Raw genomic sequence first — 72,089 nt, 5'->3', positions numbered from 1 at the left:
TTATTATATTTATATTATTTGATCATTTTAGCTTTAAATACAGGCATTATTCGTTATAGATAGGTCGCTGCCGATGTCACACATCAGCATCGTATCCGAAAACTCTTGATCGGCTGATATTATTTTCTAACCAAATCACCTCACACAGTCTCTGCCGTTAATCTGCCACTATCGGGGCCGCGGTTGTCGAACGTGACTCTAAACTTTTAGTCGATTACCGCTGTTTACAGTCTGACTCGCCAGTCCCGCTTACCGTCGCAGTCGTGATATTTTATATTTGGTTGCTTTCGGCGATTAGAGATACAATTCATATAATTTTAATACGACAATAAATCTGCATTTAAAATTACTGTTTTGATAATTGAAATATTATATTACATAGTACACATATCTACAACAAAATAGATTATAATCACAGCCAATAGCGTAGGAAACCCCGTTAGCGCCCCTGGAAATCTTAGAAAAAAGCGTCTTTTTACCAATTAAAAAAATTGACAAATGTACGTTGCAATGTGTCCGCGTTAATAACAATAATTAATAGAACAATTCGGGATTTTCTTTATGCTTTTTTCATAATAGCATTATTAAATTCACACGTATAGTGTGTATAAATAAACAAAATCATACATTTATTTCAAAATAACCCTAGCACTGGTTATATCTATTTAATATATTTAATACTTATTATAGTACTTTAGTAGTTAGTATTATTTTTAGACGCAATTGATAAATTGCCGATGAGATAACATACATTTACCTGTGAAATGGTAATGTTGAATAGCGGTTGATTGACGGGTTCTAAGTAAATCGTTGTGACCTTATAGGCAAGTGAAAATAATGAAAATGGCCTGCAGTATGTTTGATAGTCGTATGCCAATGTTTGGAAGGTATATTTAACTATACATTAAATTATATTATATTGGGACAAATAGCTGGACTCGTCTCTTTAGAAAACGTTATATCTATTTTTAATTTTTAATGTATGTTAAAATGTTGAACATTATTATTATTTTGCGATTATTTTATTCGTGTGTAATATTAATAGTATTTACTTTTGCTGGCTTAATATTCTTAAAGATTGAATATCAATTATCTATGAATATTATTTTTGAAATAATTACAGTATCTATAAAATAATATTTAAATTAAATAAAATATTTTTAATTGAACTAAATAAAAATTGTAGATTTTTGAACTTTTATTTAGTGATATAGATAAAATATAATTAAAATTATTAAGTTAGAAGCGCATATTATAATATTGAATGACTTTCTAAAAAAAAGCCTACCTGGAAAAGATTAATAATAATGGTGTACGTCTGCAGGTATATAATTATTAAGTTATTAATAATTATGAACATTTACAATGATTTCATCATTTTATGATTACAATTTAGCATATTAATAAAATATAAAAACGTTATAAGGGTCTTAGATTTTGAAACTATAAAAAAAGATTTTTAAATTTAAAATTAAAATAATATCCTATATGGCTATATCCAAGTTATTATTGACTTATCGTGACCAATATGCAAGGTCTATAATTAATTTTGCACGTGAATTGTTATATTATACTACTAGTTACCTACTGTTTTACAGGTTTAACAAAGTTAACAATTAGATTAGAATATGAGGTAATAGTTTTAAACTTAAAATGGATTAAGTGTAATATTAGGCATAATATGAAATTATTTGAACATAAAAGTAAAAAAAATATTCATATACAAGCATAATACCGGTACCCATTAAAGCATTTTTTTAAATGGAATTATTCATAACATTTATATGTTTTTACATATCTACCAAAAGAAAGACTTTTTATTATCATTATTATTATTATTATTATTATGATTATTAAAATAAATATTTAAAATTTATGCTTCAAGGCATAATGAACAAATAAGATACATACACAAGATGAATGAATCAATGAATACAACAATGATATAATATTTACTCCCTCTACGTGTGAATGCTAAATCTAATATAATATAATACGAGTACAACTAGCATGAATTGTAATATGCAATATTACACGTGCACAAAGTATTTTATCAAATAAACTAAATTATATTATTCTTAAAACAATTGAATATTTGCCTTACTTTCAACATTTTATGTATTACCACGTTAAGCAGTTTTGATCTATATTTAATTTAATATATAATATCTCATCCAAACATTAATGAGTTTATAAATAAAACTCCTATGATTTTGAAGTGTTCCTATTAACTTATTCATTTTAAATAATCAACCCTATTAATATTTGTTTACATTAACGAAAATATTAAAATGATAATTTCTATGCTATACTTAATTGTTGTTGATTAAACGATATTTATATGTAAAAGATATTTTATTTTTACGAAAAATGTATAAGCCACTATGGGTATACCGTAAAAATTTCTACAACTTTGACAAAACCATGTGAAAAATAAAATCAACTTATTGTTTTAATAAATAAAACGGGATTAATATTTCAGCTAATTTTATACTTTCATAATATTTTGTACTTATTAGAAACATAGAAATCCAACAATCTCGTTCACATTATACATGGGTATACAGTGAAAAGCCTCTGTAAACGTCAAAGATAATATTGCTGCGATTTATTAAATAATAAGACTAGATATGTTAAAAATAGTAAAGTTTTATAATGAATTTTAAATTTTACACACAGTCGGGTCGTGTAGAGGCTTATCCTGTCATGTCTGTCGATTTTATGTCCGTAAGCTTATTACCGTAGGTTAGCTACATATTCGTATAGGTACATAAGATGAAATGCTTCCCTTCACAGACGGGGCTCATATAATATGCGAGAATTCTGCAATATAATATAATTTTAGTTCATATTAAGTCGTTATCGTTGGCTCAATCGCCTCGATCTAAGCGGTATTTTCCTGAACTGTAGCTAATACAAATTAGTCCGCAAAACCATTTTTACTCATTTTCATAATTATTATACGTATTGGGTATACACGCGTAGACATTTAAAACGCGTATTATTGGCACATTTTTAATTGTCGTGAAACCCGATGGGATCACTGTAGACGAAAAGATTCAGACCGACACATGAAATGATATTCGTTACGCGTGTTGCACTAGATCTGTATAAATTTGTGTTTGACCAAAACAGTGGAACGAAACCTGCAATCACAAATCATAATTTTGTATCACGATGTTAATATTCAAGTAAAGTTGCATCGAATGAATATCGTGGTACCGCGATGCAAGCAAACTTTTGCACGTTGTAGACACTCGTAAATTACACGCTCAGAGAAAAGAATGAGGGTTCATGGTCTAGACATGTTATGTAGTGAAATACTTCATCTACGATATATATTATTAGTATTAATACCTATATAATAGAATACAATACATTAGTAGTGTAAAAACTTTGATGTCCCAAAGTGAAACACAAACGATATGTAGGTGGTTGATTTAAAAATAATATTATAATATGGTAAATTAAATAGATCTCCGTAAACGTGAATTATTATATTACATTCGACGGTTGTACAATATATTATATGCGGTTTTAAATGAAAAGATAAAACAAAAAAAAAAATCACATAATCCTCTACGTCATTACATATTAGGTTAAGAAATTAAAAGTTATCAGTAATTTTTCGAAATTTAAATACTTTGCTAAATAAACGAACAACATCATATTTTATTTTGTCTATATCCAACGTACGATTTTAATATTGTTATGTCTAAATAAACTTTTAATTTAATCTGCTTCGTGTTTTTAGTAAATATTCTAGTAAAAACAAGGTTTATATTTATTTACAAAATAATCCTACACAGACATACTATACTAGTAGATATACAATGTAATATGCAAGTATTGTTACATAAAAACAGTCATCATTCTACTTATAATCTAACTTCCTTCGGGAATATTCTGATAAAGTTCCGAACGATGAGTATATTTTCGCAGCGAACGATGTAGACTAAGTAAATACGGTACAGTAGTATAAAATACTAGTAGTATTATTAGTAATAACTTGGCTATTAATTTATCATTATAGTTTATAAATATGTTTTTTTTTCTCAATCTTCAATAAATATATTTTTTAACAAAAAAATCACAAAATACTTTAAACATTATTCAACCTTATAGTATGCTGAATACAGTGAAACTCTTTATAACGAAACTCTTTACAACAAAAAACTCTATATAACGTAAACATTACATAAGAATGGTTGGTTTATTGCTTTATAACCCATTAGTAAATTCATTCTCTATAACGTATAGTAACTCTCAATAACGAAATAATATTTTATGTTTCATAACACAATTTATCTGTAAATTTATCATAATAGCTAGATCTTACCATAGACGATGATATAATAAATTACCATTGTGCAAAACTATATAATTCTTATAGGTTATTGTGCGAGAGGCAGCACAAGAATCCGGCGGACGAGTGTACGTGTGTATGTGTGTGTTTGCGTACCGACGCGCGACGACGGCCAACAGGCAACCTGTCGTACGTGAATACTTACGACGAATGTCGGTAACCCTGTAGGATGGGAAGAGTGGACTGTATATTAGGTTAGTTCAAATAAATGTAATTAACTACAAGATCGATGTTGAGTGCGAGGTCCCTAAGATGTCAATAACAATGTTTAGCGGTATAGAAAAAGATTAGAACAAATTTATTGATGTTCCACAATTAATAAAATATCTTATAACTAATGTTATTCACAACCCAATTGGCTATATTACATAAATATAAAATATAAATATATGCCGTACCGCACTGGTGACGAAACAGAATAATAATAATAAAAACAAATAATAAACAAAAACATTTATGTACGACCTGATAACAGCTGATGGCACTGATGGCAGGCGTTGGTGATGACGGTGGCTGTTTTTTGCCGTTTTGCCGTTGTCTCGGCACATCGATGGAACAGCAAGCAGTGACCGACCAGACCGCGACACTTTACCGAACATCGGTTGGACAACACGTGTCAACGACCGCGTATGCGTACGGGGGTTTTATACAACAAAAACATTGAATCGCGGACACAAGATTAAAATATTTTAATGCGATTGACTGGATTCCGACGTTAAATATAGTATAATACGACGAAAACAACAATCAATCGTGTTTGCGCTTCGTCGAACAAATGGAAAGCACTTGGTCGCACCGCGAGAATTCGGACGGGCGATGGCACGAAGCGAAAAAGGCAATTTGCTTGGCGCAAAAGCCAGAACAGAATAAAAATAATAGATCGTAGACACGGCACGTGTGCGACACGACGATGAGCGCGAGAGCTCGGATGCGCGTATACTAATGGCGGAATACCGCGATGGCACAACGGTTTTGCGACGAACAACGAAGAAAAATGGACTGGTCCGCTAGACGGACGGCAAAAGACAAAAAACGCGGCGGCGGTGGGCAACAGCGGTCATGGGTTAGACCGCGACAGTACGGTTTCCCTCCGGAGGGACAAAGTTTACACGGAGCGGTGTCTGTTTTACATCGCCAGGGTGGCAAACGTTACGACGCAGGACTTGTCGCCGTACCAAATTAAAATATTAAAAGTGTATTAAACAGTTATTAATAGTAATACCTAAGTATATTTATTTAAAATATATATTGTATAGATTTTCGTAACCCAATGCACTCGGGGTTAGTCACTTTTACATAAAATAGGAAAAGAAATTGTTAAATATAAACATTTTTATTCAAACCTTTTCATATGACTTCTAGTGTCGCCAGAGGTCACGTATTTCACTGCTTTTAGTTAACTTGTTCATAAATGATATAAATTTGCCAATTCGCGAGGTATGTCATTATTAAATGGCAAAGAATTTATTAAATAATGATTTCGTATTATTAAAACCTTCAATATTATTACTAAAAAATAGATAAAGTATTAACAAGTTAGGGTCTCACATTTTTTTCTCATTCTATAATAGTATTGTATGATATTTATATATTTTTTAATTCGATTAGACCAGTTTGAGTGAATTGTGTACCGTCGTTACTTCGGCTAGTCAACAGGTGGAATACATCTTTAACATCAATGTTGACGACACAGACTCTAACTTTACAGGGGTGTGTATATATAATATTATATAGCCATATTAATTGTTCACTATTTCATGATGTTATATCTTTGTGTAAATATGATTTTCAATTTATTCCAAATTTTAATAACAAACCAAGGTATACATAATTAATACAAATAAAAAAAAATCAATTAACTTCAAACAAAAGAGGTTGCCTAAAAGGCTAAAAACATTATAAATTTTGATTATAAATAATGCTGTAAATGTATGAAACAAAAAATTATTTTCAGAAAAAAATTTCCCATATGGGCTAAGACGAGTAGTAAAATACATTTTCATAAATTAAACAATGTATATAAATGAAAAAAAAAAATGAAAAACAAATGATATTTTGAATAAGAATAATAAGAAAACAAGAACAATAAAAAAGGAAACAAAACATCGATAGAACGACACGAAACTAGTCGGGGGCAGAGGGGGGAGGATACGAGATTGCGATTCGGTGCAAAAAAGCAATGTATTACAGGCTACTGGTCGCCACCGCAACGTTTTCCGACCGGCCCACGAACAGACGAGTGTAACGAAATCGTTTGGCTCAGCTCCACGATACGACGACCACTACACGGCAAGACGAGGCCGCGGGAGCGATGATTGACGGCGAGCGGCTGGTGCGCGATGTGAGTGACGATTTGAGCCTGCGGATTCGGCAGGCACCAGATGGACGCGACCTGCGCCGGCTTCGGTTTGCCTCGCGACGAAAAAGAGGGTAAAGGACAGTATCTATTGTTTGAGTTGCATATCGCGGACACTTTGTACGGTAATTATAAATTGGTAAAAATCGATCGATGACTTTTTTACAGTATGTAAATGGTGGTGTTTTTATTTTGCATGTTTTTGCATATTTTGGATAAAATGCATATAATTGCATATATTGAATAAAATGAATATTATTGCGAAAAATGCACGTCCCTCGCCACTGGCCTGTCACGCAATCGTCAGGGTCTGTCAACCGCGGTAGCAGCCGGAGTAACGCGCCGCCGAATCTTGGCAAACTCACAGTTTCCACAGGTATTAATATTGTAAAATGTAAGAAGTCCGATTTTCAAGGGCAAAGTTGGAATATGTTAACATTATCCGGGTATTGTATACAGTTTCAATTCGAGCACTGTATAAGTTAAATATTGAATAATATAAATTATGATGTAAAAATCTTACAGGGTACTTAAAAAATCATAAAAAAATCTAAAATAGACGCTATATAAAAAATTTTCATGACAGTTTAATTAAAACTATTATGATTATTGTATTATACAATTATCATGTACTACCTAAGTATACATACGCAATTGCCGTTGTCTAGTCTAGACACACGTTCCTGGTATTGGACAGGGACGACAGGTGGTGACGGCGATGGGCTCGAGCGTTTATTGTCGCATCGTCTACTGGCTAGTGACAACTATGTCGATCGAGGACAGACGGCGGTGATTACGTGGATGGACGACATATTTAGAATTTGAGCTTCAACGGAAACTGTCGCAAATATTCACGAACAAATTCATCTCGAGCTCAACGAGTTCGAGCACTGCGACAACTGCAGCCACGACCAATGCCGAGGAAGCATTTTCACTGTTCCCGTCGTAACGGCTGCGTCGGGTTCCGTCGTCTTCCACGCTCAACGGGTAAAGATCTATCCGCTTCTCCGTAGTCGACCAGCCGGCTTCAAATCGGAAACCAAATACATTCGCGCCGGAAATACGAGATCATCCGGAATACAGCCGGCGATTGGAACTGCAGCGACTACGATTGCACTGTTCTACGCGCCGCTGTCCAGTACGGATATATTATTGACTATTGGCTCGGTGACCTGTCTCATCGATGTATACCGATTACCGTCTGGATCCTGTTCCTCTTGCGACAGCGTATGTTTATATCCACCGTATATAACTGAATATTATAGGTCACATCGTAGTTGAAATCAGTGACGGTTCGGACAGTTTTTCTACACCGAGTTTGATACCAGTTGATTATAATTATAAGATATGTGATAAATGATGCGTGTACGTGTCTAAACATTTATAAATTTATTATTCGTATACATTTAATTAAAAACAATTATAATCATATTAAAATCATATGTTCGCTATAGACATAATATAAAAAATAAACTATTTATTCAAATTTAGTATTATAGTTTATAATAATAAATGTTAAAAAATAATATGCAGGCTAAATAATTTTTGTTATTAATTTTAACTACTAATCTAATAAACCTATTAAACTTTTTATTTATTATTATTGTTTTTATTTTTTTGGTTTCGTTCACTAATGTACATCAGTTTTTATTTTCTGAAGTAATATTATTCAAAACACAGATCCAGAAATAGTTTTATATACCTACCTCAATGTTACATTATAGTTGAACGTACACTGTAGAAAAATAATTGCGAGTCCATGTTATGGTAAGAACTATAAGAATGTTTATTTTACTTTTATTTAAGTTTTGGTAGGGTCGGATTGACTCTACGAGTAACCGAGTAAATTCGATGAGCCACTACAGTATTGGGGCATTTGTTAAAATTTGAAGAATTGGAGACTAAAAATGTTGGACTCGCTCAGACCATAGTGCATGGTTGTATAAGTTATTGATATTAAAACTCGGAAACTTGATGAACCGAATTAGTCCGATCCGGCCTTGAGTCTTGGTCAATACAGCTAACAGCTAAGCTAAACTAGGTATTTTGTATATTTGTTTATGTTTTATTTATTTGATATAAGGACTTAGGATATAGACTTTTTAAATTATTTTATTATGTATTGTAGTTGTAATGATATAGTATACCATTGATAAGTATTTTATTACTTTACACTTATTTAATACATTTATGGACCATTTACTGACCTTATTATATTATAATAATTTTTATTTAGTTTTCCCGTACGCGTCATCACTCACGCTTACCTCTTATCCACTCATATAACACATTGACTATAGCCGACCGGCGCTACACATCCCTATATCAAACACATTACTCGTTTTCTAAGCTTGTAAAATAGCAAATATCTAATTTTTATTTCTATGTTTCTTTATTAAACTAAATTAAATAGTATTATTAGTACCTACATAGTTTATTTTGTTGTGTAATTTTTTAATTTTTTTAATGCATTCATATGATATTAGCAAAACACCAAGAGATTTATTGTACTTTTTATAAGGCGTATGTTGTACGTTGTACCCAATTATTACCTACAGATCTGTAAAATGACTATTATAAATTATAATAATATATTGTCTATTATCTTGTTCGTCAGTTCTTTTTAAATATTATATATATTTATGAGTATAGGTCTAAAATAGGATCACACAGATTAGCTGACCAGTTTGCGATCCATAAAACATTTATACATCATTTTGTGAGTAATATTTATTTATTTTAGTTGTACTATTATTAATTGCTAATTTTAATAGTTCAGCTCAAATAGCTATTTATCTAATTTAAATATTTACAATAAAATATTATTATATCATAGGATATAGACAGTTATATTTATTATTGATTTATATAGTATAATATTGTATATCTTTTATTATATAATATTAAGTATAATTCTAAAATTAGAAAAGTGTTGAATTTAAATAATAGTAACCGGAGGATGGGAATTATATTTTATGTAACTTGATTACTTTTTTTTCAGGTTACAATTTTTTTCTATAAATTATATTTTACTTACACAAATATATGCGATGTATGCATTGAAATATTTTAACTATTTATAATCCTACACCTTTGGTTATTAATGATTTAAAATTAATGTTATTATTATATCATAATGAAACTGAACTAAAATTACGATGTGACTAATAATTCCTCAGCATTTGCAGCCTTACTTAACACTTTATATGTTAAGGCACGTATTTAAATTCAACACTAGTAAGCTAGAAATGAGAGAATGCCGTGCTACGACAAAACTATAATTATAAATTTAAATTAATTAGCACATTATTAAAAATGTACGATTCGATATTTATTTTTTTATATTTATTAATTTTATTAGTGTGTAAGACGTGTGTTACTATTCTGGCTATATATAACAATTATTACAGACGATCGGCGTTCGCGAGTTCTCGCTTACTATGTGGATTAGGCCTACTGGGGACACCACAATAAAAAAAACGCGCCTCGTGTAGTACCTCATAAAGTTATTAAACAATACGGACGATGTTATATTGTACGCCGTTTAATAATAAAGGTGGTGAGGAAAATTACACAACACTGTTATTATTATCTTAGTACCGTACATACATTTTTTTTATTAAATACCAATTAAATAATAATTATTTATATCAAGAAACGAGAAATATTGAAATTTTATAAAGTATTACAATATAATAGGTAGTTTTGAAAAAAAAAATATTTTTTAACTTGTTATAAAAAGACTCCAAGTAGTTATTATATTAGTCCTTATTTTACAAAGACACTAACAAAAGCGAGTCAAGTTAAATATTGCCAGAAATATTGTATATATATATTAATTAAAACATTGAATTTACACATATTATATATTTTATTAATGTTCTTATTTTTTATTTTGTGTTAAATTGAAACTTCATATTTTATTCATTTACTGAATCATTGGTAACGTATTTGTGTCTTATATTAAATAACAAACCATCACAAGTTCGCTTCCATGTTTAAAATTCGAATATTTAGTTTTTTAGGTGAAAAACGGCAAAAAACTAACAGGTACCGTGGCCGGCCGTAATGTAAATTAAAAATTTCGATTATTTCGTGTTTTCTTCCGCGATAACTGTTTCGGTAACCCGTCTTACGATTCGTGTAATGTTACAGAGTTGAAATATAAATCCTTCCTCGCGAAAACTTGCATAAGAGTATTTTTCAAAAAAGTGGTTCTTACGGTACTTAGGTGGTTTATATTTGGATTTTCCCGATTTTTTTGATATAGAACGAAAGTCCAACGAAGTTTTTAAAATTACCACCGATATCTGTGTATCTATATGACGTGGCAGATTATAGTTAATATGGAATCTAAAATGTCTATGAGGTTCTAAATGTCCAAAGGGATCCAGTTGACGTACGTGGATCTACTTGTATCGGGATCTAGGTGGTACGTAACCATTTTTACCGGTACAACTGTTTTGACTCAGCTCCCGAGGTGGGTCAGAAAAAGTATATCGGAGAACGTTGCAATAGTGCCCGTACTATGGGTACCCACTATATAATATATCTTTCACTAATTTCACATTCTCGCGCGTAACACGTTTCCACCAAAAGTGTATCCTTCCCTTTTCCTCCAATATCCGTTTCCATCAAGTGAGATCCACTTAACCTAACAACGTTTTTCCCAAAACAATTTGTATGTACTACTCTTATATTAAAAACTTTTGGCATGGTACGCAACGGTCGCCGGTACAAAGTACAGGCACCGTAGCGACCGGTCTACGCTTTATCATATTATAATATGATAATTTTATCAACAGTCACCACGGGCTACGACGACACGACACTTTAGAATTTAGATCATATGATCTAAGCACGACACCATCGATTCTCATCCCACGCCGCAAAGGCACAGAGTGGGACGCGAAGACAAGTCGGTCCAGACGAGTACCGGCCGCCGGCCGTCTCACTCATCTCTTGCGTGAACCGTCTTACCGACAACGGTGACAACGTCTCCTAGTCGTAAGACCTCGTAAAGCATAATTGTGTATTCTCTTTTATGTCGTCAACACCTGACATAGTGACATTTGACAACTAGCTATTCTGTACCGTTTTTTATCATCAATAAAAATACATCGTACAAATAGTGAAATTCGTGTTGGTTTTATCCTGACCGGCTCATCGTGGACTCACCGAGCATACCTACCGCCGTAGCCCCGTGTCACTTTGATACAGTAATAAGTTTATTTAACATATATATATACTAGTATATACTAATGCTGGGTTAAAAAAAATGATATATTATGGTATAAATACTTTAGCTATTATGTATATAGTACTTATTATATTTATTTATTTTATTTTACGGGCTTAGCCCTTTGACAAAAGTAAACATATATAAAAATCTTTTATTATATAATATATATAAATATATATGTACTATAATTTATGATAAATGATAATATATAATTACAATCGTATTATTAGTTAAATAAATTATATTTAACTATTTAAGTAATATGTTAGTTTTTTTATATATGTGTTATAAAATCAGTCGCATAATATTATGGTTAGTTTTGTAATGGTTCTTCGATTGTACCATATTTGGAACTACTTAAAGTTTTTGACTTAAGTCTTGGACTTTTCTCATATGGTAATATATTTGTTTCATTAAAGTATTCATAATTATTTGTTCGTTTCATATACAGCCATCTAAACATAAAAACAAAAACTTAACTGTTATAATAACAATTTAATTTGATTATTTAATTATTAAATATTATATAAGTAGTATCTATTAATATTAAAGATCTGTTTACATTTAATATTTAAATCAAATAATGTTGGGACAATTAAATTAAACAATTATTTTTCAATCGTATGTTTTAACAGTATACTACTGTTTACTACAGTTACTACTTATGCAAGTCGAAGAAAATATACTCCGTACATATGTTCATGATGTATAAATAAATAAATAAATCAACTAAAAATGAAACAAAAAATGTAGATATGGTAAAAAAGTAATTTTTAGTAAACAGAACTTTAAAAAATAAAACAAAACCTTTTAAATGTGAACATTTTAACTAATTTAAAATAAAATAATTTTGTTTACAGGAATAAAGGAATAGTCGGGGCGATGAATACGAAAGTGATCAAATAAAAAGCTCCGGGTAGAATATTAATAGTGATTTCATATAAGCCATTGTACATGAGTCCAAACACTAATGAAACCATGATTTCTGCAATGCCAAATACAGCAGCTATTTGACCTTAAATATAAAACAAATACATTGATTATAACTATAATTAAATCTCAAAGTTAAATTTTTAATTTAACAATTTAATAAATATTTATAATTTGGAATTATTTTATAATTTTTGAATTATCTCTTTATAGGAAGTAAACAATAAAATACATGGACATTTATGATTGATATAATAATTATAATTCTGTTATAATCCCATTGTTAGTTAAATATTTTTCCAAATGATAATTGATAATGTTTATAATAATTTTTTTTATAATATAATATGTTATCTAATTAATTATCAAGTTTAATTTTTTTCCATGTTTTAACTTAATAGTTGTGGTGTTAGTAATAGTTCTAAAAAAAAAAACAATACAAATATAAGTGGTTATATTAACATAATCGATTGAAGTGTATCAATAAAGAATATATTTATTTAGTTTTGGGAAGGGGCAATAATAGTGTTATAAGCTCCAATTTAGCTATTATTGGTATAATTGAACTTTAATATTACCTATATATCTCAGCTATTAGTAATTGGTGATTTGGTACCTATTATATTATTGTAAATAGATGTGAAATTATATTTTTAGCGACTAAGTGTTATTTTTGTCTATTAACTATTGGTGTAAAATATTAAAATATTGTAAATGTCAAAATATTTTTTACAAAATAAAAATATATTTATTATAATATAATATTTATATATATATATTTAATGTATTAATAGCATAAGAGAAAACAACTAGTTTTTAAAATTTAAGAAGGATGGATAATTTAAAAATAAGTAAGAGCTAATGCCTACTTATAGAATTGAAGTGATATTATCCCTCCCATATTATTTCCCCATTTCGATCGATGAATATAATAATTAATTTTAAAACGGTTGATCTTACTGAGTTCAGTTTTTGGTACTAGTTTTGTCATCAGTGATTTGGTAGATATAGTTTCTGCACAGGTAAAAATCGTCAACAGTGGTCCTGTTTACAGTTAAGCTTATTAAATAATGAAAATAAAATACTTCTATCAACCAGTATATTTACTTACCTGTACAGAAAAGCGTTACGCTGTAAGCGAAGGTGTAAAACAATGCACCCAGTGTTTGGCTAATTGATGATAACATTCCTATTATTTCATCGGAAATATTCAGTAGTTTACTAAGAAAAAATGAGGTGAATATAAGACCTTAAATAAATTAAATTTGTTAATATCATCAGAAAAAGCCATTCTATTATTATTATTATTAAATAATTGTTGATACAAACCGATAATGTTTATTATTATTTCATACGATGCAAATATGCTGTATTTTACTTCGTTCCAATTAAATTGTACTCGAGTATACAAATAACAAACTGTGTGATAACCTGCACAAGTATATAAACAATTAATTAATAAATATCATATAAATTATAATATAATTAATTATTGTTTAATTGTTCAATTATTATTTGTTAACGGTTTCTAATATAAAGTTACTAACATAATATTATATTAGTAATATAAAGCTATAATTAAAATAATTTTTAAATAGTTGTAGCTTATTTCGAGTCAAATAAGATAATTGACTTCATAGTATAATGTCGTGTGTTATTCGATTCATAGTTATTAAGAATATGACTTAGTTGTCACTTTCACTTCTCTATAAACATGCAATGAAATTAAACACAGATCCCATACCACAACAATAATTAGGAGAAGCACTACAACCCGAATTTCAATTTTTTTTATATATATAATTATTCATTTTAAATCCATTAAACGACGTATTTAGGATTTCTTTAAGGAGGGAGATATGACTAAAATTGTCGATGCCAAACGTCCTAGAATTTTATTACCTATCTACTGATAATAGTTATAAATCAAAAAAAATTATAACTATATAAATATGTATAAGCTAAAAAAAGGAGTTAATGGGTGGAGACTGGAGATATATCTTCTTAATCTCCCCTCGTGTCACTGCAAATATTTATATCATTAACTTTCTAAAATATATATAGAATTATATAACCTAATCTAAGCTAAACCTATACTGTAAATACTATGTAAATATAATTTTAAACTAATAGCTTTAGATGCTTTTGTTATAAAGACCAATAATAAAAATAATTAAATGAAAATTATTAGTTAAAGAAGTTTATTGTTTAACACAGTATGCCAGTGACTTGTTTTTGAAAAAAAAATCAAAAGCAATACAAGAAAATATCTGTTTTATATGCTGAGTAACTATTCACTAAAAATCAATATTATTTATTAATACCCATCATTATTACTATTTATCATAATATAACTTTTGAATAGTTACAAATACGGTTTAATAATTTACATATTAGGTGTAGTTGTATTTTCGTTATTTATTCTATAATCGATATAGTAAACCTGGTTAATTAACTCGATATATTTAAAATGAAAATAAACTCCAATGTAAATCTTAGAACTGTCCTTAGAATCTTAAAATCGACATAAAAGTAATGTGAAATAAAAAAAAATCACAATTTTAAATTTGTGAAATGTTTTTATAAGTAATCTATACTATAGAATAAGATAACAATAATATCTTTGTTTCGTTCATATTCTAAACGATTATTATTTAAACATATTATTTTATCACTTCTCACATGTACTAACCAGCATTTACACCAGCACTTGCCATGAATATAATCAATAAGATTATAATTCTAATTCTTTGTTTGTTCGGACGTTTTTTAAAAGTTGTTTTGAACGATTGGGTTATGTGACTGAAATCTAGAAATTCTGATATGGTCGTCCGATACGATTTGTTTTTATTAACTTCCGTCACTGGAGTCACATCTTTGACAAACAATAATCCATACACCAGTCCAATTATAATCAATGTGGATGAAATAAAATATGCACCGTAGAATCCTAACTTATTATATATTATGCCAGACATTGATGTTCCAATTGCCATAGATACAGCCATAACAGCGTTCAATGCCCCAATTCTGAACGTTCGTTGTTCCAACTAAAAACAAAATATAAATATCAAATAATGTATACGTATAGATTAATAAATAGACAGCTTTTATAAGTTTTTTATACAGCCCTATATTAAGTTTCTATATTTGTTAATGTTTTTTTAAGTTATAATTAGAGTTCGGGACTTGTTGCACTTAAGATTATCAAAAATCATCAAAATATGCTTAAAAATCTTCAGTTAATTTTTTATTTTGTTTTTTAAAACGCATATAGCATATTATAATAATATATGTATACCTAAATATGCTAAAAATTGCTTAAATATGCACTTTCTCTAAAATATGATGAAATATGTAAAAATATGCAAGGTTTCGACATTTTATAAAACAAATTTATAACTCACCTAGAATAATATACGACCACTACAAAGAAACATGCAAATGCAAGAAGTCCCGAACCTTAGGTATAATAAATATAAAATATGTATATATTATATATTATATTAAATATATTTTAATTTTGTTGTAACACAAGTTTTCTATCTTGGTTATATATGTTCTATATATACATCGCCATTCCTTAATAAATTAATAATATTATTCTTTCAATATTTTAAATTGTCAAATTTCAGAAATAGTTTTGCAGAATACTCATCAGAATATCTAATCATTGAACAGAATAGTTTTCATGACTTATATTCAATATAATATATTTTGGCAAGTTATGATAATATTGGTGGGACTTATTGTGAATTTTATACGAATATTGATGCGACCGTTAGGCGGGATATAACAACACTCAATTAGATACTTTTGCTAAATGTTACTTCGATACATCGGTTTCGATCGTTTTGTGCGATCGGCTGCAAGTTCCGGTGCCTATCCCTAAATCAATATTATTAAAATGTACCGACCGAAGTGGCGTCACCGATGTAACTGTAAGCGGTCATGGTCATCAGGGTTTGGCCACCAGTCAAGGCTAGCGGTATGGTTTCGGCGACGCCGGCCGCTTCCATGGGCAGCTGATAGAAGTAATAGACGCACACCAGTTGGCCGGCGTTCCGCGCCAGTTCGCCATACAGCGGCAACAGCATGCACGGCACGCGCTTCCGCGTCCGGTCGCTCCAAGCGCCCACCAACAGCATGAGCACGCACGGCAGCAGGTTTTGCGCGCAAGTCTGCCACAGCATCATGCCGGTCACCAGCTTTTGGACGGCCACCTCTTCGGCCGGTTGTTCGTTCGTGCTCTTCGTCACCAGCGCCTCACACGTCTCGTCGGGCAGCCGGAGGTTCACCCGGCACGCCTTCTGCATGTTCAGGTTGGACACGGTCAGCGTGACCATCGTGAACGCCGTCATGTAGCACGCGACCATTGGCTCGACGGTGACACCGCTCCAGAACCGCCGCCACACCGACATCGTGGCCGCGGTCGACTTGTGGTTCATGTTGGTTAACCGGTACGCCGTTGCGGACTTATAACTGGACGGACGATGATGTGTAATCTGTGCATATAAAAGAAGAAGTGCTGAGGCTGAAGGCTGACTGACTATTAATCAATGGACAGCACAAACTATATACGGCAGCTAAACACTGGTTTTTTTTTTCATGGTCGAAATTAGAATATATTTTGGTGTTATTTAAAAATATTATTCGAAGGTACACTTGAAACCCTATTGACTTGTATTATCATATTTTATACACAGTGGCGGATATAGGATTATTTTTTTTTGGTTGATGGTGGAGGGTGGGGGGGGGTCAAATTTGCTCATATTCATTTTGTAGACACAATATTTTAGTGTTTGATATTATGCCTTCAAATAAAGTGTAACTCAAATTTTTCTAACGTAAAAAATTTAAAAGAATAATTTAATTTTTAATTTACTATTTAATAACTTTAAGTATGACCGCTGTTATCTTCGATTATAGATGTTTTATAAAATTATAATCATTATATAAATTCATATTATTACAACTACAAATATCACCGTTGTTACTATTTTTGTTTAATTAAGTGTACTTTTAATGTATTTATATTTGTATTTACTAGTGTAATTACCAGCGTCCAATGGTATTTATATTTAGTGAATAAATGTATAGATATAAGTACTTACCTTAATAATAAAATACCTAATCTAACCTTACTTATAAAATGATTTGACCCGAACTTGGAATATCTAGTATAGCTAAATAAAATCTGAAATTTATTTTATGGATATCCTTCCTCGCAATGGCATAATATACAGTCTATTTAATTAATATTTTTTATTTATCTACTTGCTATTTTAATTTAAAAACTTTAATTCAATTTAATAACAAACTATAAAGTCATAAAAATAAAAACATTTATATTATAAAAAAATATTATAACTCAATAGCTGATTTAAAACACTTAAGTATATCAGCGCTTATATTTTATTTTTAGTAGGCAAAAAAATACACTCTACACCCCTTCAAATAACGCCCCTTCATATTATTCATTATAATGTAACCACGCATGTAACCTTATAAAAGGTAAAAGTTATAAATTATATTTTACACGAAACATAAGAAGTTCGTATAAAAAATCGTCATATTATTATAGTAAATATAGTAACCTAACCTAACAATAATCAATGTGGTTTCGTCTAATTAATATAAATAAAAAGTAAAAATAACTTTATAAATCATTTTAATAATATTATATATTAGAACAAAATTTAAATGATACCGTTTTTACACAGTTTATATATTTATGCATATTTTATTCTTGTGTAAAGTATTGTTTTGGAATTTATCAGCACATAACTTGTGTAAAATTTCATAAAACAGTTGAAACAAAATTCGTGTACCCTACTTTTATCAATGGGATATAACTCGTGTACGAGAAATTTCATTGGGACACAACTCATTAACTGCAAATAAAACATTTTTTAATAGTTATACTTATAATCTTGTTAATTTTAATTTTTTAAATTTCATATTCTAAAGCAGTATAATTTTTCGGAGTGGCTATTTTGATATATAACAATCTAATTCGGACGAGTAGTTCACATAGGCGGAGTTTGATAAATTTAATTAGTGGGGGGGGACTCAAGTCCCAGATTATTTAATGAAAATAATCGTTGATAACTTCCTATTTAGTTATAAATCATTTTCTTGATGTATTGTAAACATTTGTTTTAAAACAAATAAATACAAATAAAAATAAATCAGCGTTCACGCTAATTATATTTCAATACAAATATATGAACAAATAAACTAAAATGTATTAATTTATTGCATAGTATTGTAATACGGGTATTAGGTACTATAAATACAAAAATATGAAAAATGGTGAGAAAGTGGGTATCGCTCTTTGAATGCAATGACTGGTATCATTTTATACGAAAAACGATTCTGAACGGAGATGATTTGTCAGTCTAGGATAATTAGTAGGATATGTTATATTATAAGCGATATTTAAATTGTAATATATCGTTATTTTACACGATTTCGTAAAAAATTAAATTTCATACGCTCATAAAATTGTTTCTATATTGACGCTAGAATTTTTTTTTACAGTTATTTGAAGAAAAAGTTATGGATCACCTTGTTTTGGGTTTTTTAACCTTAGGTATAAATCATAAAAATTTTATGAATTTTCAACTTCAAAATTCCTTGCAAATTATTATACTTAGTTTGATATTTAAACTATCAATTTGATGATTTTATTCAATAAGGATATATTTATAGTGAATCATATTTTTATTTATGGCGAATGACGTACAATAAAATACCTAATTATTTAATTTAAATTACACAACGATGAGTAGATAATTTTTCTTTGTTAAACATACTCAATGTATAGAATTTCGACAATCTATAAATATGTATAACATGTTGTATAACACTTATAAAGTTAGTTTGACTAACCTTATGAGTTAAAGTTACCTTATTTCAATTGATTATTGCTCCATTTAGATAACATTCGATTTTTGACGACAACGACAGGTTGACAATTACACGTTTCACATAATCTTTAGCGTTGAAATCGAGAAAGATAAGTATAAATATTTGTAATTTATTTATTTTTTGGCGCGAAAATTCTGTAAACGTAAGAAAAAAAAATTGTTAAAAAGTAAAAAGTGTGTAGTCCGTACACAGTAATAAATTCAACTAGATAATATTACACTGTAATAATTATAAAATATATAACTGACAACTAAATGTATGTAAGGAATACTAGAGCTGCATACACGGTGTGCTGTGTTCGTTTTTCCGTTTCAGGTATTAAAATTATTTACTATCAGTGAAACAACCAATTCTCACGATGTATACTGTGCGAACCAAGACACTCTCCCCTTCCATTTCTTCATTTAATACATCGAACGTTTCACGTCATTTACATATGTTTACTCTTAATCTTGTTGAATACAAAAAGAATACTTTTAATTTAATTTATTTATTTAATAGTTTAACAACAGGAAATGTGTGTTATCCTGGTTTAAAAAATAGCAATTCAAAAATTATTGAGATAATATTTGTAAGAAATAACTAAAAAATGTATATATTTAATTATATAAAAAAAAACTATGTAGGTATACAATGTAACCAATATATTGGTTATATTTCCGCATAAAACCACTATTAATAATTGATATTTATTATTTATGCATATTTCTTATCGTGCATCTTTAATCTACATTATACATGTTTTAAAATGTCTTCTTTGTAGTACTTTAAATAATGTAGTGTGGTTCAAATAGGTAGTTACTAGGTAGTGTTATACCATAGTTCACTGATCTTTCTGTTTATTGTGATAAAGCGTTTTTTTTCTATATAAAATAATGTATTTCTGTTAGAAATATTGAGACATAAAACCTAACAGCTATTTAACTGTAATACTATAAATAAAAGTAATTAATATATAATAATGTAAAAAGTAATTTATGTTTGTGTCACTGATTATTGTGATTTATAGGATATCAATGCAGTTTATTCTTTTACTAAGTGCAAAGTAATAGTTCTTTGTTTCATTAATATCTTTCAGTTAATTAGAAAATAATGATGAACTTTAAACAGTAAGTCTATTTAACGACCATTATGTTAAAATTTAATCAAACGATAAATGTACGTAAAAAAATATTATTGAATGTTTGTAAAATTAAACGTAGTCAATATATTATGTGATATTCGTATTACGAAAGAGTTGGCTGCAAACATAGAGGAAGTATGGTTAGGGCTTAGTGCTGTATTTTGCATTTTTCTGTTCTCGGTATACATTTTCTTTGTGTTCTTGCTCCTTGTTCTTATATAGTTTATTATATTTAAAATAATCCAATTTATCTAATTTAAAATGCAACAGTATGCAAGAGTATTACAAAATATTATCTAAAAAAAAAGTTATGTAAATATATTAATACTAAATTGTCCTTCATAAATTGTAGGAGTTTGTAAATGTTATTTGATTCTGGGTTTAGAGCTTCTAGTCACACTAAAAAATTATTAAGTTTTAAAAAAAAGTAATTTCTGGCTGGGATAATTCCTCTGTTAAATACTTCGTTGCCAAGTCCAGGGTGATGAGTTTCTAAATGAATACTACACGTCAACGTCTAGTTCAATGGATGCTATTTAGAGTAGTTAGCAAAACTTTTTTTAAAAAATGTAAAAATAATAAGTACTAATAATTTTCCAATATCTGTTAATCGACACAATAAAATGAATAATACTGGACAGTGGTCATATGAATACTATATGGTATATGGTTAACTCCCTACTGGTCGGCAGAAAAAAATCTATTTCTTTTATTATTTATCGTGTTTCACTATCACGGTTTCTTAGTAATGGTTATATAAATAATCGCTGTTGGTTTTCAAAATTGTTTAGTTATCTTGTAATTAGTAAATTAAATTTAGACCGGGAGGAGATGTTAGAAAATGTTTTGATAGTAGACTTAGAAGTTGTTGAATTCTTCATCACCAACTAGGCACCAAAATAAATCTACAATAATAATTAAAAGGATACGTGATGTGATTGGTGAACCAAATTGAGTAGTATGAAATAACTCCTCAAACTCAACTTATATTTAATTTAAGTAATCAAATATTTCGGGACCAAACTACAGTTTTTTTTCGATTTAACGAATATAATGATATTTTATAACGATAAAAACAATGGTTTTCTAATCATATTTGATAACGTGTTAAACTATTTTACTAGCTCTCAAACATTAATATATATATATATGATCATAGTATTATGCTAAGTAATCAAATTAGTATTATAAGACTTAGCAAAAAATCTAATTGCGATAGGAAAATAGCTAACTAATCAAAGAATCATAATGAACAATACCAATTACAGTACAAAAGCTTATTAATATTTAAATATTATAATAATTAATTTTACTATAAACTATAATTTTGTTTAGTTATATACAGGAAATAATAAATATTAAAAATGTTGTAATGCTGTTTAGAAAAGCTAATAGCTTGATAGCTTGTTTTATTATTTTTGATTAGAAAGATAAATAGATACTTAAAATAATATTTGATATAAAAGGAAATCGTACCAACGTTTTGGCGTTATGTGACTATAACGTTAGAGAACACTATCACACTTCTTATATATTGTATATTTAATTGAACGTTAATTAAATTAGTTTCTGATTATTTAGGGTTTTGATTAAAAAAAAACAATAAATATAGACTAATTATTAAAAAGATGTGACTTTTTTCTACATTATCAATATACAGTTGCTGTACTTTGTTCGTGGAACACAATACACAACAGATATAAATCATACACTGTTTACAATAAATGTCTAAAATATTATTATAATATATAAATAGAATAACACAGGTGATATCAATATTTCTTGAGATAAAAAAAATATGTACAAATTGTTATACTAAAGTCGATGGTCATTAAGTCATTTATGATACGTTTAGTTATTTATTTTATACCTACGCGGAAATAGATCAAATTGTAATGGGTTAAAATGTGAAAAAAGGTATAAACAAGTGGGTATTGCTCTACTGTACTTTAAGTTTCGATTGGATGACTATTGTATGTGCGTTCAATTTGAATTCCACGATTTAACCATATATATATATTAATATTGGTACTTATATATTTTTTAGATTTTTTAGTTCCAGTATGAATTACTTATGAGGGACATTGTTTTTAAGTTTCAAATCTTAGCTATACCAATTGAAGATTTTTTGCAACAAAATACTTGTATATTTTGTAGATTTTCGTTTTGGTTATGAATAACTTTAAAAAAGTTTGAACTTCAATTGTGTATACAATTTGTAATGTACATACAATTTTTATACAGATGTGGTAAAAAGCTTAGGTTTATAGTATTATTCTATGGCTTATGTATAGCAGTACAAGATGTATGATAATTATGAGATGGCATAAGTAAATTAATCCTATTTTTATGTTAATGTAAAATTATAGTATATAGTAATATTTGTAAATGTTTTAAATCTCCATGAATACTATTTTTGAATTACATTAAAATAATTAAAATTGTTATTATTTTTTTTTAATATATAATTTAGTCTAAATTTAAACTTGAAATATCTATGAAAAGATTTTTTGATTTCAGAATAAGTTACTTATGACTTATGAGAAATTTTTTATTACGTTTGCAAGATCTTTGAGTGAACAAAAAAATTTTTATTTATATTTAAAATAAAAAAATAAATTTCAAATTTCAAATGTCTTTAGTTTAATTCTTTAAATAACACAAGTCTCAATTCACCGGTCAAAATGTAGTGTTATCGTACGTTATTGTTGTTTTTATCGTATTTTATCCATAATTAGTTAATACTTTTCTTTTACTGCTACTCTTTGGCATGGTATTATACTTATAATTATCTAGTATGATACTATCTCATAAATCATTATAATCCATTTTTTGGTAATTTCAACGTTTATATCATCGAAAAACTCAATCAATTCATGAAAATGGTTAACAGATTTAAAAAACTATCAATGAATAAAAATTGTTTGTCTCAAAATTTCTGTAAATTCTATAAAAGTTCTTTGGGAGCTACCATCCAGAAAAAAAGTATATTCTAAATTTATGGATAGTCAATTTAGAACAGTTAATATTATTTTATTTAATGTTTCTAAATCTTTAATTTATCTGGTCGATATCAAAATAATTATATTTTCAAGGACATATTTAATACTATTGATATATAAATAATAATTGATCTTACGACTATACATCGTTTAGGAAAAGTTTCTGATAAACCTTGTCTACTAAGTATTATCCCTCCAATCACTATCGGTTTTGAAGTTTTAAAATAAAAAGAGAACTTCTCAGTGAGAATAATCTAAGTGCATTTTGTATTAAACATTACACATTGTAATAACATAAATATTTTGTTATCTATTATGTCTGAACTAAAATCACAAAGGGATGCTTTTAAAAATGACTTGTTTGTTAAATAGGTATATTAACAGTCGCCAACTATTTAAAAAACACGACCTAGCAAGTGCAACATTTTAAATGATCTAATTATATTCTATCAGAATGTTCGTGGTATATAAACACTAAATTAGTTTTATTTATCCAAAACCTTGCTATCTCTAATTACGATATTATTACTTTATCTAAAACCTGATTATCAATTTACGCAATTAACATTGAACTAGGCATTTACATCAAATAAAAAGTATTTTGATGCTATCGATTTGATGTATGCAGTAATGGAGTAATGGGTGTGCTTATCGGAATAAAGAACAAATTTCCATGTTGACACGACAACTGGCCTGTGATCCACATGACCCGTATGCCATAAAATAGGATATCAAGTGGATGTTATCTATACAGATTTTTCGAAAACTTTCGGCAAAATGATTGATCATAATATCCTATCTCTATATTATATTATTTAGGTTTACTACTATCATTCTTAAATGGTAAGAAACAATATGTTAAAATTATTAAAATTAGCATATAGTATAATGTAAGATCAGGTGTCACTCAATAATTTCATTTCGCACCTCTAATATTTAACATATTTATTAATATTTACCAATGACATATAACTTGACGACAACTTTAAAGTTTGGTTACCTAATAAAGTAGATTCGATACAAATAATAGAGTTGATATAAATAGTTTTTGAGAACTTTGCCCATTAGGTGTAATATTCAATATCAACTTCATTCTTTTAATCAATCACTATCATCCCTTGTATGCTAAAAACTTAAAACTAAAAAAAAAAAAAACTTAAGTTTTTTTGGTTTTCATTCGTAAAACTAGGCATAACATACATTATATTATTATGTGCACTCCAGTTTTTAGATTATGGTGAAATACTCATATAATTAGACGTATGAAATTAGTTATAACATCTTTCAAATTGATTTATTTTTATGTAAAATTTTTAATTGTTGATATATTTAAGGAATATTAAAATAATTTATTTAATTAATATGTAGTGGTAGTCATTGAAAGAAATTAATTAAAAAATTGTACTCTGTATTTGAACATTTTTTATATTACTTTATCATTGGGAATTTGCCCTTCAAAATTAATAAAAATACGATGTATAGAAAATTATATTATTAATGTTTGGTAGAAATTGCAAGAATTTATTATTGAATTACAACAAAATAAGATAATTGATTTTATCAAAAACTGGTTTAGTGTACAATTCACTTATTTTCCAAATTTTATTTTTGTCCCTCAAATTATTAACTAGATTCTAGAAGATAAGATATTGAGACTGAAAATCTAAACATCTTAATTGCTCGAATAAATGGTGATCGATAAAAAATAAAATCATTTAGCCATTCAGAATTTAAAAATAATTAAAAAGCGAAAACATAAAAAAAAAGTATGAATCAGATATTATTGAACTATGATAAGAAATAAGATCTACTTATTCATTACTATTAAATTGTTTTAATTATTCTATTGACCTGAGCGTTTATTATTACGTACTAAGTCCAAAACTGTACGTATGCACACGCCATAACATAATTGATTAATGATTTTTGTAAATATTACGTAACATTTTACATGTTAATATATAAAGAAGATAGATAGCAAAATTCACTGTATGCACCACAATCACTGTACAAATTGCAAAATGTAAAAACAGATTGTACATTTTCATTAATCTTAGTTTTAAAAATTCTTAAAACTTGTATGGTTGGTAATAATTCAACTTAATAATTTAATGGTCTTAATGAAATGGAAACCTTTTATTTTAAAAGCTTAAAAGAAATAGTAGTTATCACTCGGGTATTAAACAATCGCTTGAGGTGTTAATCGTTTGAAAAATACAGATTGTGCTCACTTTTAGTGCCCTATTTTGAGAAAAATACTGAGAACAATTATATCTGAAAATTATTTATTATTAATAAATCTTTCATTGAAGTAGAGATACTGACAAACTTGGAAGATAATATTTTAAACAATTATCATTGATTATTCCTATAACAGTTTTAGTTATTTTATTAAAATTAAAAAAATATTTATCGTATATACTTGATAATTTTCAACATTATTATTTATTATTATTGGATTAATTATTTAAATACATTTGTTCATTTGTACATTTTTGTTCTGTATATTTACTATAGAGGACCTATTTTAAGGAAATCTAAAATTTTTGACTATTTCCGGAATCAAATATTTCTATAGATGCGATGTTGTTGATGTTTGATTTTATTCGTTCGTGTAGGTAGGAGGGATATTCAAAGAATACATGCTTCATAGAGACTACACAAAAATACGTTTCACATATTATAGGTTAGGGCTCCTCACGCAATGTGAATCCTCAATAAATGTATAAGTCTTATACACTCAGGACGTACTCTTGTAACTATAATATCTTCATATTGATTAAGATTGATTTATTTTTTATTATTAATAATGTATTAATATATCATTTGCCGACTAAACGACTGTTAAATCCGCCACCGATTTAACATTTAAATAATTATATGTTATTCATCTTATTTTTGACAGATGATAAAATATTGACATGTGAAGAAGCTATATCATTTTGAGAATAAAGAGGAGTATGAAATAAATTTTTGTTTCTGATGTCATGATTATTTATTATTCTGGATGAAATATTGGATTGAGGGGAGTATAGTCGTTGATATTGTTATAAAGTTATTTAAATACAAAACCTGTTTATTGTAAATTTCGTATATCCTTTAGAAAGTTTAAATGTAAACAATTGAGAATACCTTCGTGGTTTGCTAGAGTGAGAGGGTCAATATAAGTCAGTTGTAGTTAAAGCAAATGAAACGAAGAAAATTATTCCAAAATTTTTCAATTTGGTCATCATTATTTTTTTTTTCAATATGCTTGAATTACTATGTGAAACTATGTTCGAAATTATTATTCCGTTAGTTTACTTTGGAGCAGGATTCGTTAATAGACCTCTTTAATCATACCGACCATATGCCATGTAGATAACAGAGTATAAATTACCTATTGTTTAATTACCTACCTACCGTTTGTTATTCGTTCACCACGTTTTATTGTATTGGTTTAATCATTGATAACAATAACAAATCACCGAGGAACATTATCGATGTATCAATAATATACACTTTGACCTATATTACATTATACAAATTAACTATAAACAATTTTTTGTTTACCACATTTTTAACTATTATTCAATTTTCAATTTTTAATTTTCATATTTTATTATATTATATTCAATATTATATACAACGTACATATTAGATACAAAAACACACAGTCACCCAAGAATTCAAAAGCTTAATAGACGGTGGCTCTTAAAATCTAAATTAAACATGCTCTTCCATCGATAATTTAGGGATGTAACTGCGAACTCTGCACGCGTCATATCTTCACCTATATGAGTAATATGTAATTTCCATTAAAAATCTTAAAAAAAAAAAAAAAATAAAAAAAATATTAATTCAATCTAATATAATATTAATGTTGCATAAATATCGAACAAAAAAAACCAATCGACTTAATTTGGTTTTCAAACACGAAACTTTATTATTTATCTTTATATTTATAGAATATATTATTTTATTTATACTAAAAACAAGTAAAATGTATTTGTTCTTGTTACTTCCAGGTTGATAATCTTTATCATACTTAACTTTCTGTAATGATTAATTTAATTGACGATTACCTTGTAGTTTGCATTATTTTAGGCTTCACTGCTTCAGAGTTTGTCATCCTGAACTTTATCAGATGTATCGTCATTTTTCTTTGATAGCTTGCTCTCTTTGTACATCCGCCTTAATAAATTAAACACATTATTGTATGACATGTTTAAATTTTAATAAAAAAGTTTTTTTTTTTTTTTGAAGGGGTTACATTAAAAATTTTCAAAATACTAATTTAATACCGTAGTTTATTGAATTAAATCTAATAATTTTGTCAGTAGTTAAATAAAAGTGTCAAATATAATTTTAAATAAATTGTTTTTCATTCGTTTTATAAAAATGTATTTTAATATTCATTGTTACATTTTATTAGATTATTGATATGACATATACTAATAATTGGAAATAAAAAATGTATGTCTTAATAAAAATTTAACTTTAATATTTAGCTATATAAGCCACTTAAATTTATGTTGTTTATTACTTACAAATATATTATAGTCGCAGGTATAGCTAAAGCTGATCCTACTAAACTGTACGCTCCGGGTAATGTGTCTACTGTATTTTTGTAGATCACTGTGTATAGTGGTCCAAACACAATCGGAACGAGTGATTCGACGATTCCATAAATAGCCGTCACTTGTCCTATAAATCATAATTTATAATGGTATTTGAAATTTAAAGTATATAGAAAAACAAATAAAAAAACCGTTTACATCTTACCTAGTTCATCTGGTTTGACTATTTTTGACATAATAGATCTCGCTGTTATGAAAATTGTACCTCCCATAATATCTACTAACGGTCCTGAAATCAAAATTGTTTTTACATTAAGAAAATGTTATATAACACATTACCACTATACCAGTAAATGTAATTCAGTCATTTAAATTTGGTTTTTATCGACGCAGTGAATGAGTGTTGTATTATTTGAAAACAACAACACGTAATCCCATCGAAAAATGGTTGTAATTATATAACCATAATATTTTCATTAAACTGTTTATTCTATACGAGTATATACAGTAATAAATTACAGTTTATGTATTAATATCAAATCTAGTACTTGGAAGTTATAGAGGTTTCATATTTAACTATAAACTATCGGTTTATAGGTGTGTTTCAGCGGTTTGATTGTTGTAATGATTCTAATTTATTACTGCCCAGGTCAGATGATAATGATTAACGAAGTAGTGCCCCATGGATATAATATTCGTTTTTTTACCCTTCAGTATGTTACGAGACGGTATTTAACTACTAATTAATATGTTTATATAAATATAAAATACATACCCAAATAGTATACCCATTCTTCTGTCGCTAAAGCGTAACATATTCCGGCAACAATTTTTCCTGCACACGCCATTACTCCAATTAAACTATCGTCGATTTTAAGTATGTGACTAAATAAGCCAATGCAAATTGCTGTACCTAAAATATAATGCAGTTTGTGTTTTAATCATTTATACATTAAATATTAAGTGATGATTATTAAAGCAAATAAATATAAAAAATAAATTATATTGTTTTAAATAATATCTATTTTAATAGATCTACTTAGATTAAATTATGTTTTCCAATAATAATATATTGTAGTTTTTCACAGAACATTCGAATTATTTATTATTTATATCATTTTTTTTTTTTTTGTTACTCGAATTTAATTAAAATATTTATCTTATAAAGATTAGTAAAATATAGTTTTATAATTATAAATTCAAATTCTTGAAAGTCCAGATAAAAAAAAGTAGTTATTTTGTTGTTATATACGTAGTTACCTCCACGTGTAAACAGTAATTGAAGTATAACTGTATTTTATATTTCGTCATTAATGAGTGTTTTAAAATATTATTTTTACTCGATGTATTTATAATTATTAATAAAAGTAGTTTATTAACAAAAATATAATCTAAGTAAATATTAACTAATTTTTATTTTTCACATAACCTAACCATTAACGAAGAAACTTTTATTCTTTCAACTTTAAACTTTGAATACAAATGTATGTTCCCTAGCACTGGTTAGAATTTTTTCAATTGCTGACATCGTTCATGTTCCGAATCAAAACATTCGAACCATAATTCAAAAACTAAAAACTTTTGAAAAACATCTGTCAATTTATTCAAACTTAAATTATTAATCGACTTAAATTACCTACTAATTCTATTAATAATATTATACATAATTAATTATATTCATACATTTTTCTACAATTGTATTTATTATATTGTATTTCGTATTAATTCGTTAAAATAATTTTTTTTTACATTTTGTATTTCTTCGTTTGAAATTGATGTAATTGAATGTAGTAATTATAGTATTTAAATACAACTTTCAAAGTTTTTTTCCTATCTATGTTTATTACCTTACTTAATATAAATGATAAATATATTTAATATTAATTGGAAACTTAATCCGTGAAATTATCTAACTATACGCCCGATCTAAATTCTCTATTTTAAAATTACCTGCTACATTAGTGACCATGGAGAAAGTAGAAAACACACTGAAATCCACTTCATTCCAATTGAATCGGGCACGCGTATTCAAATACGATACCGAAAGATCACCTGTATAAATCAATTAAATCATAATGCAACTTTAGTCGTATATTATAATGTATGAACTATACAGTATACACACATATATATAGTCGCAACTATAGGAAGTTTATTACTAGTAGATTCTAATATTGAACTTGTATTTAGTATTTACTACAAAGGTAGTTTTGAAATAACTAGGGTACCTATGCTAAGTATATAAGCACATTTTCACAAACCGTTTAAAGGTCCCATGATTAAAAATGCAATACACATTAACATGATTATTCTGAGTTTTCGGTTATGTGGACCGTCTTTGAAAGTAACTTTAAACGCTTCTTGAATGTGTTTCGCATTAAAAAAACCATTCAACACGCCATTGTTTTGTGTTTTCGTTTTATTGTCCAATTCGTTCGGTGACACTTCTTTTATGAATACTAAACCATATAGTAGACCTATTACACATAGGGCCGACGACGTGCCATACACACCGTAGAACCCAAGCTTCTGAAATGTAATACCAGACAACGCTGTACCGATGGCCATGCCTACTGTGGACAGTAAGTTCACTATACCGATTCGTAGGGTTTTCAGTTCTTCCTGCAAACATATGATATACGTTATACATTATACACATATCACAACTAATATTATTGTTATTGGCTGATTCTTCAATAATAAAAACGAAAAATTACTATTGCGTTAATATCTGTTGTCTAGGCTCCAAACGAAAGAATTTTTTGAATCTTGTTTCATCTTGTATTCAGCTTAAAATTTATTTAAAAATGATAATTGGTACTTTTACCTGTATAGTGTAAAAATATTTAATTTTAGGGCAAACTAAAGTATTATTAGATCGCTTGTATGAAAATAATAGACATATAACAACATTGCATGTAACAACACTATCTACCGTGTCATTATATTATTATTTGCCTTTTCTTCTAGAGAAGACGAATAATTATGATAAATAAAAATAATTATTAATATTATCGAGTTGAAAATTTGTATTTGATAACTATAACTATTTAATTTGCTATAAATCGTCCGGCGCAAGAAATGTACATATTATTATTGGATTAATAAATAAAAAAACCCCCCCAAGAAAAAACCGGTGCAATTGCCCATCGCCGGCCGTATTACTTACGCCGGTGACGTCGCCGACGTAGCTGAACAGTGCGTTGAACAGCACCATCCTACCGCCGGCCAGAGACGTTGGCACCGCTTCGATGACGCCCACCACCTCCATGGGCAGCTCGCGGAACCAGTAAACGCAGGCCACCAGGCCTACGACGCGCACCAATTCGCTGGCCACGGGCACCAGCATGCACGGCACGCGCTTCCGGCGCCTGTCGCTCCAGGACCCGACGAACACGGCCAGCGCGCACGGCACGGCGCTCTGGACGATCAGCTGCCACAGGAGCATGTCGGCCACCAGCCGCTGGGTGGCCACTTCCTGCCGGTCCAGTGGCGCGGTCGCGTTCTTCTTGGACTTGACCAGAAGTGCGGCGCACGTGCCGTTGTCCAGCCGGAGGTTGACCGAGCACGCCTTCTGCAGGCTCAGGTTCTGCGTGGCCAGCAGCATGAGCGTCCGGGACACGATGTAACAGCACACCAGCGGTTCCACGTGGATGCTGCTCAGCGCGCGTTTGGTCCGCGACCAGACGGTGACCGCGGCCGTCGGCGTGTCGCGGTCACGCGAAACCTTTGACACGTCGTCGCCGCCCGCTGCGGGTTGTTCGCCGCCGTCCGTTTGCATCTTTTTTTTTAAATATTTTTTTTTCGTGTCTGTTCCAACTTTAATCCGATTCGTCAACGTGTAGGAAATACGCGGTCAAATATGATGACACCTATAGGTCGAGGTTAAATCGTCGACGAGTACGCGGAAATTATATTATAATCGCTGCGTACATCGAATAAACTGTAAACAAAAAATAGTCATAAATCATCTACTACGCGGTGATTATCACTCTTTATTTCAGGAAACACGCAATCGAAAATGTTTCTATTTCATAATTTTAAACAGTTATACGTCGTAAAACAACATTTTTGGAAAAAAAGTATAATGTTTTTTAAATATACTGCATTTATTATTTTTATGCATTCTATTTAACAGTCATAAGTGCATAATATACATTCGGTCACTTACTATACAGTATACAAGTATTTAAAGCTATAATGAATTGAGTATAGTGGATCAGCATTTTGCGAGGTATAGGTATCCTAAGTAATTACTACTCTATTCCACTAATTTAAATTTTAAATACTCTTAACTCATAAACTACTCGTCCAAAATTTTATTTTAATTTATCAATGTCCGTGTTGTCATTAAAAATAATTTAAATTAAAAAAAAAACTATACATTTTTAATGAAAATATTGTTTTTAATAACTTAAAATAATGTAAAAAAAAATATTAATACGTAAAATATATAAAACGTTAATAGCTTTTGATAGGTGAGTGTCTTACGTTAAAAAGATCAACCGGTGGTCGGTATATATACTAATATTTATATCGGTAAATAACTATAAACTATTTAATATAAACTTATACCTCATTTCATGAGATATTATTATTTATTTTCTAATCACAATTGTCTACTTTGTTCAATCTTGATTTAGAACATTAAACATAATATAAGTTATAATTATATAAAATTTTAGCTAATATTGTGTTTGTCAAATTTATAACTGTAATTTCTACTGAATTATATTACATGCCCTTTAGAATATTTTATTACGCACATCATAGACGTGTGCACAAAAGTTACACGGCGTCTTTATTTCACCCCCTGACCGGATCGGCTACATTTAAAAGGTAAGTGTAGTCTAATCTGTCACTCACCATCGACATATTTATAATGTCTGACTAGGTTGCAGTGATAGTGTTAATCATTAAGTTTAAAAGCAATTATACCGCATAATAAAATATTAATCTTTTTGTAAATTATAGTAATTTTGTAATATATTATACTAGCTTAATGTAGGTATTCTGTTAAATTACCACATTCAAAAGTTCGAACACTAATAATAATATTATAATTTTATCAAATATGTGTATCAAAATGTGTCGTAAACAAGATATATTATATTTTAAAAATGTGTAGAAATTATATTTATTAGAATATATAAATGGGTCATTGGATGACAAAATTGAATTTAAAATACAGCTGAATCTAAAATACTATATTTCATTTTTATACCTATTTATAATTGATTTGAATAAATATAAAATATGAATTTAATATTAATCATTACATGAAAATTATAAATGCTTATTATAAATTGTATATTTAATCCATCTTAGTAATAGAAAATAGACGGCTAAAATTATTTACTGCAGCCGACCAGAAACCCTATATTTGTGTTAATGCCAAATTCTAACAATTAATACTTAACCGTCCTAACCTATATTATTAATCGATAATTATTATTCTTCATTATATCATAACTTATGGCTAATATTGCATTTTTAATACATTTTTCAACTGATAATTCATTATAAGATAAATTATCAATAGACAATAACTAAACTATAAAAATATAATACCTACTTACAATATAGACGTTAATCGCAGTGAGTATTTTATCCATTATGCATTATTACGTAAATCAATGTTTTTGCTATATTATTAGGTTTTTTTTTTAAATTTTAGTAAAATATGGTATAATGCAATTTGTTACTATAACTATTATTACTTTAAATAAATGTACAGCTAGTTTATTATTTAGTTATTATTTATTAACAATATTGTTTTACCTGATTGAATGAATATAATTTGTATACTAGTATTGTAAAAGTTGAGTTGTAATCATAATTACTGCTATTTATGACGTATTTTTTATTGTTTTTTTTTTTTTAATTTTAATCAACAAAAAAATATTTATTACGTAGAACGATTACTCGAGAATTTGGTTAAAATAAAAGTAATACATATACCACGTACGCGAACATATTATGAACATTAACTGGTGAAATAATAAAGAGGAATAGTTGGCGTTTTTCATATATCATTATTATGCATGTTATTTTGTTATCATGAGTCCAATGAGGTCATTTGAATTTTACGAACTAATAGACATATAAAAACATTAGTTATTTGTAATATTTACCTAATTATAAAAACTTACATTAAAATGTATTTAATTATTGAAAGCACGAGCTGGTAGCATTCGGTTACATTGCAAGAAACATATAGTATAATAACTAATAAGAAACTATACCCCAGTATTTACCGTACTTCAAAATCATATAGCTTATGTCTATTGATATTTTAATCAAGACCACCGATAACGTGATCGATAAAACTACATAGATCTGAATTTTTGGACATATAGATGATATTATTTTCCAATTATTAGAAATAAAATAGAATTTAGAGAATTTAAAACTATATCTATAATATTATTATAATAATTAAAAGCAAAAATTTCTTCTAATTTAAATTACTTGGTTATCATTTTTATGTCCAATAAATATACCTAAATAAATTAATAAAAAAAAAATCATTATTAATAAATTAATCTACTTATTCAATTTACATTCATTAGATGCGCTTAAAATATTTATATTGATGTAATGATGTAAATATATTACTTGTAAGTTGTAACTCTCAATCCTATGTAATACAATCGTCTTTCACTTATAAATTATATGAAGCATACATAGGTACAATTTAACTGAGATATCAAATGTTTTATTAATATTGTAAGTATTTAGTCATTTCTTGTAGTTTCCTCAATAAAAATTCAAAAAGTTTCCTATTTATTTTTATATAAGTATTTATTGTTTAACAGATGAAGTAAGTAAAAAACGCCCTTTTGAAGGGCGAATAACAATATTAAACATAACGCAGTAAGAGTACGTTACGAGTCAAATGTAATTTTTAACTTACATATTGAAAATCAAAGTATTATTTATAAATAATACATATACATATAAATAAAAGTATATAAATTAAATACACAACACTAAAATAATTACATTTATCGCTTCGCTCAGAATCTAAAAAAATACCAAAAAAAAAAGATAAAGTTTTGAAATTTTTAATGAAACCACCACAATTTTTTTAAATAAATATTATTATCTTTTAGGTTTTTTTTGGTATTATGTTATAATTTCCATTGATAACAAACAAAAATTGTCTCAATATCTTTACAATCAGTGTTTTAAAATAAACAAAAAAAAAAAAAAAATTAAAATTGATTGTAGGTATTTTACTACATTTACCCATTTAGTAATTCAAATTAACTTTGAAATTGAGCCACTTCAAATAAGTTTATCAATCTCTATGTATAGGAATACTATAGACTACTATAGGTTTTTTTTGTGATGGGGGGGAGGAAAGTATTCATATTTATGAACATATATTAATACATATATGTATTTTAAAACTAACGAGTTTGTCATTAAAAAATGTATAATAATATGTAATTATGGCTAAAACATTCACAATTATTATTAATGCTAGAACTAAAATTATCTTGAAATATAATTTATATTTTTTTTAATGAAAAATGTAGTAATAATATCAAATTAAAACAAGAAGTTAGGTACGTTTTTCAATTAAAAAAATATATATTATATTATAAAAAATACAAAATTTTTCTAAAGATACTCAAAAATAAAATAACAGATTTTTCCAATTTGTTCTATTCAAATTTTTAGGATATTATCAAAATAGTCTAATATTTTTCTAAAGCGTGAACTTCATTTGATTTGATTTCTTCAACATTAGAATTTTTCTCATCTTCTTGGTTATTTATATAATACATCCACCTGTAAAAAATGTAAATTTTATATAGTTATACAAATTATGATTTTTATTCTGTTTTTCATGACATGCATTTTTTCGTGTTTACAAAGCTAAAAATGTTAGGTCATGTGAGGCATTTGATAGATCTTTAATTAATTCAAGTTTCCTTCACAAACCTTTGTATATTTTCATAAATATTACAAGTAGGTACATAATTAAAAAATAAACATTATTTTTATAATAATATACTATATTGACTATATTGTTTAATAGCAATGTAATTTAATATATATATTGTTTATTTCCATAATAATTTTTGTTCAGTTATTAAGATTTAAAAACTATAAATATTAAATTAAATATTACGTAAAAAATAACAAAAATTATATTGCATAAAAATGCTATCGATAATCCATAATGCATTTGGAAGACGTGTTAGTGTGTAATGTGTAGCCTATACCATAACCCGTTAAACGCCTGAGATATACTTATAAGAAGTTACTGCGGATGCGATAAATTTTGTTTTCAAGCGATGAAGAGTTGTAATCAATACATATATCTGAACTTTGCTTATTGTTTTATGTTTGGCTCTCTAACTAAACTTAAAAGCTGAAAGTATATTTTTTGAGAATGTATGTTGCTATAAGTTGATTTGTGAGATGGGAGCTGAAAGGACTAATATCTTGCTGTAACTGTACGTTTTCAAAAGTTTGGCATTACATTTTATTAGAAACCAAGACGAATTGATAATAAAATGTATGAGTTTTTCTGAATTTGGTGCTGGTTAAAATTGAATAATATTATCACTTTTGTGGATTTGTTAATTAATAATTATATGTTATACTATATAACAGTTACGTATATCATTAAAATTCAATAAACAAGGCTTTTATTTTGGGATTTTAATAATATTCCAGATTACGAGAGTAATCTATGTATTTTACACTAATTATTTTTTAACGATTCGTAAACAATTTTTATTACCTATATGGTTATACACCTAATATATTATATAGGATGTTTCAACGACGAATGTCATTAATGAGATAAATATACTCAGTAATGAGACCCATTACCGAAGTTTTAAATTTTTTTTCTCTAATATAATATGTAGGTAATTGTTTTTTATATTTGTTTATAAAATACCTAAAGACTTAAATTAAAAAACGAATATTCCATGGTATTCCCCAAATATATGAATGTGAATTGATATGGTACAATTTGTTTATTAATTTAGAATACACCAAAATAATTAACATTTAATGAAACTGAAATAGGTACAAATATATAATTATTATTAACAAATCTATACAATTTAACAAAAACTGCTTTTATTATTGTTATACAGTGGCGTATCCAGGGCCCCCCCTGGATAGGGGCCACAGAGGCACAGAGGCCATGCCCCCCCCTCGTTGGTCGTATTTACTAGATTTTGTTTTAAAGATTTAAATTTATTCGTATACATGAACGCAAATACGCAATGAACGCATACTACAATAATATGCTTATACCAGTATTCAGTTATCAGTAATCACTTTTACCGTTATCATGTTTAACTAACGTGGTTCTAGTTACACAGCTGTTTTGGTGACACGGACAGTTTAACGATCTCCGTATAGACGACTATGAAAATAATAGTAGTAAATCAGATTCATCAAGTAAAGCAGCGATGTATGGTAGTGCTATCAGAAAAAGCGATTTTCTTGTTTCATTAGAAGTAGCAGTTTTTATTTTTTGTTATACATTAAATTTAAATCAAATTCTTCAAAGTAAACAACAAGATTTATCAAAAGCTCTAAATGATGTTATAAATGTACGAGAATCTTTAGAATCTATTCGTAAAGATGTTGATAGTCATTTCAAAAATATATTTAATGAAGTACTTAAAATTGCTTCTAAAATAGACGTCGATATTAAAATACCTCGACTTTCTGGCAAACAAAATCAAAGAGCTAATGTGAACGTTACAAATCCGGAAGATTATTACAAAATAACTATATTCATTCCATTTCTTGACCAAATCATATGTGAATTAAGAACTCGATTTGATCAAAGGCTAAGAGAAATTATTCCACTTGAAGGATTAATCCCATCACATTTCAATAAATATGATACTAAAACTATTTTAGAGGCTGCAAAAATATACGAAAATGATCTTCCTTTAAATGCAATTGTTACATTAAAGGCTGAATTAAGTATATGGCAAAATCAATGGAAAGACGATGGACAAAATAGCACAGTGAATAAACCTCAAACCGCTATTGAGACTTTACCTTATTGTACAGATATTGTGCCTAACATTAAATTGCTTTTACAAATATTCACAACTCTTCCTGTTACAACAGCTACGCCAGAACGTACTTTTTCTACCTTAAAACGACTGAAAACATACTTAAGATCAACAATGACTGAAAATAGACTAAATGGATTAGCTTTAGTAAACATAAATAAAAAAGATGTCATTTCAGAAACTGAAATCCTTGAGGATTTTGCAAAAAAAGCCCCAAGAAAACTGCAACTCGTAGATTGGTCAAAATAATTTTATACAATTGTTACTATTGTTTTATACACTCATAATTTTGTTGAGATTAACCCGTTTTTATTATTAAATTACCATTACTATTTATTATTATGTATACATATTAACATAATGACTGACAGAAAATATAAATAAACTATTTGCATTAAAAACATTAAATATTTGCTTTATTTTATTTTTTTGTTATTGGTAGTAGGTAGTATATATGGTAAAATTTTAGACAGTGTGTGCCCCCCCCCCTAAAAAAAATCCTGGATACGCCACTGTTGTTATATATTATCTAATAACAATTAAGCCTACTAATAATGACATTGATTCGTAAACTATAATTATTTTTAGCTATTTTCTAAAAAACCACAATGTGTAATCATTTTATTTGGAAGTATATTTTAAAGCAACAAATTAATTCTACCATAACGTACCTACATAATAATTCCCGCAGTTTTCAGTTATGAAAATTTAGTTAATATGATTTTTTCGGCTATAAACTATATAGCATAATAATTTTAGCCCGGATGATGAAAATAATATGTGACGAGATATATTTACTTTCAAAGAATACCCTGGAATATTCATTTTTTATTGTAAGCCATTATTTTAATATTATATAACAAAACCCTTTATTTTGGGAATAGGAAAATAATTTGAAAATTGTTGTTGTTTCACCACTTTACTGGTTGCATTTATTAAGGCTGCATGTTACTTGCGTCCCAAAAAAAGATATATTTTTCAGATAGTAAATGTGACCGGTAAATTGCGTCGTTTTGGGGACGCAAGTCAGCCATATAATTATTATCGATATTATCTTCTAAAATCATTAAAATCGATAGTTCATAAAATGTACTGTATACATATGTGTGAGTGCATGCGTTACTTACTTATACAATGTAGATACAATTTATCTATGATAGGTTATATACTATAAACTAGTTGTAACGAAATGACTTACACTACTAAACTTTCCGTTTTAGAGCGTCAAATCCGTATACTTTATTTAAGTAATATAATCTTTACAATAATTAATTATAAATTACATTATTTTCTTTTGTCAGATTAATTTGCTTTTAGCATATAATAAAAGTAAATACGATACACAACACAGATGACACATATATAATATTAACTCACGGTGTCCGGGTGTATAACCTGAGGGGAGGATGGATTGGTTGATCCAAATAATATTGTGTAGGTATACTACTACGGTACTGCCGTAGTCCGTACACAATACTACTGGGGGAAGTATGGAGGAAAAAGCATATATTTTTGTATAGGTAGTATACTATGGTATTACCATAGTCCGTATACAAAAACAGTGACAGTGGGATAGGGACGATTGTCAGGTGTACTCGGCGTCTTGGCGGATGGGTCGCGGCTTGGCTTGACTCCTATCGGCGGCGGCGTTAAGTTATCGGTAGCTTGCGATACAGATCGACAGTCATATCAGTATGGAGACAACGATACAGGGCATTAGTACACATCAAATGTACTCCTCTATATCATCTCCGTCGTAATATGACTTATCGATCGGGAGGGAACTGGAAGGTGGGAGGTGGTGTCTTATTATCGATCGACGGGCTGTATTTATGCCTAGTCGTGTGGTCTCCTCGGTGACAGTTATCCGGGTAGCCAATATGGTCTTTTGCCGTATTACTACGATTCGTAGGTAACTTGTGAGGCTGTGAATTAGCATTAGGCTTTTGCTAGAATGTAACTGTGATGCTGATTACGAAATGTACGCCGTGGACGGCTTTTAAGTATTATAAAAATGCCGACCACGCTAGCTGTTTATACAGAATCGCTCGTTAACGCGATCTGGTGTGCGCATGATGTATTGTTGTGATGCGCGTAGCGTAATTTTTAGTTCCGGTATACTCCACTGGTGGTGGTAGTAGTATTATTGCCGTGGTAGTGTGCTATATAACTATTTCTCGTTACATTGTCCCCTTTTTAAATCATTTTGTTCTTTCTTGTGCGACATTAAAATAAAATGATTTAAAACCAAGAGAGGAGAGAATAGTTATAAAAATAAAATTTTGTATGTATTGACTGTTGTGTTGATGATAGTATTGTGATGGGGTTTTGCTTATTCCTTTTTCTTTCTGGCCTGATGCTTCAGCTTCCTCCGATACGCCCAACTCTTCCTTTTCTGTTGTCGTCTACTCTCACCTTGTACGCCGACTTCGGGTTCTCTACTTTCTCCAATAATCTCCATTTCTTCTTGAGGGCTAATGGTCATTTCGATAGTTTCATCGGTCATAGCTGACACCTCGGATGGCGTGCTGACGATAGGTTGGCATTGCAGCGTGAGTGGGAAATCCATAGCGACTTGGAAGTTGTATTTGGTAATCTCGGCTTCCTTCTCTCTGTTGTCCCCTTTGATTCCAATTTCTTTGTGGGTGACTATGATTGTTGTGTGTGACGTCTTAATTCCTATAACTTGTAATTGTTCTGTCCACTTACTACTTGTAAATTGAGTTCCATTGTTTGTCAATATTCTCTTAATTGGTCCATGTTTCGGTAGATAATCATGTAAAACCTTGTTGAGTATGGTGTCCGTGTTAGCACGACGGATGGCATATAACTTAACATGTTTTGAAAAAATATCAACTAGCGCTAGAATGTATTTCATACCCAACTGTCCCCTGGGCAATGGTCCCATTAGGTCTAGTGATATGGTGTGTTTAGGTTCAGCTAGTATTGTGGATATAGTAGGTCCTCTTGCTGTTTGATTGTTGACTTTGAAATATTCTTCTAAATTTTGTAAGAAATCTATCGGGTGTTGATCTTTTTGATTGCCATAAAATGTCGGTTTTGATATTTCTATGTTGGAGTTCCGTACGTTATGCTCCTCCACACGTGTCATATTATTTTGATTTTTATTGTTGATTTCTCGTACTTCTTTTTTAAGTTTTTCGATTTTTTCATCGTAATCTTCTTTAATATTTTTGATCTTTTTATTGTAGTTTTCTTCATTATCGTTTATCTTTTTTAATAGTTGTTGTACCAGAAATTGACTATTCCTTTCGATTTCTTTTTTGAATGTTTGGAATGTTTCTTCATTGATTGTCTGCCTTTTCGGTGGCATTTTTAAAGATGTAGTTTTTTTTTTTTTTTTTTTTTTTTTTTTTTTTCTTCTTTGCAAAATGGTGAAGATCTCGGAGTCGAAGTAGAATTTTCTTCCAAATCGAGCCTTGAAGTTGGGCGCCAATTGTAACGAAATGACTTACACTACTAAACTTTCCGTTTTAGAGCGTCAAATCCGTATACTTTATTTAAGTAATATAATCTTTACAATAATTAATTATAAATTACATTATTTTCTTTTGTCAGATTAATTTGCTTTTAGCATATAATAAAAGTAAATACGATACACAACACAGATGACACATATATAATATTAACTCACGGTGTCCGGGTGTATAACCTGAGGGGAGGATGGATTGGTTGATCCAAATAATATTGTGTAGGTATACTACTACGGTACTGCCGTAGTCCGTACACAATACTACTGGGGGAAGTATGGAGGAAAAAGCATATATTTTTGTATAGGTAGTATACTATGGTATTACCATAGTCCGTATACAAAAACAGTGACAGTGGGATAGGGACGATTGTCAGGTGTACTCGGCGTCTTGGCGGATGGGTCGCGGCTTGGCTTGACTCCTATCGGCGGCGGCGTTAAGTTATCGGTAGCTTGCGATACAGATCGACAGTCATATCAGTATGGAGACAACGATACAGGGCATTAGTACACATCAAATGTACTCCTCTATATCATCTCCGTCGTAATATGACTTATCGATCGGGAGGGAACTGGAAGGTGGGAGGTGGTGTCTTATTATCGATCGACGGGCTGTATTTATGCCTAGTCGTGTGGTCTCCTCGGTGACAGTTATCCGGGTAGCCAATATGGTCTTTTGCCGTATTACTACGATTCGTAGGTAACTTGTGAGGCTGTGAATTAGCATTAGGCTTTTGCTAGAATGTAACTGTGATGCTGATTACGAAATGTACGCCGTGGACGGCTTTTAAGTATTATAAAAATGCCGACCACGCTAGCTGTTTATACAGAATCGCTCGTTAACGCGATCTGGTGTGCGCATGATGTATTGTTGTGATGCGCGTAGCGTAATTTTTAGTTCCGGTATACTCCACTGGTGGTGGTAGTAGTATTATTGCCGTGGTAGTGTGCTATATAACTATTTCTCGTTACATAGTATAATATGCAATTAGTAATAGTAAATAAAATTCTACTTTAATAATTAATTAATACGTCATTTCTATAGGTGGCGAAAAATTTAAGCTATAGGTTTAACTATAATGATCTCAGAACTTCTACAGAAATCGGTAAATTTTTAGAGAGCTTTTTTGGACTACCTTTTTTACCTCCTGAAATGGTGAGTGATGTGTTTGTGTTTGAGCTTATGGCCATTGCTCCAACTGGTTGTGAAGAATTTACAGACTATATATTAGATAACTATATTTCTGAAAATTCTAAATTCCCTCCTCATGTTTGGTCTGAATGTTCAAATATTATACAAAGAACAACAAATGCATGTGAAGCTTTTCACTCGAAATTTAATTCATATTTTTACTCTAGTCATCCACATATTTTCCAATTCATTGACGACTTAAAACCATTCCAGATTAATACATACGTCTTAATTAATAGCAATAATACTAAAAAGAAAGATTTTAGAAAAAAAATCATTTAAAATTAGAATACTTAAATAAACAAATCCAAAGTTTAAAAAAAAACGAAATTTTACCATTAAATTTTATAATTAACGTTTCATTTAAATTTCAACCAATATAACGTATATCATGACATGACAATTTATTATTACTACATATTATTATTAAAAGTTATTAAGTTATTAACATATGATTTTTTTTATTTTTTTTTATTATATTATAATATATTCGAATTGTATTATTATTATTCCGATTCAATTTAACTGATAATTTATTATAACATGAATTTTTATATTATTTTTATTGCAATTATTATTATTTTGATTATTATAACAAAATGTAAAACATGAATTTTTATATTATTATTATTATAAATTAAAATTTTATCATCAATGTACATTTTTATATTGATTATATCGATATTTCGGGACGCTATTAGGTCATAAAAAACGGTATACCGGGACGCAAATAGGCTATGGCCTTTTTGAATCTTTTTTTTTGCGGGACACAACTCACCTACTGATAATAATTTCGGACGCAAGTAGTATGCTCCCTTTATTAATTATCAATTATCCTAAATATGTATTTTTTTGTAGAAAGATCCTGTATATTACAGTTAATTTATGGATAATTTTATAATTTTAGATGATTTTTATTTACCAATATATAAATATGGCTGGTGTGAGCATTATTGAACCAACCACATAAAATGTTCCTGGAAACGTGTTCAGAGTGGCTCTGTATATTGCGCTGTACAAAGGTTTGTATACAACAGGCACTATCGTTTCAATGACTGCGATTATCGCTGATACCTGGCCTAAAAATTAATAAAATAATGAGATTGATTTCATTACAATATTGTGAATAAAAATTGTCTACGTACCAAGTTCAGCATGAGGTACGATCTTCGAAAGAATTGATCTCATTACGATGTACGAAGTACCACTCATTACATCAACCAACGCGCCTGCAAACAAAATATAACTTAGTTTGAATAAAAATCCAGAATAAATTAAGTATTTGTATCATACAAAATATGTAACAGCTATTAGCTAAAATATCATATAGTATAGCTATGATCATAAATAATAATATTAGAAGATAAATAATATTATATAAATAGTTACCTAAGCACAATATTATTGAATAGGTATTTAAAGCACCATTACATACAGCTAATGTATACCTTTTTGGGAACACGAACACTTCAGGTCATCATTTGCGCATCATTTGTTTACCTGTACCAAAATATCATACATCGTTCGCACATAAACACATTGAACCACAGAAAGGTGAAAATATTGAAAAATATATAAGTCATACATTAGTTATTAATAGAACTTCTAATACCAAATTATGGTTGCACTTGAAAATTTAACAATAATTGTTATAATTCACATAATTTTTTAAATAATATCCATAATAGTTATATATTACGATAAAATCAATGGATTGGCCATAGTTATGATTTACCCGTACACTTCAGTTGTTCAATCTTAAAGTGTGACAAGATACGCCATAAATAATACCTATACGTTTATATTTTAAAATCTAAATACCTGTTCGATAATTTAAAATAGGATATTACGAGAGTAAAATTTGTAGCTGAATGTTAGTAATTAACTCGCGATTTTTCCTGATCTCTTTCAGTTCTATTTTTAAATATGTTGATGTAAAAATGATGTACGATAGTTTAATGACGATGCGCAAACGATGCATAACCTAAAAATCGTACGACATGTCACTATTTTACAAAAAAAGTCGAAAATTAATACTAATGATTGGCAAACGATGTATTTACGGGCTTTCCCCAGATAATCAAACTCCTCGGTTTAAGCGAAAATGGTCTAGATACCTTCTTAATGATGAAACCGATCTCCCCCCCCCCCCCTAAAAAAAAACTAAAATAATAGGGTCAATGGACACCAGTCGTTAAGATTAAACTATTACATTTTTTAATTATATCATCCTTACCTAATCAAATCTTATTTATTATAATTTTGTGTAGGTATAGAAATAATAAATATTATTTTTCTTTGTAAGAAAAAACATACTAAATATCAATTTATACTTTATAGTATTAATATATTTATTATTTTAAAAATAAAATGTATACTAACCAATGTAAAAAAAAAATTCTGAAGGTGCAAATGCAAATGCAAACCCGGCCAATACTTTGCTGAGACAAGATATCACTCCAATGAGTGCGTCGTCTACTTTCAATAAGTGGCTTAAAACCCCTATCGAGAATCCAACACCTAAAATAAAATTGATACATTTTAAATCTATAAGTTCTTTTAAATATGACTAACTCACCTTACCTACAAGGTTTGTCAAAAATAAGAAGGTCGAGAATAAACTGTAGTCCAATTCATTCCAATTAAAACGAACTCTCGTGTAAAAGTAAGCAATTCCAGATTCTCCTGAAACAATAATTATTTTATGAATTGTTAGACATTAGTGAACGATGAAGCAGCAATATTTAAAAATAAAATCAAAGTTCAAAGTTCTTCTACGCTAAAATTTCTAAGAAACCCTCCAGCATGGTCTAAGCAAAATTAGTTTCGTGATCTATTGAATTAACTCGTCATACAAACATTAAAAATTAAAATATTTTAAACTTGAATAAAATAAAATAGGTAATATTTGTGTCATTGATGGGTGGATAATTATTAATTTTTCTTAATAGTTCGTGTTTATATTACAAAGTCATTATTTTATTAATGTTATCATATATATTCTTATTCTGTCTTAAGGTACAGATTTAATACTTTAGAAACATTTTTTTTTAGTTGTGTTTTGCTTAAAAATATAGCATTAACATTTAACAGTCTTGTATCGACATACAGAGAAAATATAATTAAAATATAAAATATAATAATTTCAATACACACCATGTGAAGGCCCTTGGATGACAACTATTGTAAACATCAGCAAAACGATTTTTGTCCATCTTCTTCCTGGCCCTCTTTTGAAAGTTGTGTGAAATGCTTCTTTGATATGTTTCAAATTGAAAAAATCAATAATGAGATACATACAAGATTTTGGTGGCTGGATGGATTCTTTCAATGGTAACGGCCCTGGATGTTCTTTGATATTGATAAAGCCGTAGATAAAAGCTATCATGTACAACGCTGTAGAGATATAGTATATTCCGAAAAATCCTAGTTTTTGATATAAAACGCCAGAAAGTGCAGCACCGATTGGCCAAGCCAGACCAAAAAATAAATTCATTAAACCAACCCTGAGAGTCCGATTTTTTATCTGAAAATACAAATGATCTATAATATTATTTAAACTTATCATTAGGAGCTAGGGCTCGGATTTATATGTAAAAATTAATAAAATATTTATAAACACAAACTACCAAAAATATGTATAAAATAAAATAAAAAATAATAAGCATATTATGCATTAGCAAAATGTTTATATATTATATAAATACAATTTTAAAATTATTTTGTAGAAATTCTGATTTAATTAACATAATTTATAAACTCGTATTGTTTGTTATCTTTTAAAAATATTATAATTATAGGCATAAAGGTAGTATTATTTTTTTTACAATAATTGTTAATTTTTAAAAACAAATACACGATTAAATGTAAATATTTGTATTAACATTTTTTAAATTAAAATAAAATAATTAAGAAATATGTATTTACACGCTTATCTATACCCTAATAAAAATTTAACATTTAAGATTTTTGTGTAAAATAATAAAAATGTAATTCAATCTTATTCCATGATTTTCGAGAACTGCGAACCTATTTTAAATTGTTTGTATTAAGCCATATTATAGACGGAACAATCTTAGACATTCCTAATGCTCTGTGATCAATGTTTTATATTATACAAGTAAATTAATTCGATTAAGAATACAGGAGAGCTTTACTCACAGAGCTTATGTCTCCCATGTAAGAAAACGCGGCCAGGTACAGAACGGTAAGTCCACCGGCTATAGATGTGGGTATCGATTCAACTAGACCGGCCACCTCCATCTTTAGCTCGTCGAAGTAGAACACACAAAGTAATAACCCGATGTTTCTGACGATTTCACCGATTACCGGGACGAGCATACACGGTTTGCGCTTCCTGTTTCGATCGCTCCACGACCCGACGAATATGACCAGTATACACGGTATGCTGCTTTGGATTATCGTTTGCCATATGAGCATGTCTGCGACCTGTTGCTGGACTTGGACTTCTTGATCGGCATACAACGACATGTTCTTATTCTCCAGCCCGTTGCAGATGTCATCGTCCATTTGCAAGTTTACCCTGCACGCCTTCTGCAGATTGAGATTTTGCGTGGTCAAACTCGATAACACGGACGAAACTTGATAAAACGCCAGCAATGGTTCCACTGTGATGTTTCGGAAGACATATTTGACTCTGGAACAGAACCCCATTCCTTGCCAACTGTTACTGTCATCGTCATCTGATGTGGAACTGACTTGTTCCTTTATTTCCATTGTACCTACTGCTGTACTATAATTTCCACAGTTTTAGAAACTCTAAAAAATACATTTCAAATTATATTCTGTACATTGTTATGTATTAAATATAAATATATATATGAATTACGAACATTCATTAATGTTGCTTTCTAGACGAACTAATAAATTATCATTATGTTACATTCTAAGGATAATAGAAATGTTTAATTAAATATTATATTTTAAAGAATATTGATAGAATAAAAAAAACATCGCAATTTTAACGGTTTTAAAATATATGGCTATATACATTATACAATTAAGAGTTATTTTTCTATTGATATTTTTTTCCAAAAATATTTTGAACTATTATCCTAACTAAGTTTTTAGGTTTGATTGAATTATATTATGCAACGAAGAACGTTGTACATATTTCTATGCAGGTAAACCTGAATAACCTGTATTACTATTATTAAATTTATAACTGAGGATTATTTTGATCATAGCGTCATCATTCTAATACAGTTATATAATTCACAATAATATACATAAGTATCATAATTTACCAATAAGTAAAAATGTTTTACGGTTGCATCTTAAATTTATCTATTAAAGATAATAACGCGGTTATTGATAATTTGTTCACACGTAAAACTTATACAATTTATAATTGTTTTTATTGTAGTCTATTATATGTGTAACAAATGTTCAATTATTGTGATATTTGTCTGAGATCTATTTCAAGTGGTATTTAAATTCACTATTTCATTGTTTATTCTAATGAAAACGATATAAAAAATAGCTGTTATACAGTAAATGTATTTGCGCATTTAAATCTATCTCCTACCAAATTAGTATGCATCGAATAAATCATATATTATGAGACATTTAACTTTTTAGTAAGTAAGTATAATGTAAATTTAATAGTTCGAGAATCGTTAATAACTATTTTTATAAAAATCCAATCATCGTCGACGAAAATGTAATCAATTATTATGAATATTTTTTATCTAGGCCTGGATTCATATTTTAAAGATCGATTATAATCGACAAAACTTAGAAATAAAATTAATTTATATCACATAAACTTATAAAAATATTGTTAGAGCGCATGAATCAAATTATTAGTTATATTATACTATTACATAATTGTATACTGCACTGCAGTATAGTTATCATAATTATTTATAAATATTTAATAGTACATTTATTTTGTTCTACACGAATTGATTAAATTCAATGCGTAGTATATGAAAAACCATTGGCTACCTAAAATAATATATTTTATTTTTGTATTGTTTTCTAATAATTAAATTATTAAATGATAAAATGTTAGATAAGATCATATGTCTAAAATAAGGTTTTAGTTTTATATTATATTTTATGATAACAGTTTTTCTCTACATAATATTAATAAGATAATAAATTAATGTAGTTTATTACTAGTTACTACTTACATACTTCATTAGTAAAGTACTAAAAAAATATTGACATTTAAATTCAAGATATTTGACTTTTTATCTGACCTTACGAAAAAAAACTTAAGTTACATTATTTTAGTATTAAATTACCTTCAAATTACTCAGAAAATTATTTTAAACAAAAATGATTAATATAATCATGTATAAAATAAATATTGGTAAATAGCTACTGGTAAATAAGTAGCTGAGTAAACAAATTAATAATTGTAACTTATTACCTGTGAATTATCCCGGCTGTGATAAAATCAGTCACCGAAATATATTTCGGATAACGGAACATGTAGACGTGCAATGTATATATAGGCACTCACTACTGCTACTTTAACCTACTGTACTGTACAATCAAATGAAATAATATTCAATATTAATGAATTACATTATTCGATCAGCTTGGATAGTTTCCCACCACATACATCGAATGAAATTTCGAACAGATAAAAACCGATTAATGTTATTATGGGATGTCAAAAAATATTTTACACAACAGAAGCCGTATGCAATCAATGTTGTATACTGTTATCACCTTCAACAATAATTATTAATTAGTAATTATAACTAAATAACAAAATAGCCTTGTAGTAATGTGTATTCAAATATAATTGGACCAAATAATAAGATCAGCGATTACAATATTATTATACTGTGTATAATTTCTAATATTTGTATGAGTATTTATAGTACCTACATTATAACAGTCATAATATGTTGTTTGAAATTTTCAACAAAATTTTGTTTTATTTAGCCAATTTAACTTATAATAGCTATTTTTTTTTACATAAGACGATAGATGGAAAGTATAATTGTAAATAAAATATAATGATATGTATGCACCATAAAGGTTCTTACAAATATTATAACCATATTTAATTTAATATTTATAACAAGATAAAAAGTTTAAAGTTTTTATTATTTTTTTAATATTAATTAAAAAAAAAAAAACAAGAAACGAAACAATGATTTGTTTTGTGATTAGTAACATGGTAATACTTATTAAAAAATAAACTAAATATTGTGAAATAAGGTTAGTGAGTGTGTTATGTTATTTATAGATAAATTGAATAACCAAAAAGTTGGACGAAATATATAGATTATAGATACTAAAATATTTGTTAGTAGGGATTTCACAACATCACAGGATAGTGTTTAAATTTTAAAAGCCATTATAAGTAGGTAATTTAATTTGGAAAACAATTGAGTGGAACTCGATTATTATGAGGACTTAAGTATAGTTTGGTTAAACATAATCTTTTTGAGGGGTTTGGTATAGGCAATATTAAAGTATTTAATGTTGAGAAAAATTAAGATCAAACATAAAAATACTAAATAAAAGTTGCTTAAAAATGACTCTTAAGAAATTATACCTTTAATAATGGTTGCTGTTTAACTAAATTACAGATAAAAACTGCTTCATGTAGAAAATAATCGTGAAAGTTTATATCTAATCAGCTTAGTATACCAAATTGTTTACATAAAATGAGGAAAACTTTGAGTATATAATGTTGTTTTCATCATTATTTTAATGTTTTTTAAATTTTAATAACATTTTTTGTTTAAGACTATAATTAATCTTATAGGCTGATTTTCCTCAATAATATAGGTCATCGGATATAGATCGGTTGGCCAAATTTCATAAAGTTCATAATATGAACAATATTAAGAGACACGCATATAAAATTAAAATACATTTTACCTAGATGATGAATTATAAAATCGATAATAAATAAATAAAAAATAGATGTATTTTGTGGTTTAAAATATTTTTTTTTTTTACATGGAAATGTTATAATATTTATGCTATAGATATTTTATGAGTATAAAATAAGGGTAAGATTATAAATTTTATTATTACAACATTATATAAAAACCATTTGTATCTTGTGTCTTAACAATTATTGTATAAAATAACAGTTCAATAATTATAAACATATAATAAATATTAAATACTAATCAATGTATAAATATTACTTACAATTAGAACTTAACAATATAAAATGAAAAATAATTAACAGTCATACAAATAAATTAAAAACAAAAAAAAATATATACACATTGTGGTCTTATTTTAATAAAATTATCGTTACATATATTTTAAAATTGCTTATTCATTAGTCGGATTTATATCCCGGGTTTTCATAATTATTTTTTTCAGACGTCTCGTATAATTTAGGAATTTTAATTGTATCATTTGTTAATTCAGTATTTTTCTCTACTATTTCAGATTTTTTATTTTCCATTTCACGGGCTTCTCGTTCTTTATTTCCTTTATACATCCACCTAAAAAAATATACATATATATTCATTATTTATTAAGAAGTTATTTGAAATTATATATATATATTTTATAAAATTAAATGTTTCTTTCTTTTTGTATTTCTCCACAAAAAACTCAAAATAGACTAAAAAAACCAATTTATCGTTTTCAATTTAAGTCATAATAATAGAACCTTTGGAACTCTGAAGGGTTTGTAGCCTTATCTTTCAACTCCTATAGGTCATTATATGATAGTTCACATATACATTTTGTTTCAGCTCACAACAATCGAATATTTTTATTTTTATTTTACATAATATGGTTGTCATTGGTTAAAGATAATAAAATAGTTATTAATTTATTATGATTAAATATCATTTTTAGTATTGTATTACTTTTTACATTTAGGCTAATAGAGTAATAGCTATATGTAAAATTGGGAAATACCTAACTATTATATTATATTTACACAATATAAGAGTCGTGTCAAAGTGTTTGGTTGAGATTTATACACTACAAAAATATTCGATTGATTTTGATATATAACAATGGGAAATGGGAATATTTCAACTAAAATAAAACAGAAATGGTTGATAATCGGCTAATAGAAATATTATTAATCAGATTATAATGAAATTACATATAATATGAAGTCGACAATTTTTGACGAATCGGTACCAAATATTGCAGACATATTATTTGGGATCCTTGGTGGGTCATAAAACGATTAGAATAGAAGCCCCGTGTAACATATTATAATATTAAACATAAAAGGAAATTTAACAGCAGCTGAAGCTTATAAAATCAAAAATTACTTGATCAATTTTGACGATTATGGAATGTTTAAATAATAGGACCAATTATTTTAAAGTGGCTTAGCTTTATTAATAATCTAAAAATTATAACCACATATTTGTTAATTTCTGCTTGCAGTTAATTAAACGTAAGAAAAAAATGTATAGTTCATAACTATCCGCCTTAAGTGAATTGCCCATCTCGGTTTAATTTATAGTTTACAAAATTGTATAATTAATAACTTTAATACTTACAAAAATACAAAAATTGCTGGTATAGTTAAGCCTCCGCCGAGAAGGAAGTAAGCTCCGGGAAAAGTTTTCATTGTTGCTTTATAAAATGCACTGTACATTGGTATATATATCATTGGAACAAAAGCCTCAAAAACTCCGACTACAGCACTTACTTGACCTAAGAAATTAAATTATTAACATAATAATTTCAAAACTATGTTAATAACTCTGCAATATTTTAAAAATTACCAAGTTCGTCTGGAGTGACAAGTTTAGTGAATATAGATCTAGTTGCAATGGAACCAGCGCCATGAATAATTTCCACGATAGAGCCTGAAAAAATAATATCATTATTTGTATATTATAATATTAAAAAAATCTGCTGTTTTGAGTATAAATAATTTACTTACCGAAATAAAATACGTATTTATTGGGTGCAAATGCGAAAACAAAACTACCAATGACTTTACTGATACATGCCATAGTAGCTATCAATGCGTCATCCATTTTACATTTGTGACTGAAAACCCATAAAGAAAGTGATGTTCCTATAATAAATGTTGGATTATTATTATTATTTTTGTATTATTAGTATCATTACATTTATTTTTTAAACGTATTTTTAACAATAATTGATTACATACCGATAAAACCAGTGACCATGGTAAATGTAGAGAACATACTGTAATCAAATTCGTCCCAATTAAATCGTATCCTGGTCGACAAGTACATAACTGACATTTCGCCTAAAATTTAAATGAACGAATAATTTTTAATTTTACTTTATTTTAAAACTAGACTGAGATTCTTCTAGTGTTTTTAGAAATGGTAAAATATATTATGTGTCTCATAATGAAACATATGAATGTCCAAATATTTTACGAACCTGTCATAGGACCCATTATTATCATGAGAACTAACATCATCATCAAAATCCGGAGCCTTCTGTTGTCATTGCCTTTTTTAAAAGTAACACTAAACGCATTTTTAATGTGTACTAAATCAAAAAATTCCTTAACATTTGTCGAGAACGATGAATTTTTAACAAGTTTATTGTCTTCACAAACAGCTTGGGTTTCATTACTCTTTATATCTTTAAGGAAAAAAAATCCATAAAGTATACCCAAGAAGTACATAGTCGAACATATTGAGTATATGCCATAAAAACCGAGCTTTTGAAACAGAATACCAGACAAGGCTATGCCGAAAGATATTCCTATGGTTAAAGATAAATTCAGCACTCCTATTCTAAGAGTTCTCATTTTCACCTGAAACAATGGTATTATTATAACACGTGCATTTATTATGGATTCGGGGAAGTAATGACAAAATATAAAAATAAAAATACCAACCGAAGTTACGTCCGCAATGTACGTGAACACACCCATGAACATGATCATCCAACCACCCGTTAGTGACGAAGGCACGGACTCGACCAGACCGGCGACTTCCATCGGTAGTTCGTAAAAATAGAATACACAAACCAATAAGCCCAGGACTCGCACTAGTTCTCCGAAAATGGGCAGTAACAGAACTGGTTTCCTCTTACGGGTTCTGTCACTCCAGGATCCGATGAAAATCACGAATATACACGGTATAGTGTGCTGTATAACCGACTGCCACATTGTCATGTCGGTGACTAGCTCTTGGACTCTTGCTTCCTGGTCCAGAGTATAATTTGTCTTCATCCGTTTTTCTAACGCCGAGCAAATCGCATCGCTCATATTTAAATTAACCCTACATGATTTCTGTAAGTTTAGGTTTTGTGTGGTGAGGTTGCCAAGTACACTTGACACGATGAAAAATGCGAGTAAAGGCTCAACCGTTATGTTCTTTAAAATGTATTTAGCTCTTGAGCTGAAACTTAATTTTTGCCATTTTTCGTGCTCTGCGTCCACTTCTTCGGCCATGTTGATCTCGTCGTTTGTAGTTTTTTTTGAGAGCTTCATTATTTTTCTTGTTTTAATTTAGGTCATTTCGGAATGGACATTATTTAATACCTATAACATAAAATATATTAAAGTATAATACAAAATATTGTATTATTTTATCAAAAAATCATCTTTAAAAAAATATAATGTTCATATACTTTACGATAGACATTTCAGTGGTATAAAAAAAATAACGAACTTACATAAAATATCAGAGTTTGAAAAAACAACTTATTTAATTAATTTTACTGTTTAAGTAAATCAAATGTTTAATTTGATGCGTAAATCAAGTTTTGTTTTTTTTTTTAACTAAAAGTAGGTAATTTCATTTCCTTTTATTTTTATTGAGAAAGCTCAATTTACTATCTATACAAAATATGGCATAATAAGTAAATGTTATAAAAATATAATAAGAAGTTGACTTGAATGACTTGAGGGAGGAAACCATTTAGCAACAGTACCTTATAAATTATAATTAATACCTATAGGTCCAAAGGAACCAGTTTTTTTTTTCATTATTATTTATATAAGGGAAGTAATTTAAAAATCATTATTGAAAATTATTCATAAAACTATTTAAAGTTATGAACAATAATGATGATTCAACTAAAGTTTGTAAGATAAGCAGTTCTTATATTTTCTAATCTAACTATCAAAAATATTACGTAAGACAATGACTTGAAATTTTTAAATAAACCACATCGTTCAGGTATGTTTATCAATTGTGTCGATTTCTTGTTATTTTCAAACTCAAAACAATACACCGATGTTATATCAGATTTGAATAAAATATAATCTGTATTCTGACGACTTTCTAACTAAAATTTAGACAAATAATTACATATGTATTTATTATAAAAGTGAATATCAGCTATGTGTTCAAGGTTTTTATGTATTCTCGCAGTTCTAAAAATAACCTATTACGTAAAAGTCGTTGCTATAACTCTCAAACAATAGGTAATAATGGTAGGTATATAACATTTAATTATCTGATAAAAAAGGTAGTTACTACTCAATACTAATAATGATAATGATACACGTATCGTAGCTGCAAATAATTTAACAATTATTACGCATTTGAAAAAATATCAATATAAACAATAATACCTAACAGTAAAATTGTATAAACTTTGTTACATACAAATCAACAAAATGATATTATTACTAAACAAGCAGTACTCGTGTATTGAAATTTAAGAGGCAGTGGAGATGTAAATGTATTAGTCTTATAGATTTTAAACGGTATGCGTATATTATAATTATATATACATTTCTTGAAACATTTATATTAAAAAAATATGTATCTATAACACATGTGTATGTATGTATTTTTTTTTTAATTTTGTCACGTACATATTATAACATTCTTGTGTATAACTGTATAATGTATAGAAGAGAGGCACAAAATACATTTCCACTGCCTGTGAAAAATTGAATGAATTATATAAAGCAGTTTATAACCCATATAAATCCTAATTTGTAAATATAAAAAAAATAAGAAAGCAATACTAAATTTGATAAATGATGATGTATACATTAATAGTACCGTATTAAATAATTAACACGTAATAATTGTTATTGTCAGATTATACTACTATTATACGCACATTTATATACCTACTAAAAGTTACTGCGTTAAATCAATGTATGAATAAACAAATTACTATTATTAACTACGAGTAGGTGTTTATATATTTTGTAACGAGTGAAAAAGTTTATTTTTTTTAATAAAAATATTTGAACATTATTTATCTACGATGCTCGTAAAAATTAATGTTGTTGTTGTATTACATGGCTCAAATAATTATAGTTAATAGTTAATACATACATTATAAGAATATTCGGATTTTTATAAAATTTTAGGATAAACTGTATAGTTATACATAGTAATTTTTTTTAATAGTCAACATTTATTTAAAACAACTACAAACAAAGACGCAGTAGGTATTTCCGTTTTTCCTCCTAGTATTTTTCTTCTGATTATTTTAAAAAGTACTGGAAATTTTTAATTTTAGCCTTCTTGCAAATTACAAAATACAACACTAGATACAATTTTCTACCAAAATCCACACTCAAAGTTTAAGTTAAAGCATTTTTTTCTACTATAAAACGAGTTCACAGAAAAAAAAACATACATAATTGAAAAATATATTATATACATTCTGCGCTCCGCACAGAATTTGATTTATCCAACTCATTTTTTTATTAATAAATTTTTTCTTTTTATGTATTATAAGCGCAATAACGGTGTTAATTATTAATTTTCTATTGCTAATACCACCTAATACTCAATCCCTCAAAAAAGTTGATTCTTTGAAAAAGAATATTTTACTGAGAATTTAAAATTTCAAACCAGTAGCTACTTAATATTTTTTTTTACCTCAAGTTTTAAAAAAAAAAATTAACATTTCAGAATTTAAGCATTAATCAAAGTTCTAATCTAGAGCTAATATGTCCTTAAGTGATATAAATAAATACTCTACCATGTATAATTAACAATTTTAAGTGGTACTCAGTGGTGAATCTAGGATTATGTTTTGGAGGGGCTCAATATTTTTTTACATTAGTACATATTTTTATAAAATCACTTATTTTAGCATAATGGTATTTTAAAATGTATTATTAATACAAGTATTTTTACAACCCCAAAAATTGCTTTAGGAAAATCCCATTAAAAGCATAATAATTTTTTTATAAAATCGAGCATTACTTTTTCTGATCTGTCTTTAACTAATAACTAATAAGTAATTTATTAATGAATTATTAATGAAATAAAGACTTGAATATTTTTTGTGGAATTAAAAATTATAATTTGTATTTTCTATTAATTACATATAAATATATACAGTAATCAGATACTAAAATCTTACATCTCTTAAATTCAAAAAAATAAATTAAAACAGCTGCTGCTTTTTAACAGGATTTTATTTACAAGCAATGGTAACACCGTTATCGTTTAACACAGTATTAATACAAGTAAAAAAGGTCACTGTTTTATAGTCAATTATTATCAAACAACCATTTTTATAATCGAATAAAAAATATTTTCTACTACTTACTAGAAGTAAGTAACTAATAGCGTCATGTGTATTAAACTAAAAATCTATCGCTTATCATGTAAGTGATATAAATCATATGTAAATATATATATTTATTATAATACATAATAATTTATGTATAACACATTGGTGATTTTTTAATTTATTAGATTGTATTATACTATGTTATTTTTTATTGATATAATTTTTGATTAGGTATTTTTTTTTTTTTTTAATAATCACAGCATACATTTTTAATTTTTTTTATGAAGCAGAATAAAAACTGAATTTTGAACGATTAATTTATAACTTAAAACAGGAGCATATTTATAGGGGGCTTTAGCTGATCCCCCCCCCCCCCAATATCCAGGAAATATTTAATAAGTCTGCTTATTAGGTATATTCTATCATATGTAAATTGTAGAAGTTCAATATAATTAATCTATGCCCCTCCCGAAAAAAATTCTAAATACGCTTCTGATTTAAAACATTTAAAAACTATGAAAATAAATAATATAATAATATTATGTAGATGCACTAAAAATAAAAATTATTGACTTCAAAATATTAAAAAATGATAATACTTTTAAGAAGATAACAACTTTATATTTAGAATAATTATACCTTAAAACAAATTTATTTCATTTACAATATTTTGAATTTAGCTAGGTATTATGAAATTCATAGATATACAAATTAATTACATTCGCAGTTCTGATTATAACTGTTATTTTTTTAAAACATTCCCTTTCTTTTATATTTTACACAACATAAATAACATTAGTTCAGCTTTAGCGTAATATGTAATTAATAAAATAATCACGAACTACTTTTTACGTTTTATAATACAATTAGGTTTGAATTACAATTTGTACACTCCAAAAAATCATTGTTCACAGTCATTTCATATATTATGAAAACATTATATAATATAATATTTTTTGGTAAGATATTACATTGTAATAAAATTAAACATTGTAGTTAATTTGCTTTATTTTTGCAGAGTACAATTTGGTTTAGAACATGTTTATATTTATTATTATATAAAAAACTTTGTTTATGATGAGTCTTGTGATTATTTATATGACTAATTTAAACACAATTATTAAATTAAATGACATTATAACGTAACGATAATGCACACAGCAAACTTAGATTACCAGTCTCATGTATTAATTTAAATTAAGTATATTAAATTTGAAAAAATAATAATTTCATTATTAAATGTACTAACTAAAATTGTATACAAAAAGATTTACTATTTATATTGTGATAAGATGATTTTTTGGATTATAAATCTAGATACGGGAACAATAATTTTAAACTTCTTACAAAACACATTTTATGTTAAAAAATTCAAAATTAATTTACCTGTTTTTTTTTCTTTAAAATATTATCTTGCATTTAACATTTTAAATTACGTTCACTTTAATGGATTGTTTATTCTTTTTACATACAATTATTTCAGATGATTTTTAATACATTTTTGTAATACTATTTAATTTTAAATTAGAAAAAAAACGTATAGAAATACACTTTAAAACTAGTAGAGCAATATTTTAATTATATTATCTAATACTAACTACGACTGATATCAACTCAATACTATATTGAATAGTTTAAAATTATAATAATTATAATATACTATTAGTGTGTGAGGTCTAATTAGTCTGTAATCTAACCAATAATTTTATAGATTGCATTATATAAATATATACACTATAATTCCATGAAATAATTTTTATCTCGTAATTAATAATATAATCTAATAATTTCATGTTTTAAATATTGTAAGTTATTTATGAATTTTGTTACATAATATTAAAATGTTTACGTTTAGAGATTATAATTAATGATATTATGTTATTATTAATTAATTATTTGTTTATATTAAAATGTACTTAGGTATGACCAAGATATACATTTTTAAGTTATGTTTAAACCGATTCTACCATAATATTAAACAAGTAGTTTTTCAAATATAATTGATTCATTACCTTATATTATTAGTTACACTAGCTACACTATACTAAGTATGGCATACTTTGATCTAAATACCGTCTACCGGTACTATATACTAATTTATATAATTTATAATTTATTCAGCTTTTCAATACAATGATATAGCTATCTAAGAATATAATATGAATAATGTAATATGGTGAAATTTACTTAATATCAAACGATTTAGTGATTAATATAATATATTATATGATTTTTATTATTATTTTTTTTTTTAATTAAAAAGTAATAATATTATTTACATTGCTTTTTGTAAGTAAATTTGGTAAATATTAAAAATTAAATTTTTTATGACAGAAAAAATGATGAATAGTAGCTAAGTAGTCCAAATACTTTGTCGGAATAGTATCCGTGATTTTTAACAAATACAAATTTTCAAAATGACAAAATATATCGGGAATTCAAAGTGAACAAATAAAATACTTTCCATAATCTACATGAAATATACACAACGCACAATCACAATCGATAATATGAATAATAAATAATTTAAAAACATGTTAGATTGTATAACACCTGTGTTTTAATAGTTAACAACTGTAGCCCATAGGTACAGTATACTACAAATATTTTAAGAACTGAAGTGATTCTACACATGTTATTATTCATTTAATCTTACGATATACCATAATGACTATAAAATGAAACTATTTAAATTCAAAAATTTACCTACCTATAATATTATTATTAGATGAATAACAAAAAATAATCATTAATATAATTTAATTTGTTTTTGACATATTTTGTTATGCACGAAATATTATGTAGTAATATGATGTAATTCATTATTGACTAATATTAAATTTATTAAAAAAAAAAAAAAAAAATTGGACCAAGTGCAATAATGTATTTTGTTGTTATTGTACTATACATATCTATAGAAGCCATCTCAGTATCATTTGTTTTATTATAAATAGTGTGTCATAATTAATTTTAAAAGGTCACATACCTGCGTAAATTAAGTTCAAATATTTTCTTTGTCAGGAATATTCCGCTATATTGCGCTCATGATAACCGTTTATTCCAAATAGACTTTGTTACGTTGTACAAGAACTAATAACTATAATAATAATTAGGTACCTATATTATATTATTATTATTATAATCGGCAATAGATTTTATCCGTTTGCATTTGTATAAATTAGCCGGTGAGTAGTGAGTAATTATATCGATCAGTCATGGATAGAAATGAGAAGAAGTTGGAAATATTACGTCATAAAACGAAGATTCATACAGTGATAACAATTTTTAATCCAATGGTTATAAAATAATATTTATTATTTTCTATTTACATTTGTATTATTAACAGGACATATTTAAAAAAAAAGTGGACAATACCATTGATAGTACGAAAATACTAACTAAACATTGGGAAAATAAATTGTCTGAATACAGTGATATAGTGTTGCATAACACAATTTTGGTAAGTCATACTGCACATAGTATATACTTTTAAGAGTGATTAATAACTATTAACTAGATAATAATTTACAATTAAGTAAAGAAAACAAATCTATGTAGGCACCTGTGTATTTTTTTTCACCCAAATCACATAAAAAACAACCTTGCATATTATATAGATATCGTTAGTGAACACTATACTATAGAGTCTGTAGTATATTGTATATACAATCGTAATACCTATATATCATTTCATTTTCATAGTAACTGATATTGAAAAAAAAATGGTGAACATTTTAATATTAATGTAACTTTTACGATTTTTAGTCCTACCAAAAATCTTTAACTATGCAATTGGAATTTAAAGATAAAATAATAGAGAAATTACAAAACGAGATGGATGAATGCATAGAATATCGTTGTAGAACTGGTCAAAGAAATTTGGAATTAGTTAATACTACATTAAGTAATTCAAGCTAAATCTATATGATAAAACAAAATAGTAATTACTAATTAGAAGTATCTATTTGTGTACTCGAAGCCGGGCTAACATTAAAATAGGTTGAACCGATTTTATGGAATTTCCATAAGCAAGTATAGGACTTAGTAAAAATTTAGGCTACTATCGCCACCGCAACCTCTGTAGGGTGGTACACGCGTGTTTTTTCATAGAATACCAAAATTATTCATTTTCGTATATTCATCATTGCTAGTTATTACACAAAAAAGAAAATCGGTATATTTCTCATTGTTTAATTAGGTGATCCCTTTATGTAGTGTATAACAAATAATTATTATGTATATATATATATACAGTCGAACTTGGTTATCTCGAACTTTTTTAACTCGAAATCGTCGATACCTCGAACTTTTACTCCGGTCGTTAGAATTTCCTATTTAAACAATGTAAAAAAATCTTGTTTAACTCGAATATTTTCGTGGATAACTCGAAGTTTTGAGTTTTATTAATATTATAAAATTGTGATGTTTCGCTCATTTATCTATAAAATAAGGTTTTTAAAACATTTTTAAAATAATTTTCTAATCTCATTTTTGTTTATACATACATAGATACATATACATAATTCATAAATAAATACATAGTAAATATTTTTTATTACACTACTTTATTTATATTAAATATATACATAGCAATAGAAAATAAATTTAATTTGGATAACTCAAATTCTTGGATAATTTTTTTCCAAGTCCCTTCAACTTCGAGTTAACCAAGTTCGACTGTTTGTATATATAAAATTACATAACGATAATAACCTTGTTTCGTGACAGGTGCATTTAAAAACGAAATTGAAAATATACATCGCCAGTATCAGGCTGAATTAGAATTAGCACTACCTATAGATTTGGCAGAATTAGAAGTCAGAACAAATGAAAATGATACTTATTGGAAGATGTTAAAATATGATAAAAAAGTGGTACAACTTGAAATAGAAAGATGGAAATCTAACATTGAAAACAAGCACATTGAAAATATGGATATCGAACGTGGAAGGGTAGGTACAGAAGATAAGTATATGAGATATGACTGAAATGTGACATCCATAACAAGTGGAAATAAACATTTACACAATTAATACCTATTCTAATTAATTTTAAAGGCTTAAAAGTGTAATTTATTACACTATTGTGATTAGTGATGTAATAATGAAAAATATTATTTTGATCATTATTCAGGTAGTTTAGATACAGAAATATTGTTAATTTGTAAAATGTATTAACGTGATAAATATACTAACATCGATTGGGAGTGACATTAATAATGATGTATGATTATGATAGTACAGATTATTAAATTTGTAAAATTTATCGATAGCATAAATGATAGGAAGTCTTTTAATTTCAGTTTTTAAATTATTTAACTTTTTTAAATCAAGGCTGAAACTGTTGTTGGTATGTGTTATTATTCATAACTATATAAATTAAACGAAACTGATCGCCATAATGGTACAGTAATGGCAATCAATGATGAATATTATACATATACTGCTTTATAAATAATCGCTTTAATTATTTATACAAATAGGTAACTACTTTTACAACATTATATTCAACATTGATTACTGTACATAAACGAAGGTATAAAAATATTATATTATAATATTGCATAAAATATATAGTATCATAATATTAAATGAACCGCACTATACACTTATCGAGACTTCATCGTATAAATATATAATATAATAGCTATTAATCATCAGCTGTAGAACATCTTGGTTAAAACCATAATCATAACAAATTATAATTTCGATGTTTACATTATTTATAATAGTGGTTCTCAACCTTTTTGGTTATGCAGATCACAAATTTTGTAAAAAAAAATGTTAAGGCAATTATATATTATAAATTGTATATCATTTATAATAGGTAATAAAACTTAAATGTTATTCTATTGTGTCTTAAATATTATTATTTTATTTTTAATAGTTTCACAATAAGGACATTCCGCCCACCTTTTTTTTTAATATTTATAAAAAAAAAAATTTTAATTATCATCATTTATATATATATATATAAATAAATAATCTGATAAATCTATTAATATTTATTGATATTAAAATTATTGTTTTCTAATTTTTTTTTTTCAATGATATCATATTATTATAGACGAGCTCTTGAGAAAACGTTCTTCGCGAACAGGTTAAATGATATCGATAATTAACCACGGTATATACATGCTAGCTGCCAATTTTATTGAACATTTGTGCAATCGTAAAATTAAGGAATTCTTATCAATTGATATAGTTCACTTTTTAATATTTTAAATGAATATATTTCCTGTTTTTAAATGTATATTTTATTCTAAATATTGTGGCTATAATGTCTAAAATTTAGCCTCCCCCATGACAAAGTTATATTTGATTACTAGGCAAATTCTTCAACGAATGAATTTTATATTGCTCGATAATAACGTACCGATTAAAATGTAAACTAGAATTATATATTGTAATTGTAAAATCCGAGTAATATAAATAATAATAAAATAAATTTTAAATTTTTGCAATCATTATGTTATATACGTAAATTTAATTTATCTCATAATATAGTTTGAATCGATTATGAATAAATTTTGTTGGAAAGACTACATAATGCATTACAAGAATATGAAAGATGTATATTCTTTTACTTTGGATGATTATTCGGAAAAAACTAAAAATACAGTAAAAGAATACCTGAAGTTCAAAACAGTGAACGAACAATTATTAGTTACAACAAAAAAATTAAAAATTCGAATCAAAGATTTATTAGTAAGTTTAGACTATGATTTTACACAGTAAGAAAAACTTAAAAATGTTTGTGTAATTTTAATAATAAAATACTTTATTAGAATAAAATAAGTTTTTTGGAAAAAGATTTAAGCAACCCTAAAATACTGAAGGAATTAAATATATTAACACAAAAAAGAGATGAACTTCAAGAGGGCTTGAAACAATTCAGAAATAAGGTTGCAATTAATTCAAAGCTCGGTCTTCAACAAAAGTTACTTCTTTGCCAATCTACCAAACAAATAAATAACGTAAACATTTTACAAAATTCTTATATATTTAATTTAATTTATATACATTACATATATAAATATATATTTTTTTTTAAACGCATTTCAAAAACATTTCTATAAAACATAGCATGAAGATTATAATATAATTTTTAGTGAATCATTATTTACTTTTTTATATTAATAATGAATGTCTGCAAATTGTATTATTATTTATTATAATAATTAACATTCCTGGATGTGAATTACTGAAAATATGTGTATATTTGACGTGCATGTGGGTCAATAAAATATGCATATTATATAAATTTAGTATAATTCATTTTGAATTCAAATACAGAATGTAAACATTATATTGAAGAGGGGCAAAGATACAATGAAATGCATCAAACTATGTCAAGAATTGGAAACATCTGAAGACAAAGCTAATAAAATACCAAAATTAAATGAACCTGGAAATAACGATGCGGTAAATAAATTTATCTAATTAACCAATATTTTATCCAAGTTGTTTTGGTGCGAGCGGGAACTCATCTATTGTATATGTCTATGTGTACAATGTGATTTTTATCTTGAACCAATTATTATTAAAAAATCGATTGACATTATTGAAAAATACTTCTTTTATATTATAATTAGTTAAAACAAAATAACATTTTTTTTTTTTTAATAAATTATATTTTTTAATATTTGTTATAGTTATAATTTTTTAAATTCATTACCTTTTTGATTAACAACGTACATTTTTAATCCCAGATTCCTAAGCAGATTTTTTTCAGGAATTTCGATACTCAAACGATTAGTTCATGAGTTATAAGTATTTAAAGTTTTGATGAGTGGGTAGTGATCACGGATACCCCCAAAAATGTTTACCTACTATACTCTACTCACCTTTACTATAAATATGTATAACTCATAAGCTACTCATTTGAATTTCAATTTTTATGTACAAAAATATTCCAAAAGATAATCTGCTTTAGAATCTTAAACTCAAAATGTATATTGTTATTCAAAAAAGTAAGAATTTAAAAATGTATAAGGATAACAAATATTAAATTAAAAAATACTAATAGTTTTTGAGACGGGTGGTTTATGATCACATAATCACTTTGTATATATAAAAAAAATGTATTTAGTATTAAGCACTGCGCATTCAAAACAAGATCATCTATTCATTTGTACTTATTAAAAAGCAATAAGCATTGAATATTAATTTAAAGGGCTGCATGAAAACTATTTTTGACATAATTATATAATACTAAACTGAGTAAAGAACTGGTTTAAAATGTATGTATATTTTCAGAAATTCCTATAAATGTAGTATAAATTAATTTATATCCTATTTTAAATATATTACAAAAATCAAAAATGTTAAAAAAAACGTTTAAAATCAAATTATTTTTATGAGTATTAATTAATTACTAAACTATATAAGGTAAGTCTATTTTTATTATGTTTAATTATTGTAGTCTGAACTCTGAAGTCTCTTAGTATTTTATATTACACGAACAGTTTTGACCGTGATTATTCATCAAGAACTTAACCTATATTTCCGTTCTGATAGCCTAACTATCTCGTATTATCATACTGATTCTCTTTGACCATGAAAAATGTCATTAGCAGGTCCAAACATTTTCATCAGTTTATTAGAATTGATAATAATATATTGACAAGAAACTTATTGCACAATGTTGATAGTTTATTAAAATATAGTTTATCAATAAAAAAATTTGACGCACCATTACTCAGAAATTTGATACGCAGAGGTATTAGTTAGTATAGGTATTATCTAATTATTATTAAGAATAAGTCCTGAAATGGACTCTCTTAATAACACATGAATGATAACTTACTTGACATTTTTACTGGGGCGACTATATGCAGCAGCGGGCGTCAATTGTAATTTTGATTAAGTACTATTACAAATTATAATACGTAAACACATAGAAGCATATTTAATTTACATAATTTTAAATTGTTACATGTACTATATGTATTAATTCACTATTCAGGTAAGAAAAAAATAATTTTATCTTAGAATTACACGCATTACTATTGTCTAAGTATGCATATAGGATAGAATATTGTAGATAGTTATGATGGCTGTCGATATTCGTATAGTATGGTCCAAATACTTCACGCAGACTACTCCATGATTTATCGTATTATTTACTATAGTTTAATTTTAGCGTGGATGTATATTATAATTTATCACCCGTAAACTTATTGTATTAATGTGAAATAAAAAATAAATAATAATTAAATATAATACTATTAATATAACATGGAAGGTATTACATTTTCCACTCATTTAAATAAAAAATAGTTACATAAATGCATCAAACTAATTCAAAATGTATCATCTTTTGTAGATTGATCAATCAATAATACTTCAAGAAATGTTATCAAATATACAGCATCGTGTATCCTCTGTAAAGATTGAGTGTAAAATGATTGACGAGAATAACAATAAATTAAAACGTGAAAATCAAGAATTACAAAACAAAATTAGTTGCTTTCTTATCAATCAATGCTAAAATAAAAACCTTAATAAATAACTCGTTTTAAATCATTTCTTTAAAAACATAGTAATAAACGTAATTGTATCTATTTTATAATACGTTTAATTTATTTGAATATCAATATGGAAATATGGATTTTAAATGATTTTAAACGTATACACGTAATTTGCTCGGTCAACTTTTTTTATTGAATTCAAAGTTTTACTTACAATTTGTACATAAAACTAAACAAATGACAATTAATAAATTTGATATAGGTATAGACTATAGATAATTTAAAATGTACCTAATATAGTCAGGGAAGAAAAATGTGCCTATTGATAGAATACTAGTGGTGAATAAAATATACATTAAATATTTCTAATAACTAACTGTTTTTTAAAATGAAATTTAAATATGTTTTATAGGTCATAGGTATACGATATTTAAATTCTATTTTAAAATACAGTTATCAGAAATATTTAATGTATAATTTATTCACCACTGGTGTTCTAACAATATTATAAGTATCTTTATTTTATAACTGTACCTAATACATTAAATTTAGTTATTTTATTACTTGTCATTCGTGTTATTGTATATACAAAGTGTACAAATTGTAAATAACTTTTGATTTCAATAAAAAAAAAAAAAAAAAAAAAAAAAATCGTTCCTATATATTTTGTGTATTATACGAGATTATCATTTAAAATCGATACAAATAGCGCTTATTATTACTAAATATTGACTAAACTCATCACAAAGAAGTAACAAGCCCACCGTTATTTGGAAAGAGCACACTTCTCAAGTGATAAAAGGAACTTCAAAAACTTCACTAACTCCTTAAAATATTCTTCTAAAATTCAATAATTATGATAAATACTATTAATACTATCAAAATTCAATTTAATTAAATTTCAAGCATTTCAATCAATAACTCTTCAATATACCAACAATATTCACATTTGTTTCCTATCATGCTAATACATTTCATAAACACTATTTTAACAATGCAAGCTCTTCTATATCTAAACTTTTCACACGTACAGTACCTCATACCAGTCATACCTGATAACCCTCCTCGTCGTCTCAAATGTAAATGACCACGTGATCTATTAAATAATCTATACTCTAGATTCTATAGCAACATACTCCACCCTAAGTTCAAAAATTGGAAGTAGTGTCGACGTTCCTTTTCCTCGTGTTTTTAAGTCTAGTAAACATTTTTGATATATTTACTTATTGTATTACTTTTTGTAAACAAATTGTATTTTATAAATAAAAAAAATAACCCGTAAAATCAAAATAATATATTTATTATTATTCACGTTATTTTATTTTTACATTCATCGATTTGCTTGATGAATTGATTAATCATAACACTAACACAGGGCATAGAAATTATTATTTTATTTTTATTTTACCGGTACATAATAACGGGATCTTCTCTTTGATTAATTATATCGATAGTCTATTATATTTTAATGTATACTATCACTCTATTGTCCATGTAGGATTTAAAATTCAAACTCTTTGTTCTATATTGCATGTCATGATGTATATTGTAGCACTGTAATAGTTGCCAGAAATACTGGAGTATACAGAAAAGTTTTGTTGGAAACGTGTAGCGGATTCAGTTAATCAATTTTATTTCCATGGATGGAAATCAAAATAAATGTCACTATCGCAATTTATATTGATCGGTTAACGAATATTGATTGAATATATAGCTAAATAGCGATATTATGCACATTTTATTTTTTTACAAATATGTCATATAATATTATGTTTTCAATTTATGCGTATATATAGTTTAAAATTCACTGTAGAGGTACGGATGTACTGGTTTCAGAATGATATGTTATTTTTTTGTATAATGGAGAGTTATATTATATAAGTAGTTGAATTTTTATTTTGATATCTTCAATATTATGAGTATGGTTTCTGACAATAAATAGAATCAAGTTTGTACTTTGTACAGTAAAATCTAAACAATTCTCGATGGTTTTTTAAATAATTGGAGAAATAAAATACTATAAATAACGGAAATACCAGTTTTCAAATGATTACAAATTTGATATTTTAACGAAAAATAACAATTTTTTCCCTTTAAGAGTTTTAGTTATTTTATTTATTTTGGTGTATTTTAAAAAATATCTAATACGGGGACTTGAAACTTTTCTCCATTGCATATTATATTATTATGATTATCGTACTCTTTACACATATATATTTTATAAATGTTAAGCTATTGTTATCATGAACCTTTTCTCGTCGTTTTATTTAAAACATTGATGTAGACTTCTAACTTATAATAGTTGATAACAATAATGTATAATACAATATAAGATATTATTTTTTACGAAAGTTAGTTTTAAATACCGCATGACTAATAGAAAATAAAATATTTATAGTTATATAAATAAATTATAAAATATATTAAAAAATAAAGATGCTAACCTAACTTGCTTAGAATCTTTTATGACATATGCAACGATTTACCAGTGGATACAAATATTTTAACACATTCATTATAGTCATCTAGATGAGGTACTCAATGAAAAGGTATATTTGAAACCCGTATTTTCCAACAGAGCCTCTTCCTCAGATTTCACAACCTATAATTTATGAGCCTTGTACAATGGTTTACAACGTAACGTATAGGTATAGGTTTTATTCAAATCGTGTAAACACGTCACATAATTAATTTATGTGTCACGCGAAGCATTTAATTTATTAATCGTAGATTTTCATGCTACGCAGATCCAAGTAATTTAAATATACAATGATTTTATTATATATTTAAAACTAAAAAAAGAAAATTACTAATAAGGAACTATTACAAAGAACTGCATCATCAAATGAATTAAAGGTTTTCGGAAACAATATTATTATATACATATAATTATTATATTATTATTATTATGTAACGTAGGTTTTAGATTTTATTCATTAACCTTTTTTAAATAAGTTATTTGAATTAAATTAGTTTCGACAATCAAAAATTGTTAATTGTAATTTTTAGATAACAGTTAATTTGTCGATTGATGATTGAAAAAAATTAATTATATAACAGTTAATTTATATTGAATGTTCAAAAATCCAGTATGGTGTTAACCATAAAAATTAAATTAAATCTTACCTTAAATATTTGTATAGAAATTGAATATGGTTCAAAAACTTGATAAGAAACAGCTACTTATATTTATGCATTTGTTTTATACGGCAGAATACTTGCACCACTATACCTTATTAATTCAGTACGTCACGATTCACGAATAAAATGTGCTACCTTGGACTCGGTCAGGTCATCAATGATAGTATACTCTTTTGAGCAAGATCGTATACACGGTTAAAGCGCCATGCCGTGCCATTTATTTTTTATTTACTATTAATCATAATCTTGATTCCCTATCTGCTCGCTATTAAACCACTCGCACTTCTACACTTAATTATATACAACGACTTTAATTGAATAAAACTGTATTATAAAAAGTATGTAAACAAGCGTGTATTTATAACTTTGCCTAATTGTTAAATTTGATTATTTGAGGTGAAAATAAATCGTTTCGGTTAATATAAAAAATTAATCTAACAAAATAATTAATGTATATACTTATAAGAAAACTATCAGTTCCGGAGTTCTCAGAGTAACTCGACGTCGGCTTTTCCTGTGCACACCAACTGCCGCTATATGAACACGACTTTCATACGTCTCATATTGTACACGATTATTGCAGAACTGCGTGTTCAGTTGAACGACCTTCGTGCATACAACCTGTTTCCATTAGCCTACTCCCCACTTTGATGAACCTATGTTCGAAAATATTAAATGTCAACAGGGCCTAAATTGCATGTAGATATAATAAATAAATAAAAAATAATAAACACAGTTTTTTATTTTGTTTATTGATTTGCCTCGTTTTGTTTTTGTTTTCAATAAGTTTTCCACGTGGTAAATCATAACAAAAAAATTAAAATTAATTTTTCAAAAGTAACTTAAAAGTATAACTAGTGATATAAAGTTGTATGAAGTTAATATTTTTTTATTTATTATTAATAAATTATGATTGACTATTACGCACACGCGTTTCAAAAGTGTATAAACTATACCTATAAGAAATACAAATAAAAATAAAAATAATTAAATTAAATAAAACCAGAGTAATTGAACTATGTACGATCCAATTTAGATTCTTATAGTCTAATGGTACATATTTAACATCACTGCGCAATATGAGCGTTTATACTGCAAATTTGAAAACGTGAAATATCTATATAATAAACAAGACATTGAGGATTCTGATCGTGTATAGACAGTAGACACAATATCGTTTTGTTGCTATCTTATTTGAATGAAATTCGTTGGTTGATAAGAACCTCTAGAATGCGAGGAATTCAATTATTGTCTTATTAGCATATACCTAGTTTATTTACAGTTCGAGAATGAGTTTGTAATTTAATAATGTAACCGAGACATGAGATTGTAGTACATAAGTCAATCAATTTACTCAAGGATACTCGAGAATACATGGATATGCTTAGATATTACGAGATTAGATATTCAATACCTACACAATATTGCAAGCAACAGGAAGAATATAAGAATTTTTATTTTATGTAAATAATGAACGATAATATTCTCATTGTATAAAAATGATGTACCTACCGTAGTACAGTTTGTCTGTATAATATTTTATAATCATTTTTTTTTAACTCGACCAACACATCCTCATTGTGATGCACATCATTGTTAAGACCACTTATCTCAGACTTGTTGTGCATATATTTTGGTATGTCCATCCTCGATATAATATATTTATAATGTCACTTTATGTGTTACACGTCGTTTTATAATATTAAATGCCAATTCCGCGCGTCTATCCGCGTGACGTGTACAACACATTTACATAAATATTTTAATCGTTCTATTCCAAAAAAAAGTTTTACAGATCATA

General features: G+C 27.3%; 4 protein-coding genes across 9 annotated transcripts; 1 reads left to right on the top strand and 3 right to left on the bottom strand.

Moving 5' to 3' along the window:
• Nucleotides 1–12,095: 12,095 nt before the first annotated feature.
• Nucleotides 12,096–20,146, bottom strand: LOC132917127 (lysosomal proton-coupled steroid conjugate and bile acid symporter SLC46A3-like). 3 transcript variants are annotated; one of them, XM_060977709.1, is made up of 9 exons: nucleotides 20,046–20,146; nucleotides 19,807–19,961; nucleotides 16,812–17,399; nucleotides 15,587–15,944; nucleotides 14,224–14,325; nucleotides 14,006–14,143; nucleotides 13,855–13,938; nucleotides 12,823–12,979; nucleotides 12,096–12,419 (listed from the first exon to the last, which is right to left on the bottom strand). In XM_060977709.1, the coding sequence occupies exons 3-9, from the start codon at nucleotides 17,340–17,342 to the stop codon at nucleotides 12,278–12,280; spliced, it is 1,512 nt and encodes a 503-aa protein (XP_060833692.1). In that variant the 5' UTR covers nucleotides 17,343–17,399; nucleotides 19,807–19,961; nucleotides 20,046–20,146; the 3' UTR covers nucleotides 12,096–12,277. The 3 variants fall into 3 exon arrangements, with proteins under 3 accessions (XP_060833692.1, XP_060833693.1, XP_060833691.1); XM_060977710.1 differs by having other exon boundaries at nucleotides 20,076–20,091; XM_060977708.1 differs by lacking the exon at nucleotides 20,046–20,146 and having other exon boundaries at nucleotides 19,807–20,039.
• A 7,380-nt stretch (nucleotides 20,147–27,526) lies between these two features.
• Nucleotides 27,527–34,520, bottom strand: LOC132917281 (uncharacterized). 4 transcript variants are annotated; one of them, XM_060977948.1, is made up of 9 exons: nucleotides 34,293–34,520; nucleotides 31,681–32,454; nucleotides 30,773–31,133; nucleotides 30,462–30,563; nucleotides 29,287–29,424; nucleotides 28,717–28,800; nucleotides 28,482–28,638; nucleotides 28,017–28,125; nucleotides 27,527–27,757 (listed from the first exon to the last, which is right to left on the bottom strand). In XM_060977948.1, the coding sequence occupies exons 2-8, from the start codon at nucleotides 32,290–32,292 to the stop codon at nucleotides 28,050–28,052; spliced, it is 1,530 nt and encodes a 509-aa protein (XP_060833931.1). In that variant the 5' UTR covers nucleotides 32,293–32,454; nucleotides 34,293–34,520; the 3' UTR covers nucleotides 27,527–27,757; nucleotides 28,017–28,049. The 4 variants fall into 4 exon arrangements, with proteins under 4 accessions (XP_060833931.1, XP_060833932.1, XP_060833934.1 ...); XM_060977949.1 differs by having other exon boundaries at nucleotides 27,527–27,724; XM_060977951.1 differs by lacking the exon at nucleotides 34,293–34,520 and adding an exon at nucleotides 34,087–34,280.
• Nucleotides 34,521–35,289: 769 nt separating this feature from the next.
• LOC132926052 (uncharacterized) lies at nucleotides 35,290–70,880 on the bottom strand. The gene is made up of 15 exons (XM_060990402.1): nucleotides 70,274–70,880; nucleotides 54,074–54,721; nucleotides 53,608–53,989; nucleotides 53,366–53,467; nucleotides 53,132–53,269; nucleotides 52,971–53,054; nucleotides 52,743–52,899; nucleotides 51,552–51,716; nucleotides 47,422–48,031; nucleotides 46,417–46,786; nucleotides 45,844–45,945; nucleotides 45,643–45,780; nucleotides 44,406–44,489; nucleotides 44,183–44,339; nucleotides 35,290–36,311 (listed from the first exon to the last, which is right to left on the bottom strand). The coding sequence occupies exons 2-15, from the start codon at nucleotides 54,668–54,670 to the stop codon at nucleotides 36,218–36,220; spliced, it is 3,180 nt and encodes a 1,059-aa protein (XP_060846385.1). The 5' UTR covers nucleotides 54,671–54,721; nucleotides 70,274–70,880; the 3' UTR covers nucleotides 35,290–36,217.
• On the top strand, nucleotides 61,403–67,167 carry LOC132926045 (uncharacterized). The gene is made up of 6 exons (XM_060990392.1): nucleotides 61,403–61,579; nucleotides 62,404–62,627; nucleotides 64,182–64,382; nucleotides 64,463–64,651; nucleotides 64,971–65,099; nucleotides 67,003–67,167. The coding sequence occupies exons 1-6, from the start codon at nucleotides 61,462–61,464 to the stop codon at nucleotides 67,165–67,167; spliced, it is 1,026 nt and encodes a 341-aa protein (XP_060846375.1). The 5' UTR covers nucleotides 61,403–61,461.
• Nucleotides 70,881–72,089: the final 1,209 nt, after the last annotated feature.

Source organism: Rhopalosiphum padi, chromosome 1, assembly GCF_020882245.1.
Source record: "Rhopalosiphum padi isolate XX-2018 chromosome 1, ASM2088224v1, whole genome shotgun sequence".
Taxonomy (NCBI): Eukaryota; Metazoa; Arthropoda; class Insecta; order Hemiptera; family Aphididae; genus Rhopalosiphum; species Rhopalosiphum padi.
The sequence above is the reverse complement of the archived record's forward strand: the minus strand, read 5'-3'. Positions and strand labels throughout refer to the sequence as shown.

What these genes read in the sequence shown, in the direction of transcription:
- LOC132917127 (XM_060977709.1), bottom strand. Translation starts at nt 17,342, where the DNA reads ATGAACCACAAGTCGACCGCGGCCACGATGTCGGTGTGGCGGCGGTTC. An exon ending in AAGTGCTGGTGTAAATGCTG is followed by an intron (nt 14,326 to 15,586) that starts GTTAGTACATGT and finishes ATACTTGTGCAG; the next exon opens with GTTATCACACAGTTTGTTAT. An exon ending in AGTACCAAAAACTGAACTCA is followed by an intron (nt 12,980 to 13,854) that starts GTAAGATCAACC and finishes TTTATATTTAAG; the next exon opens with GTCAAATAGCTGCTGTATTT.
- LOC132917281 (XM_060977948.1), bottom strand. Translation starts at nt 32,292, where the DNA reads ATGCAAACGGACGGCGGCGAACAACCCGCAGCGGGCGGCGACGACGTG. An exon ending in ACGTCGGCGACGTCACCGGC is followed by an intron (nt 31,134 to 31,680) that starts GTAAGTAATACG and finishes ATATGTTTGCAG; the next exon opens with GAAGAACTGAAAACCCTACG. An exon ending in AATCATGGGACCTTTAAACG is followed by an intron (nt 30,564 to 30,772) that starts GTTTGTGAAAAT and finishes TGATTTATACAG; the next exon opens with GTGATCTTTCGGTATCGTAT.
- LOC132926052 (XM_060990402.1), bottom strand. Translation starts at nt 54,670, where the DNA reads ATGAAGCTCTCAAAAAAAACTACAAACGACGAGATCAACATGGCCGAA. An exon ending in CGTACCTCATGCTGAACTTG is followed by an intron (nt 44,340 to 44,405) that starts GTACGTAGACAA and finishes ATTAATTTTTAG; the next exon opens with GCCAGGTATCAGCGATAATC. An exon ending in CCAGCCATATTTATATATTG is followed by an intron (nt 36,312 to 44,182) that starts GTAAATAAAAAT and finishes CATTTTTTACAG; the next exon opens with GTGGATGTATTATATAAATA.
- LOC132926045 (XM_060990392.1), top strand. Translation starts at nt 61,462, where the DNA reads ATGCAATTGGAATTTAAAGATAAAATAATAGAGAAATTACAAAACGAG. An exon ending in ATTAGTTAATACTACATTAA is followed by an intron (nt 61,580 to 62,403) that starts GTAATTCAAGCT and finishes GTTTCGTGACAG; the next exon opens with GTGCATTTAAAAACGAAATT. An exon ending in TGGATATCGAACGTGGAAGG is followed by an intron (nt 62,628 to 64,181) that starts GTAGGTACAGAA and finishes CTCATAATATAG; the next exon opens with TTTGAATCGATTATGAATAA.